This window comes from Harmonia axyridis, chromosome 7 (genome assembly GCF_914767665.1).
Source record: "Harmonia axyridis chromosome 7, icHarAxyr1.1, whole genome shotgun sequence".
Classification (NCBI taxonomy): Eukaryota; Metazoa; Arthropoda; class Insecta; order Coleoptera; family Coccinellidae; genus Harmonia; species Harmonia axyridis.
In genome coordinates, this window is record NC_059507.1 from 23546741 (window position 1) to 23618829 (window position 72089).

At 34.9% G+C, this 72089-nt stretch overlaps 1 protein-coding gene across 2 annotated transcripts; it reads right to left on the reverse strand.

Moving 5' to 3' along the window:
- Positions 1-10552: 10552 nt before the first annotated feature.
- Positions 10553-53101, reverse strand: LOC123684823 (B-cell lymphoma/leukemia 11A). 2 transcript variants are annotated; one of them, XM_045624297.1, is made up of 3 exons: positions 52777-53101; positions 23579-24094; positions 10553-13599 (listed from the first exon to the last, which is right to left on the reverse strand). In XM_045624297.1, exons 1-3 carry the CDS (start codon positions 52811-52813, stop codon positions 11672-11674), a joined length of 2481 nt encoding a protein of 826 aa, XP_045480253.1. In that variant the 5' UTR covers positions 52814-53101; the 3' UTR covers positions 10553-11671. The 2 variants fall into 2 exon arrangements, with proteins under 2 accessions (XP_045480253.1, XP_045480252.1); XM_045624296.1 differs by having other exon boundaries at positions 23579-24097; positions 52777-53099.
- Positions 53102-72089: the final 18988 nt, after the last annotated feature.

Sequence of the window (72089 nt, forward strand, 5' to 3'; positions counted from 1 at the left end):
CATTGAGGATCAAAAGACGATCTTGGGCAGCTGTTGTACTGCGCTGCCGACCTCCCCCATGAACATGAGCTACTGAGTCGTTTTGGATGAACCTATTCCAAGCCCGACTCACGACACTTTGCGAAACATTCAACCGCCGGGATACTTCTCGCTGGGACAAACCTTCCTGTATCCACCGTATGATTTGGTCCAGTTGCACAGGAGCCAAACGTCTTCTCGGCATGACGGATAAACTGATATTGTTCTCATTTCTTCAATTATTGTCACCTTATGCGTTTGAACGAGAGAAAAAACAGATTTAATAACAAATACCACATTGCTTTTCACTCCACCTGTAACAGCCTACAGATAATAATCGATTTTGTGAACAAGAGCCGATGAAGTGAGGAAGACTTTGATATAATCAACTCAAAACATCTTACTTTTTCCTTAGAGAACATATAATGTACAGATATTCACGAGATAACTTGAAAAAAATACAAATGAAGAGAAGTTCATAAGTGATCCCTAGCAATTGTTGATCAGTTTACTTCATATAAAACGCATCAAATGATATTTGTCGTAAACGATTCGCTTGGTGTCTGAAACGATACGTGTCGGATAAAATGAATCGTCTTCAAAACGCCACCGATACCACCATGATTTCCATCCAAAATTTACACATACTGAAGTCAAACCGTGCAAACATCGATTTCAGCATAGGAACCTGCCATTTTACTCCCCAGAATCCTACAAAAAAAACATTTCTATGCCTCCGAAAGCCAAACCACTATCGCTAGTCCCTTAATTAAGGACGCGTTCGTTCTGGCATAATCTACTCGTTCCGCCATTTTGTTGATATTATGTTGTTTCCCATTGTGAGGGGCTGAGGTCGCGTTCTGATGAATTTCGAAGTTCTTGATGGATTAATCTGGTCCTAATGAGTGTAAAAGCGATAAGTCTCCCATGTGAATGCGCACAAGTCAGCAGCACTCCGTAATTAGTTGAATGGTTCACAATGGTCTGGCCCACTTGACTGGCATATCGTGAGGTTTGTTCCTTGTACTCGTTCCTGCGCTGGATAAAGGCAGGAACACATCTCAGGGTTTTCGAGACGGGGGATCGGGTTGTGATCTGTTCTTCGTAATTTACCTGTTTATTTAGGGGGGTGGAGGTTGTATTGTAAGGTTTTTTGAGCAAGAACTATTATTATCAATTCGATTCATTTAATCGGCTTAGTAATCTGTGGCGGCTTCTCATAAAGCTCCACATAGCAACGATAAACACAGCACTCGGTGGCCTAGAGGTTAAGAGTGTAGACTAGGGCTGGGAATCATGAATGAATGATTTGAATATTCGAATAATCATTGAATAATTATTCGAATAATTGCATTTTGCATTATTCGAATAATCATGAATATTCACTGAATAGTTGAATAATCAATGACTACTTTTCTATTCATGAATAATCAGTGAATATTCGAGTATTCACTGAATAGTTGAATAATCAATGACTACTTTTCTATTCATGAATAATCAGTGAATAGTTGAGTATTCACTGATTATTCAGTGAATAGTTTTCTATTCAGTGAGTAATTGGATATTTATGAAGTTACGAATGAAAGTTTGAATGATCACTTGACTCACTATTCAGGAATGATTAAAACAAGGTTTTGTGATTCACTACGAACAAATCGTTTTATTAATATTAAAATTACTGGAAATAACATAATATTGAAATTGATAGATACAATTGAATTAAAATTATAAATAAACTCCTGTCAGTGTTCGGAATCCAAACAAACAAATTGTCATTCAAATTAGTACGTTGTCGTTGAAGAAATTTGCTAATTTTGATAAATAAGATTATTTGAGGAACGATTTTACTATTAATTGATAGACAGAAGAAACGAGATTAATGCCGTAAATTCGAACTTGAGGTTCAACTAATAAACACGGCTTTCTACAAAATCTGGGGAATGATACAGGATTCAAAGTTACTGGTATTAACCTCGTTCCTTCGGTCTATCAATTAATACTGAAATCGTTCCTCAAATACTCTTATTTATGAAAATAAGCCAATTCCTTCAACGAGACCATACTAATTTGAATGACAATTTATTTGTTTGGATTCCGAACACTGACAGGAGAACCAAAAATGGCGGTGTGTGACGTCACACTAATAGAGCGTATATGGCGAGAGGCAAAACACCAAAACGATTATACCACGTCGCAAAGCGTATATTCACTCATCAAAACGCTCGGATTTTATTGGTTCATTAAAACATGAGTTCAATCACTGAATATTGACTGAATATTCATTGAATAATTACTGAATAATCATTGAATAATCACTGAATAATCATTGAATAATCACTGAATAATCATTGAATAATCACTGAATAATCAACGAATAGTTGAATATTCATGACTACTCATGAATAATCAAGCATGAATAGTTGTTTGAATGAATTATTCGAATAATCGAATAAATTTATGGATGAATATTCGAATACAAAAAGGCGAAAAAGTCCCAGCCCTAGTGTAGACTCACTCACCGAGATGCGACAAGGTGCCGGGTTCGAGTCCCGGCGGCTCCCGATAATAATAAATTCCCCAAGCGTCTGTGACAAGGCACACACAAATATACCAAAGTCACACTGATGAGTCCGGTGTGTGCGCCAGGGACGAAACGCATAAGTAGGCATATGTGAAATCCTACAAATCCATAAAGGTTGGGCCACTGTCAATGGTACCCTAGACTTTAATGGAGAACGGAATGTACGATTTTGTTGAAAATTTGGTTCCTTGGGTAGGAACCACTGCTCTCTCCTCAAACTATAGATAAAAGGAACGGAAAGTAAACATTTGTTCTCGATCCCGGATACAAGAGAGATAGAAGTTTAGTGTCGCCAATCACAATCGACCTAGCTTCGGCTAGCTCGAATCCATAGCCTTGATCCTGATTTGATTGTTGAATATTTCATCAGGTATCCTTTTTTCATAACTTCACAATAGCTGGATTCGATTGCACATTCATCACTTCGGTACTTGGAATCCTAGAAAGCTGGAATGTCGGGTATGGATTACCAATATGGCGTGTTTCATTTACGTGTAATAAAATACGCCCGTAAACATACAAGGTTGTTCAAAATCACAGACTTCACCGGAGCATAGCACAATTATGAAAAGTTATAAAATTATGAAAAGTTTGTTTTTTCAAATAGAATGATCAGCATATCATAAGATGTATTGAAACAAAATGAAATATTTTCATCATTTTCCATCCTGGATCTAAGACACATGAGGCACATCGATTTTCAATGGGCTTATGTTATAGTCAGAGCAGCTTTTGAAACTTGTCTTGCGATTTTAGGCAAGTTTGGAAAAATGTTTTCCTGCCTCTTCCACCATTCTAAAATAGCTTCAGAACTCTGAGTACGTGGTTCAATCTTTTTGTTAACGCGAAGCCATTCCATTTGCTCGATTCACAGGAGATTTTATGAATAAACTTAGGGGATCGATATCAAACTCACTTGTATAAATCCTTTGAAGATGATTATTTTATCTGAGCTCATATGAGCTTTTTTAAAATTAAGAAATACAGTGCGCGTCAAAATTATGGAACAAATTCATTTTCACAGGGGAAAAATATTTGACAACAAAATACTGAAACAGGTCTGTTTCTGTTTCACTTTTACTAAATTTTTATGCATTTTTGAAGGATTTTTGTTGCACCCTGTGCCATCCCCATCAACCCTCTAAATTTTGTGAATAGGGAGTGGGTAATGTGGTACTTTTTTGGCAAGGTCTTTGTATCTTCTTTACAGGCATGCAGAAATTCTAAAGAAAAAAATTTTTTTTTCAAATTATTTAGTTCAAAGAGGTTTTCAGTATGAGCAATTTGGTATGTAAATGAGCCACGTCAAAGTGCGCACATACTGAGAACCTCTTTGAAATAAATAACTTTCCCTATTCAAAAAATTTAGGAGATTGATGGGGATGGCACAGGGTACAACAAAAATCCTTCAAAAATGCTTAAAAATTTGGTAAAAATAAAAAAAAAATTGACCAGTTTCAGGATTTTGTTGCCAAATATTTTTCTTCTGAGAAAATGAATTTGTTCCATAATTTTGACGCGAACTGTATATGCCGTGCGACTCGTGCGTATCAAGCAAGTAATATCAAGTAGTTCGATATGAAGTCAAGCAATAAGCAAAATATATTCACACTTAAAACCAACTCATACAAGAACATATATTCAATAAATGTATGTTCTTGTATGAGTTGGTTTTTAGTGTGAATCTATCTATTATTCAAAGTAGGTATATAAAAACCCAATATGAATATTATCCAAACTATATAAAAACCTACAACCAGAAGAGATATATTTTGACCGCTAGGCAGGAAAAATAAGTTTTCCAAAGCAAAAACAGTCCGAAAAGTTTTTTGTATAGCGACAGATCAGAATACGGGATTAGCGCATTTTGTGGTTTGAATTTGCTCCGTGAAAGTAGGTATTCTTGAACGATTTCAGAAAAGGGAATTCAAGTCACGAAATATCCAAAAATATATACATGAAAGGAAATTGAAGATTTTTTAGAACATAGAATTTGCAAACACTCCCAAAACTTCCACCAATCGCAAACTGCCTGTATATCCCCAGATCGATCATTACGATTTTCCCATTTCCCTGTCCCGATAACCACGAAGAAAAAACATTTTCCCAACAAAGGCTAAACAGTCCAACAGCCACTAGAGAGCGCGCTGCAGCAGGAATAGAGACCGCTAAATTAATCTCAGCGCAGGGGAGGACCGAAAATTCGAGCAATTAATCTTAATATCGGATGTAAGTATGAGTGAGGCTGAGAAAGCGTGGAATTCGTGTTGTTGAGCTGGGCATGACATGCCATCTTATTTACTGTGTACCCGACGGACCGGAAGTAGAGACATGATGGATTTCTTGGGCTGGACCAAGGGAGGATTGTAACGAATGTGCTTCCGGATGAAAAAGGTTTCAGAATGTTATATTACGAGATGAAAACCGTCCTGCTTACCTTTAAAGGTGGAATGTTACTAAACCAAAATATTCAATTTCACAATAGAACGAAAATAACATTGTATTTTCCCTATAAGTAATATTCAATTATTTGAGACTACGTATCATTTTTGGACCTACACTGTGTCCGTAAAGTATGCAACAAATTCATTTTAGCTGAACAGACCATTTTAAGGAATAATCCTGAAACACGTCGATTTTTTATTTTAATTTACCGTATTTTAAAATCATAATCTAATATACAGGGTGAATTACTTTCGAGTAATGACGTCACCGACATTTTTTTTTTAATGGAACACCCTCATTTTGTTTCAATTTTCCGATTACTCTAGCTGAGCTGATTCCAAAAATGTATCACATATTGATTCCAATTGGTACAGGATGGACAAAAATACAATAGTTTTGTGTGTGTTCATAAAGTAACACGTAACATTCTCCATTAGTTAAATTGACAATATTATCAAAAATACTTATTGTCCAGCGGCAATAAACAAGTAATGACATTTCACAAAAAAACTAGACGACTATGTTTTTTTTTAAATTGATAAGAAATAATTTCTCTCATATTCTGTCTGCCAAACCATAGGTATCTACCAAACATGTTTGGAAACAGCTCATTTTTATTAATCTAAAAATGTAACAAACTACAGGTTGTTACATTCAAACCAATTGCCTCTAGACAATTAGTATTTTCGATAATATTGTTAATTTAACTAATAAAGAATGTTACGCGTTATTTTATGAGCACACACAAAACTATTGTATTTTTGTCCACCCTGTAACAGTACAAATTGGAATCAATATGTGATACATTTTTGGAATCAGCTCAGCTGGAGTAATCGGAAGATTGAGACAAGATGGGGTGTTCCATTTAAAAAAAATGACGGTGAAGTCATTACTCGAAAGTAATTCACCCTCTACATTAGATTATTATTATAAAATACGGTTAATTAAAATCAAAAATCGACGTGTTTCAGGAAATAGTCTGTTTAGCTAAAAATGAATTTGTTCCATACTTTACGGACACAGTGTATATGATAGTTATTTGTGCACATTCCAGGATACAATGAAGAAAACTTCTATTCTCAGATTAATATTTATTATTTGTTTTGTTTGAGTAACGGTTTACCTTTAAAGGTGAGGTTACAAATGTGAGTAGATTATAAAGGATTTTCCAATAGGAGGTTTCATTTTGACTTAAAAAAAAAGAGTATATTTTAAGCATTTTTTAAGTGTAAACAATGGATGTTTATTTCGTGGTAAAGAGCAAAGTACGCCAGGGCTACTATTGCAGGACCTTATCTTTTTCATGAAATTTTCCATGACCAATTCGCACATTTCGATAACGAATTCCTTCTTTGACGTCCTGAATCGAATGTGTAGCATTGGAATTGACTAATAGTTGTCGTGATAATGATGATGGTGTGATGGAATATATGTTGGATAGTTATTTGGGCGGTTTAAATCATCTGTACGGTTAGTTGTAAGGTAACAACTAACCAAATCGATGATGGAAACATTCCAAATAAAACTATCCAACATTTAAATAAATCCTACCTCTAACTTAGCCCTGAAGAAAAATGTATGAAGGTCGTTGATAATAAACGTTGGCCACATCAATATCTTTCTATTCTGGCTGTCAAAACATCATCAATCATAACTTGGTAGCGCAATCCATTCACCCTAACAGTTGCAGCAGCATTATTTTTGCATAAATATAAGGTCCAATTACACCACCAGCCCAAGAATCGCACCAAACTGTGATACGTTAACGATGGATAGACTTTTCAACAATCATTCTTGGATTTTTCAAGCCCCAATTGCGACAATTCTGCTTATTAAGGTAACCTCCGAGATGAAAATGGAACTCATCACTGAATATGATTTTTCAATGAAAAGCCGGATGCCTTATTCCCCAAGATCGACGAGGAATCAACAAACTTTGGTTTTCATCAATAGTATGGGCTGTAGCAGTTATTCTCAGTTATTCTTCAGCGATACACACGGTTTCGACTCTTCACTTCAAGAAGAGGTTCCAACAGCTCAAATTTTCCTTCCAGTTTCACTATTCAGGATCTACCATTCGAGAGTGCTTTAGTTTTGCAAACTGTGACCGTGTGACCATTGACAAATTGAATTTGTATAGGATACATCAATAAGTAAATATAAATAAAGAAGAAAAAACTGTTGGTCTAACAACAAACTAAATTAGACAATAACTGAACTAATTTCTGCTATAAAATCATCTCTCAGCTAGGAGTGATTTCATGTTTTCTGAAACTTGTGTGTTTCAAAACCTTCAGCCTAACAGGAAAATGATTGAAAAGCTTAGCTTCGCTGTATGACGAAGACTGTTGAAATTTAGTTGTACGATCCTCTGGAAAACAAAAAGTTTCTTAATTTTTGGTATGATACATTCATGATTAGGGATTCACGGCTCGGCTTCATATTCAAGCTACTTGGCTTGAGCTTGACAAGGCAAGTAGCTTGAATATAAAGTCAAGCCGTGAATCCCTATTCATGATATTCGGAACATTTCCACATTGAACATCGAGTTCACATAACTGTATGTAGGTGTAACACACACGAACCTTATCTATCAAAACACATTTTCCCTGAAAATTCGACTTTATTTGTCAGCTTAGTCAGAGTCAGAAGAGTGATACATGTAGGTACTCCAACCCCACTATAACTTTTCAATACTTCTTCCGTAGAAAAATTCCTTTTGACCATAGTTGAAAATGGAGCAGAAGTCTGAATAACACTGCCATATTGCTTTGCTTCCATTGAAATTTTTCCAATAAAAAAAGCAGTATTTTTCAAACAATTGCAGATGTAGCGTCTCTTAACCTTTAAATATTTCGATCAAGACTGAACTGAAATTTTAAAACGCATCCTTTGAAGTTTGGTACCAACGCGAAATATTTTCTTTTGGCACTGGTGATGTAATTTTGCGGGACTTGTGAAGTGACGTGTTAGTTACATGTGGTCTCCAAGGCGCAAAACGGCGCTGACTGATTTTAACCTTTTTCATGATGTCACATATCGGCACCAAATCATGAGGGGAAAAACATTCTGCTTATAAACAATAATTTTATTACAAAAATTTAGATTTTCTTTGAAAAATTAATACTTCGTCTAGGGATTTCTAGATCCTCCTTGCAAATTACCGAAAATTCAGAAATGAATCAGGCTCTTTTTTCCTAATGACCTGTTTTATTGTTTGAAGAGTTCAGTTCAGAAAAAGTTTGTTTTTCTTGTGGATGCTTCATAATTTAGCATTGAAAACACCTAATAACTTTCATTTTATACACAAAATTTCAATGGAATTAGACGAATACATCATAAGATATCGAAAGAATATTTTCTATCTAATCATTTAATTTTAATTGATATAAATCGGTCTCGTTTTATCTCTCTTTCCTTTTCATCGATCTCAGTAGGTATACTGAAATCAAAGAAATGAATAAAATAAAAATGAATGAATTAAGTGATTAGACTTATAATATTATTAAATTTTCCGACATAATTTGCACTACACGATTCGACAAAACTGAAGAATAGATAGATCGTGATCGACATTTCCCAAATCCCCATCAAACAAATTTCTTATGACGTCTACTTGTCCATTCGAAGTCTTCCAACATCAGGAAACCAGGAGCAAGAGGAGGTACGTCAGGTAAAGCAATGAATCAATTATTCAATCCCACCCTTAATCGTCAGTCGGCAATAAATTATGCAACCCAAACAACCTGGGATATCCCTTACCCGTTTCAGCGCCATCTAGTGGGGAGTAGAACGCAAAGACGTAGTTCACCTTGTTTTGCCTAGAGGGCGCCACAAACTTGTAGAATTAGGTGAGATCCCCGATGGTTATTGTTGGAACCCTTCGCTGAGGGGTTGTGATTGCCAGTTGCAGAATTCTCAAAGTTGAACAAGAGGGTTTGTATATTGGAAGGAAAAATAACGAATAGTGGTGTTTGAAGCTTACGCTGATGGGTTCCAGTAGTTCCCAAACTTTCTCGCGTTTTTATTCTCAAGGTAAAAAGGGAGAAATGAAATTGCTGGCGTGAAAAAATACACGCTATAATTTACGAAGGTTTTTCAATTATTGGATTTGTCGTTTCTATTTTCATATAACTTTATTTATCTGAAATTAATATTTTGTTGTTTATGTTTTGGTTTCTCCTTGAATTGATTAAAAATAAAATAACTTGATTTCCGCAAATTTTATCCAACACAACAATTTATGGTTTGTTATGTTATTTTTTTGTATTCGATTCTTTGAAATAAATTCGTTTCTTCTTCATCTCAATTTATTCTAGTTCGACCTTTGCCTTTTAATGCTTTTTCTGGTATCTACTTTTTTCCGAGAAATAATCGATTTTATGGAGACTTTCAAGAAAATGAGGTCTAGCTATAGGTTCCTACTTTTTTTCTGTCAATTCGATTCTTATTATATATAAACCTTTACATATTATGGATCTATATTCTATAATAACATCATTTCTTAAATCGCGATCCGAAATTTTATTATTTACTTCCGGTCGACACGAGGTTAGGATTTAATTTAAAAAGTAAGATGCGGAGAAACTTTCTCAAAAATTATTAAGTCATTATATTTAGTTTCAATATTTTGAGAGAATCCTTTCGACTTAAATAAAATATTTTTATCCTCCTTGCTTTTGCTTCGTTTTTTATCTTGCGTGGGAATCTTTCATTCTAGCCGAAAATTGGGGTTTATTCTCTCTAATCGCAGTTACTGCAGAATATGTATACCTATAAGCCTGCTTAGGCTGCGTATCTCATTTTCTTTCATTGTTATTTTTTCATTTTTTTTGTACAACTTGTGATGAATAAAATTGAATTGAATTGATTCTTTTTTGCGCATATTATGACTACTATGAGACGTATGAAATAGCATGAAACTATTATTACTATCTTATTTATCCATTTTGTTAGTTAATTTTTAGATCAATTATTGTTTGTACAAAATATCTATACGACTACTTTGTCAAAATAATTCTGTTTTTGCTGAATAGAACAAAAAAAATTATTTCATCTCGCTTATAGACATTGTTTTGAATGCATTTTAGAATATTCATATTTTGAATTGAATGATTCTATGTGAAATTATTTAACGGAGATTAAAAAAAAAATGGCAAGTTGGAATTTAAAAAATAAAAGAAATATTTTCAGTAATAATAGATTTAATACACACTGAAATAAGAATTCTGGATAGGAACGGAGCGTCCAAATGAACTACCGAGTAGCTCGAATGAACACTAGTGCTACAGCCATATCGTTAAAAATAAAACTATTCAAAATAACATCATATCAACATTCATAATTACAATGTTACATTAATAAAAATTTGCGGAACTACAGAAACAGACCCTGGTCCACTTTTTAGTCTAATATTGCCATAAAAATCGATTTAATGTCACTTTTGTACAAGTTTAGGAGGCGAATTTGTTTGGGAAAGTTCTCAATTTTTTTACTCACAAGACAATGTAATTTTTATATAATTTATTTCAACGATAAAACAAAGTAACAATGATAAAAACTATGAGAAATCATATGATCGCCTACAATGAATAAAAAAAGGTTATGAGAACACATTTAGTTTTGTGAACGCCCAAAATGCGCAACAATTTCAGTATACATGCACATTTACCATTTTTCGGAAGTTTTCAACATATTCGATGATACACAGGGTGTTCTTCCTTTCTAACACCGAGATAAGTAACTTCGAGAAACTTGAAACTATCAAATAAATAATAATACTATACATTCATTACAACCAAGAAACATCATAAGTGAAATACCAAACGGAAAATCAAATCTTACATATCAGAAATCGATAATTCGGTCGAAAACGTAAAATTCGTTATTTCACTCATGGTGCTTAGTAGTTTAAGTAAAACAGTTTTTGTACATTAAAGTGAAGAACTGTTGGTTCAATAAATACTGGTATATATACAGTCAGGCTACTGGCCATAATGATATGATCGGGGAATGTACAAGGTGGGCCTAAAAATGGAGGTAAGTATCGGTATTGATTCACCTTAAGCCCTTTCAGTCTCGAAATCATAACCTAACGACTAATTACAAATATACATTAATCCAATCTATATTCTAGTTAAGTATGTATAAACTCAATAAACCATTTTCAATAGTAATACAAAATAATAAACATTGCTTTGGTATCAGTTACGCAGAACAAGAGAAAAGGGTATTCGAAAAATATCATCTATTTCCAAGTCCAGCTCAAGCCCTCAAGTCACTGGAATGAAAAACCACCTGAGATTTTCACTTGCTCGTAGCATCTTCTTCAGAACTTGACGGACCTCACAAAAAACGAATACATTGACGGTATTCGCCGTTTAGGAAAATGCTACATGCTCTTCTTGTCTTTCTCACATTCTGACAACAATTCAAAAGAGTCGCTTCTCTCTGCTACAAATGGAGAAAAGGGACCCATTCTCCAATAATAAATAAAAAATAGGAAGATTTTAAGTACATTCGAATCAACAGACTGTTTACAACAATAATTTTCTATAATTCTGGGACTAGTTAGTACGTTAGACTCGGTGGGTGGGGAGGCAGCCTTAGACCGCCCCAGGGAAAGAGTCATGTCACCTCCTTCGAGTTCAGACTTGTGGAGGAATCTTCGTCGCCGCACATAGACATGCTGCCCAACAGATGGCTCTTTCCCTGGTTCATCACACATTTCCTCATGTGCTTCTCCAGGGTGGAAGGAACTGAAAAGGGCATTTCGCAGAACCGGCATCTGTAAACGTCTTTACCGATCCTGCCATGCGTCTTCATGTGTCGCGTAAGTTTAGAACTCTGCGCGCACGCGTAGGAACACAACTCGCACTTGTAGGGTTTCTCACCGGTGTGTGACCTTCGGTGCACTGTCAGGTTCGAGCAGTTTTTGAACACTTTACCGCAGAATTCGCAGGTGTCGTTCCTCCTGTTCTCCTTCTTGATCAACTGGTTTGGGATAAGGGTGCTAGGTCCAGGCAAGCCTTTGGATTCACCCCTAGGTAGGTTGGGTAGCCACCAATCTCCCCTTTCAAACTCCATCTTCATCCTTCTGGAGTCGAAGGAGTCGTTGAAAGGTGGGAATAAGGGTAGATGTTGTGGTGGTGGTACAGGCAGCATCCCTTTGGCGAAATCCGCTGACAATTTCATGTGATTGTTTAGTACTGTGCTGTTGTTATTATCTCTGTCTTTATTCACTAGGATTTTGGTGTTGGATTCTTCTACAGCTTGTCTGTAAGCTTCGCTGTACTGGGCTATATTGCTCAACCCAAATTTATCCATCAATTCCCCCACCAAGTTGGCGGATTGGAGGGAGTTTTTTTGGTGACCCTGACTCGGGAGGCTAAGATCTTCAGCTTCCTCCTCTTGGTCCATTTCCTCGTCTTCATCCTCCTCTTCCTCCATATCTTCATCTTCTTCCTCAGAATCATCACCAGTCTCTACAGAACCGGCGTTGCTTTCTTTGTCGTCAGGAGTTCGATGTATTTTCATGTGAGATTTGAGCTTGGATCTCTTGAAGCAGGTGTATTCGCACATTTTGCATTTGAAAACGCCGTCGTTGTGTATCTTTTTGTGCTCATCCAGACTGTCTTGGAACGAGAACTTCTCTGGGCAATATTCGCAAGTGTAACATTGCTCAACTTCGTTCTTAACCTTCGGCGATTCTGCAGGAACATTTTGGTTGGTCGTTGGGGGTGTGGATAGTCTAGGAGTAGGAACCAGGGGTTGGACGTTGTCTTCTTCAGCTTGCGGCGAAGCACTTGGAGGTCTACTTCCACCAGAACTGGTGCTGTTGTTGTTGTTACCGTTTGTGCTGCTGCTGCTGACGCTCAAATTGTTGCTTGGCGCTGCTGAGGGCGGTATTTGCGAAGGCGAGGGACTTGTAAAAGGCGGTGAGAGCTTGCGGGGTAGCGGTGAGCTCGCCTGAGCCGCCCCGGGGCTGGTTGCACCAGCTAGTTGCCTCAACCGCTGCGAGTAAAAATCCTGCTGTGGTTCCATTTTGATAGGTTGACTCGCTAGGTTTCTGTCTCTGTTGGGAAGACATGGAACTGCAGAACTTGGGTCGGAACTGTTGGGAAAACTGGGGTGGGGTGGAGGTACCCCGCCAGCTGCTACAGCCGCCGCCGCTGCCGCCAAACTCAGGCTGTGGTGCCTGAACTGCTCGTTTACCAACTGATCGATCCTGAACTGGTGGTCTGGTCTTGGAAAGAGCGGAGCTGGAGGAACTGGATTGTGATTTAAAGTTGGTATCCTGTTCAGCAAACTGAAAGGATTGTGAAGGTCTGGTGGGGGGAACACGTGATGCCTCAAGTTGGGTAACGTGGGGGCACCGCTGCCAGTGGAGTACCCCGAGGAACTGCTGCTTGCGCTGCTGGTACTGTGGTTGTTTTTGCTGGAGGAGTAGTTGTCCACGTAAATCTTGATACCGTGGGAATTTTGAACGTGCTGAACCAGCCTCCATGCTGAGTGCAGACGCGCCTTACATGTGCAACATACATAATTGCTGGGTTCTGTAACAAAAAAAGACACCATGATTATTTCATTCGACTATGCTATATTATATATTACTTGAACTATAAAATGAAGAACAGTGATCTGAGGTGAAAAGAACATAACGAATCGCCCGGGTCAAATTGAAGAGCATAGAACAATGAACGTGAAAATCGATCAGAGAAAGATGCAGGGTATTTCGGAATGGTCCAATTGACATCAATTATGATATAACTTCCGCCGTCTTGAGTTCGACCTCGAAAGATGTTCAGTTGGCCGTGTTTCCGGTCCATTGTGGGATCAGGATCGGACGCACCATTGGCGTAGGAGGCGGTGGAGATGGCTGGGTCTTTGTTTTCGATCGTTGGCTAATTGATTTTTTCGGTGCTTCTCGAATCGATGAGGAAGTTTGGTATTTCTTTGCTGTCTTAGATTCGAGTGGGATGAATTGAATTGATTTGTAATTTGGATAATTACCACATTGTTGTTGAAGGATTGAGAATGTTTCTTGCGAGATATAAATATTGATATGAGAGTACAGGAGAAACTTTCCATTGAAAAAATGAGATCGATAATCATGGAAATTGATGTATATCTAAGGCAATTTTCTTCTAGTAAGATACTTCGATTGGTAGTAAAATATGAGGATAATATGAAATAATGAAGTCATTAGTGGGGATTCTTCTGAAATCTTCAGAGTTCAATTGTGGAGTAATTTCTATTTCTACGAGTTGCGGATTTGCAGATATCCCTTGAAGTTAGAGATATTTTCGAACCATACTGAATAAACAGAGAGAGTCAAATTGAAACATGGATTGATGAAAGAATTATACAGAAGCGAAGAGCAAGTGAACCGATGTCTGCAGTAACTTAATTGATCCTTATTTTAGCATTCTTCTAATCGACCAAACCATTATACCTAACGAATTCCCTGCAAGTCCCACCCTTCGGTTCAATATGGCACCTAAAATTTCCCCTCATCTGACAGACGAAGAAAAACAGCGATCTAAAACCATCCCTGCCATCTTCGAGCGAACACGTCTGTAGGCGAATTCCGCAACTTAGCAACATAAAGCAGGCATAAAATTAGCATAATGTCCCTGTTCAGGACCCTGGCTACGCCAGTGGCCGGCCATCATCCCAAAGAAGAAGAAGAACCAGCCGGCGTAGAGATCACAGATTCCGATCACGTAGACAACACCCTCGTCTGCTGCCAGAATCTGCACCATAAATGTCCAGGCGATTTTTCATCGCGATTTCGGTGTGCATTATTATTTGGCCGCTACGGGGGCGGCCGTAATGGCCGGCCAATATGTGGCCTCAGCATGCAGATCGCCGCCGGTCCAGAAGCCAGACTAGCTTCCGAAGTTTTTCCGACAGGATATCGCTTTTTATGGGGCGAGTTATAAATCACGTGTTGGGGTCGTGCGGCAGGCGATAAATGCCGTCTTGACCCCCCAGACGGGGCTTCCTGCGGTTAAGGCAAGGAGGGAATGCGTAGTTTTTGCAGATTTCGGTGCGAATTTGAATTATGGGGGTTTTTCGTGGGGTCTCAGGAAATTTCGACGATCTGGCAACGTCGGGATTACCAGGAATTTCTGTGAAAATTGTCGATCTAACAACGTTGGAATTACTGATTGAAAATGGGAAGAGTAGTTTCTATGGTTTGCATCTCCATAACGTAAACGAAAATATTTCAAATGTAAAGGAGTTATGGGTTGAATTACATCATTTAGAACTCAATAATAGCAAAAATAGTACCAAGACATTGCAATCCATGAAAGAAAAGTTCTGACTATTCCAGAAACCAATATTGTGTCAGACAGAAGACGTCAGAAGAGGTAATGGGACTTTGACAGTCGATCATAGAACTGAACAATTGGTTCACGCATTCTGCATTCGAAAAAATTTTAAAATTGTATTTTGATTTGAAATTCTAGTATATTCAAAAGATGTATGTCCGATGTAAAATTGAGATTTCAACAGAAAATAATATTATGTTTTGTTCAAAATTACGTTTGTAATAAGGAACTTAATAATTTTGTGGGTTGCATTCACAGAAACAGTTTCAATTCAGTTTTCAAAAATGGTAAAGTCGCTTCGTTACGGCTGCACAAATTGACAACAACGCTCTATAGTCTAGGATAGCTTGTACAACAATCAAATACATAATATGATATGACAGATATAAAGTCTTTTTTCTATTCCTTGGTCGTCGATTACTTCCTTAACCTGATAAAATTATAGCTATCTTTGTGACTTAATCAACGTACAGATTTGATGTGCCTTTTTTATCTACGTAACTTGCAGTTGCCAAATAAAGCAGTTTCCAGATTAATTTTTTTTCTCTTCAGAGTTAAATTTTTTTTTTTAATGAAATGTTGAAGTGGAATATAATGTTTTAATGATATTCCCTAAAAAAACATTAAATTTTCGTTTAAAGGAGAATTTTCAATTCGGAATGAAATTCGTAACTAGTATTATAATACATTAAATTCCCAAAATCAATTATGTCATCGAGAAGAATTTCTAATTCTAATAGGAAAAAGTATAAACTAGTTCTAACAAAAATTAGATGGAAAGCCGACTCCAAGAAATTCAAAGACTAAAAGGAATCAAATAAAACTCAATAAAATAACAAATGAGTATTGCTACGATGATATTGAATAAGATAATTATTCTCAACCGCCAAATTTGAACTATAATAATGGTTACGAACTTTTGGTTTGATAAAGTTCTGAAAAGTGATTTTTATGACATACTTGTCAAATTAACATTGCAAAACTGAATGGTTATCAACAGTAATATCAAAAAATTTCTGTTCACACCTAGCAGTCCCTTTGATATCTGCCAAACAAAATAAATTCTTTCCCTCGCATAATAACCCCAAATAATAAACAGTCAAGCTCTTCACTCCCATCCAATAGAAACGCAACAACTCTTTGTCTGCCAATTTCATAAACCCTTCAACCCCCAACGTTCAATATTCGTTGACATCTGGACCAGCCGAGTAGGAAACAGCTTTCTTTGAGATGACACCTTCTTAATTTGGCAACCCTGACTACGCGACATTTGACAGTGACAGCCGACTAGATTTGCCTATTCAGCGCGCGAGCAGACTTACATATCCGGTTTGAAGGATAGTCCGTGCTGACCTTTGGGGATCGAGGCCGAAAATTTCTCCCCGGTCCGGGAGGAGAACAATAACTCCCGGGGAAATTCAAGAAACGCTCCGCTTCTTTCTCCTTCCACCTCTCCCATTTGCATACGTTAAAGATGTGGTCGCAAGGCACTCACAAAGGAGTCCACGAACTGGCTATTATTTATCACGGCAGGGTTTGTGGGGGTGGGTGCTGAAACGTCTTGTAAAATCGTAGGAACCACCGTCGCAAGGAGCGGCAAACGGTCAGGCCAGGCGGTGTACGGGAGATGACTTACAAATTGATCGAGTAATGGAATGTTTGAAAATTCGTAACTTTGGAACTACAAAGGCTATGAGTTTGCGGTAAGAAGTGTCATATTAAGTATCATAGAGTCTATATATGTTTTAAATTTCACCTTTTTCCATTTACGAATTTTCGAGAAAACATTTTTTTTTCATTTGATCTTTGTATATCTAGATTTAAGAGTTCGAAGATTGAATATTCTGATGTAGGGTAATGAAAACAGTGTAGCAAGTGATTTTTGTACCAAATATCACAGGAATAACTGTTTTAGTTATCGTAAAAAAAACTTAAAAGATGTTGAGTTGATTTCATTATTCGATGTTGGTTTTCTATTTCCTGTACACTGAACCAAGTCTACATAAATTCAATTGAAATGTTCTTTGTTTTCATGAATTCATTTATCATTATTCAGCCCATGAACAAAAACATTAATACAATAATACGTCGCTCATCGTATTGATGATTTTTTATTGTATCAAGGAACAACTTCCATTAAACCAATGAAATGTTCCATTATTACAATGTTCGGTTCATTGTTCGATCGGTTGTTTTTTGTATTAACAATGTATTATTGTATAATTGAAATGATCCGAAGCAGTAAATATTCGACTTAAAACTTCAAATGAAAAAAAGTTTTTCTATCTAATGAATATTTCTTTGAAACAACGAAGACAACATCAATTTCAGAATTAGAATTCGCAATATCAATGAATAGGGGTATTAAAAATTCATTTTATAGATGAAGAAGTACATTGTATCAATGAAATCAAGTTCAGGACTGCCATTCTTTGATAAAATAAAAATTCTTTTAGTGTAAAATTTACAGAAACAATATAATTAAAATAATTATTTCGAATTATATTCGTTATGAAATAAAAATTCATTTTATAGATGAGAAAGTACATTGTATTAATGAAATCAAGTAGAGGACTGCCATTTTTTGATATAATGAAAATTTTTTCAGTGTAAAATATACATAAATAATTAAAATTATTATTTCGAATTATATACTTTTGGTATCGTTAGAAAATAAATATTTTTCTACCTCCGACACTTTCTTAGCTTAAGAATCACATCTCTGGCATTCGAAGACCCAAAATTAAGGAATTAGATTAAAAAATTATTCAATCCCGATAAATTGACTCTATACCAATGTGAAATTATGCTAACATGATGTCGAACAACAATTTTCACTACATTTGCAATATTTCGAATATTTTCCTAATTGAGTTTGAGATCAACTTCTCAAGATTCTGAATTATTCGAAAAATATTTTCTAATGCATTTGTATTCAGATTGAAAGATTGAGCAATTACGTAACATAGGACAATAGTTATTTTAATCGTTACACTAATCTACATAAGCCTTCAAATTCAGAATAAGTTATTATTTGTTATCAACAAATATAGTACCTACAAATCCCGCAAATGAATCAGAGGTAAACATTGAACAAATGCGTCATTCGAAAATCAACTAGCATTAAATTAAAATAAAAGAAACAAAAAGTTCAAAACAAGAAGTCTACACGGGAAATACGATATTTTCCATAAATTCTGAAAATTCCAGAAACCAGACAATTGTCTAGTTCAAAATATAGAATAACGTTTGTTTGACAGACATCTTATTTACTGTAGATCGTAGAATGGGAAAGAATTACAAGCAAAGATCATCGTGCATTCGAAATGAAGTGAAAAGTTATATTTTTATTTCGGCATTCAACAGTAGCAGGTGTTAGATTACCGTTTACTTAAATTTGAGATTTCAACTGAAAATAAACAGCATGTAAATTGATTTTTAATGGAATGGTAATGAAGTGAGCTTGGAATTTAATTAGTGAAGATAAAATACAACATACATTTTTCCAAGGAAACAAAAGCTGAAATTCCTTCTCTTGACTAATTTAATTTTTTTCCAAATTCAATCTTCCACCTCCCGTATCCGTTTTCGTACGAAAGACTCCTTATTCAAACCGCACTGTAGAAAAAAGGGTGCTAGATAAAGTAGCCCCATTGAATGCCTGATATGGCTTTGGACACCGCACAAAGAAAGCAGGCTTAAAAATTTGAATATCGCGGTCATTCTGGCCTTATCTGGGTATTAAGGAAATAATCTATTGAGGCTTTTGACAGATGGTCTTTTAGAAATAAGATTTATTCCCTCGCGCCTTGAAATTTGGGATCTTAACATCTTAATGTGGCCCATTGAAATATTTATGAATGACAGAAGGGTCAGATTCCTCTCGAGGTTTCAGATTCTCACAGCTCTAGTCGCAAATACGATTTTTGAAGAGGGATCGATGAAAATTATGTAGAAGATGAAGGACACATGGCCCATTTGTTTTACCAAAGGAAATTCTCATCAACTCAAGTAGAAAATATTACACATTTATTATTTTCGAGTTTAGTAATAATATTCTGTTGAATATCATCATATTGTACGAATTTTGAATTTGTGAATTAGCGAACGAATTTCATTTCTTTTTCTCCATTCGATTTCCAGTCAGTAGAAATTTGAAAAAAAGGTATTGCACTTTCTACTTTGCTCAACAAGAATTTTATTGATAGGTAATGAAAACTTTCTCTTCTTCTTGAAATCACTTATCTTCAAATAATGTTGACAAAGTACTCGAGGAAGATAGCTCTACTCAACTTTTGTGTTTGAATGACAGATTTTAGGTAAATTGTATAGAGGATTAATTTTTTAATCGTTGAATTAATTTTTTCCAAATAATATAAGTTTTAACATACATAAACCGATTCTCTGCCAAAAAGTCCAACTAAAACAACAAATATTTCCCCCGGAAAGTATAATCCGAAAACTTCATAGTGTCAACAAGAGTTGCAAACTTCTCAACTTTGAAACACCCCCTCACACATAAAAAAACCACAATCGTACATAAGTCGAAAGATACACATTGAAACCTCCCTGCTAAGCTATTCTCGAATTAATTCACAAGCTTGTAACTAGAACTTGAAGGGCGGTGGCTTGTAAAAGCGTCAATATTAAATTTATTGCGGTGAAAAACGTGAATTAACAACGTGACCATGATTTACTGCCTATCGTCAACAGCGGGGCCAACCCTAGATTGAAGTCCTTGCGTTAACTTTAATATCGGGGACAAACCTCAAACTACAAAATTGGAAGCAAGTGGTGCGGACATCTGCGAAATAAATATTCTGATGATCGATGCGTTTCTATGTAGTTTTTAATTTTTAACGTCGAATCGTTCGAGAAAGGAAGTATTTTTCAAATTATATATTTTCTAAAATGGACATTTCGAATACCTTTGAATTCTGCAAATCAAAATATTACTGAATGAGCCATCACAAACTTTATTTTGAGTGTCCCCTGCCGACCGGGATATCAATAATTCCAGAAAGGACAATATTTTCTATTTTGATAATAGTATATTCTAAAACAAGTTGCAGAATAGGCTTCTATTCCAACACGAATGCGAAATTCGAAAACGAGCGACGAAGGATCGAGTTTTCGAACGCAAGAGTGTTGGAATTGCCTTCTGCAACGAGTATTAGACGATATTTTCTCTATTTCAGTCAAGTTTTGTGAAATATTGAAGAAATTCAATGAAAAATCCAGATCATATATCCTAGTGACTTTTGTATTGTACATTGGCAGTTGGTGTGACTGTTACGAAAATTGACAGATTACTGAATATGAATCGCACGTTTCGAATTTTGAGATAATTTACAATTACGCATTAAATTCGTGAATTATGTCTGACGAAATAGATTCAACACCACCAGAATGCTGCAAATCATTTCATTATATACAAATTATATTATATTAACAATTATTGACGTTTGTTGAAATTTGATAGGATTGGAAGTCAGTATAGACAACCACAAAACGAAAAATATAACTGAAAACGATGCTATAATGAGTTCATTACAGCACTGTTTTTAGAACTGTAATGAACTCATGAGGATACTGAAAAATAGTTATTTGTTTTACTAGGCAGCAAAGTAGTAGATTGACTGCTAGGGCTGTTAGTTCATAGCGGGGCTTGGAATTCAGCAAAGGCAGTCAATTTACTTTGCTGCCTAGTTGAAAATATACTCTTTTCTCCGATTGATTATAATGATATATGTGATTATTACTATATTTGCCAATTATTACAATTATAACAATTCCCACAATCATTTTATTTTTCCTGAAGTCATAAATTTAAACCAAATTTGATAGAAATCGTAATAATTGGAATGGTTGGTTGCTATGGATATGTATATGTTTGACAACTTATGAAATATCTGACAGTTTTTTGGAAAAACTATGAATATATTCATATTATGGACAGAGATAACGACATTAGAAGTACTTACTCCTCCAGAAATAAGGGAGATGGCAAAAAATAATGTTTGCAAAAATTATTCCCATTGAAAATAATTATTTTGCTGCCTAGGCAGGATAAGTAATACTTTGTTGATTGATATAAGTCTGCAAAAATAATATTTGCTGTCAATCGGAGATAAAAATATGGAACTGAATCTCATCCCCATGAGATTTAGCATAAACCTAGATGGTACAATTAAAAAATAACTGATGAAATTCAATTCGATCGATTCTGCATTATTCGTAAGAAAAATTCAGCGTTTTCTACCTCTGGTAAAAAAAAAACGGATACCTCCTATCTTCCACACCGGCTCGCTTCGTTCTCGTGCCAACGATTTCAAACAACCCTAACCCGTGCCCTTAAGAAGCTCATCTCCCTCTAATTATTCAAATAACCCTTTCCTATATCTTGTCCACACGCCTGTATAAAAAAAGCCCGTAAAAAAGATGCGTCCGACCAGATTCAAAGAGATGAACAGATGATAGGAACCGGTAGAGCGCGTGCTCAAACCGTGTAAGTATTTAGCTTACCTGATGGGCCTCTCTAAGTACACCCTACCAGACCTATTAATCAGAACAAAGATGACTACCGAACACGCGCTAGCCTATAGGCGTTTTTTAACAGCAAGAAAAATCATACGGCTGGAGAAGTATGCCTTGATGCTAATATGATTGCGAGGTAGAAGAAAAACCGGCTTTGCAGCTTCCGTTTGACGAGTATCTCGTTACGCATTCATCACGTGATTTATTGAAATAGAGAATTTACAATCATTATGTTTGCCTTATGTAGGTTTTCTACATTTTTTCAAACATCGCAGCCATATTAGAAATGGTAGAAATGTCATTTGTGGTTGACATAGTTTGACAATTCATGGAGGTGACATAGACATTTCAAGTACGTTTGGTTTGGTTCACGTTATAAAGTGAGAATAATTGTGATTTGGTTCTAACTCAATATGATCTTCGTTAAGGTATTGCTTGATAAACTGCATTTTACACCAAACCAGAATAAAGAAACAACGAAACCAATATACCAAAAGTTATGGACCCTTAATGTGTAATAGACAATGCAAACCGTTTTCAATCGTTCCTTAAATGATATATAAAATCTTAAGAACAGACAACATTTGATCAACTCAAACAGATTCTGCTCATTAGGCTAAAGTATTTCTTTGACGAAATGCTGCAATTTCCTCAACGTTGAACAGAAGTCACTGCCAACCACCGAACAATACATTATTTTAAATCTACAGTGACCTTCAAAGAGCAGATACATATTGTAACGCCATATGACCGAAACTCATTTTAAAATCGTACAAGAGACATTAGGACCTCTATTGTTGCAGAATGCTCCCTAGAGGGTCACATGTCACAGTTGCATCACTCGATGGTCATCAGTTCCTCTTATGAATAAAGAAATCCGAAATAATTGTTCAGCACGCTTCACCGGGTTCATCGCAGATCACGTGGGGGGATGCATTGGAAGGGTTGAACTGGACAATGCTTTTTAATCGGAGTCTACGTGCCCTACGTGCTCTTCTTTATTCCTGGATGTAAAGATGCTGTCGAGATGAATTTGAATTGAAGCGTTCGATTTGGTTTTTAACCGAAGCAAATTATATTCAACTGAATACATTTCAGGTGCATGAGGTGGTTCAAGTTGCTTCAGAGTTCGTATAAATTCCCAAAATCGTTGAAAACATTTTCCTTTTGGGAGGAAAGAACAAGTTATAAGACGAAAGTAAGTTGCAATTGAATTTGTCGCTTATTTAGACTATAAAACAAAGTAAATATCATCTTAGAATGAAGAACAGACGAGAAAAAGAGTGAATCAATGATACTTATATAAGTACAATGAACTTCAAAAGAAGAAACTAAGATGAGATGCAACGCAATAAATTCTAATGACCTTATAAGTAAGGAAATAGACAACTCTGGTATGATCTGAAGGTTACTGCTTCAAGTTACTGTACGATGTGTTTGGACATAATTTGCCTCGAAGGAAGAATAGAAGCTAATAAAGAAGGAAGATATAACTTAAATAATCCTTAGGTAGAAGGAAAAAATTGTGAATGTTTGCTAAGAATGATATTAACAATCAAATCAACCTCCAAAAGCAGAAAATAATATTAGGTGAAGGAGAAGACAAAGCCAATTTAACCTTAAGACTAAGACATCTTGATTTTGGTATATAGTTACTTACCGCTGTGAGTGGTGTTGGATTCAGCATCCGCCACCTCCGTCCTAGACTTCTTGTTCTGACTGTGATCTTCAGGTGACGAAGAGAACTCCGACCTTTCCCTCTTTATACTAGGTTTGATGTCATCGCCTTCTTCAGGGCTTGAGGTAGTTAGAGGAGTAGCCGATCCTCTCCTTATGGGAGTGGAAGAGGCAGCGCCATCTACACAGAGGTCAGCTGGTGCTAACAACCTTGGGGAAGCTGGTGGAGGTGTGTGAACCCTGCTCCCCGTAGATTTTTTACTAGAGATGGGGGCGCTTATACTAGGCCGTCTTGTGTTTATTGTGGTCAGTGGTATGGCTTCGTCATCGTTGTCTCTTTCTCTGTCTGTGTTGGTGAAACATTGTCCGAAATTCTCTTTGTTGCACGAGGCTATCTTGTGTTGGATGAAGCAGACTATGTCTGAGAGGGCGAAGGGCTTTTGGCAGGCACCGCATGTCAGGATGTCTTGGTGGCTCTGTGGGTCGTTGCCATCTGCGTCTACTGCAACAAGAGGAAAAGTTAGGTTAAGTTTGACAACAGCCACGAAGTTGGGCAAACTTGTGATGGAAAGAAGCTAGAGGTTTGGAGTTTCCTGGTACTTTTGGGATCTTTATATACCGAATGATGTCAATAATGAGGCAAATCCAAAAGATGGTTCTGGAATTTTCACCATTTGAAATATTGTTTTACCGATAACTAAAAGAATACTGAGTTGTAGAATTATGACACAAGGGTTTATGCAGCCTTGCACAAGAATTTCATTCAAGTTCTATTCCCAAGTAATGAATAAATATTTAAAGAATGAATGAAACGTCACTGTGATAATCAACTTCAATAGTGAAATAAAAACACATACTCAAAACTATCAAATTCTTCAACTCAATTGGTGAAATTTATTACCGAACTCCCAGAAGCTTCTGAGTCTTACGTTAAAAGCTCCATGTATGCAAACATACAAGGTGTCTTCTAAAAAAAAATTGAATAGGATCATGAAGTTTCGAAAATCTAAAACACAGCCAACTGGACAAACTCATAACGCTACAAACTTCCACGAACTCCTTTTAATTTGTGAAAGGAACATTCTCCCCTTTTCACCAAATTCATTTTTTCGTCCCCACAAAACCATAACGAAACCGTCGTCAATTCATAAAAATAAAATTGAATAGAAAATTGTTTTTCATCCATAAACATCCTCATCATTTGTCCAGTTGGGGGGAGTGAGGCTATCGATTACCCAAACAGCTGCGAATCTGTACCACCCCCTGAAGCGACCGGGTGTCGTAATGACACTCGACAAGCAACCGGCGCAAACCCTTTACCCCCCTCATAACTAACCCCCTGTAGGGATTAGCAATCATCGGCTCCGTCGATCCATAATTTTAATTGTCGTTCTTTACAGGGCGTCCGAGGTTCTTTGTGAACGTCTCTTACTCAGTTTGAGTTGTTTTGGAGTTTGGGAGACAAAGCTTCCGGTGGTTTGAGGATAGGGGATGGTAGGGTTTAGATCAATTGGGCAAGTTGAAGTAGATGATTATTACCGTTAGAACGACTCATATGAGATAAAGCATGTAATAAATATCGGTCGATTAGAGACCCAGTGACGTGGTCCTAATATCGAAAAAGAAAACATAACCCCGAAATTATAGAAGTTAGAACTCCGCCGTGAAAAATATCGATTTAGAATTATTGCGGCAATGTATATTCTAAATTTCATCATTGTATGTGGTCAACTTTTCAAGAAATTACATTTTGTTGAATTCTTTTATTGATTTTTAGCCTTTAAAATTTAAGGAGCGCGTTAAAGATCTACGAAAATTAATGTAATATAACAATCGATGTTTAACTGAATTTCATGTGAATAACAAATAACAGTTTCCCAGAAAAGATCTGAAAGGCGAATAGAAATATTTTTTCGTTTTTTGAGTTCTACACTAAATGTAAACTGTGGATATTCAGAAATTGTTTTCGAGTTCACAGTGGACATACAGAGTATTCATAAGCGTCTTATGAACGCTTCCACAACGATTTGATCACATTCAGGAATAAACAGTTACTATAACATTTGACGCGATAAAAGAATGAAAACATGAAAAGGCAATCCTCTGACTCTAAATCTCTGAATCTACAATGATTTTGCTCGAGTTTTCACATGTAGTTTTCGAATTAATTTGTTTTCAATAACTTTGAGAATACTGAGTATTCAGTGAATACAAATATCCAAGAGAGAAAGAAACTTATATTTTTTGTTTGTAATTCAATAACTCTGAAATCATAACTTGATTTTTGTGTTAAAATCCTCGTTCACTTGAAAAGAATATAACACTATTCACGAACTAAATACAACATACAAGTATAAATAGAATTACCGGAAACATTCCTCTCAAGTGCCAAACAAAATATACCTGTCTGTCACAACCCAAATCATCCCTTAGGTAAACCCAAGAAGTAACAAGTACCCAATTGAACTTCTTTTCTTTGTCCACAAAACGCTTTCACTCACGTCTCCACCAACCCCTACTGTCTGGTCATTTCACCCTTACTGACCGCACCCTAACTGACCAATGAAGAAACGGAGGGAGCAAAATCGATTTTTACAAAGCGCTTCCAGTCTTTTCATTGGCCGGAGGGTAGACCAGTGGTCAAGGGTTTTCCACCCCTTACATACATCGGAAACGTATTTACTTCTCACGGTTCACAGGTATGTACGGGGTCTATCTGGGAATTGGTGGTCAAGGGGTGATGTTTAAGGGTTGGTTCCGTTTGGAATTATCGTTATTCAATGTTCTTTTGGTGCGATTTCGTTTAGGTTTAGGGATTCACGTCAAGTTAAGTATTTATTTATCAAGTACTTGAATCATATCAAGCTACATGATTTTCAGCAGTTTTATTGTGTAGTGTCACATCAATAAATAAATGATGAAATGAGAAGGAATCTTTCAAAATACACTTTTATTTATTGAACTTATTGTGAAAAAGAATCGGAAATAGCAACTATATTGAAATAGAAACATGAATTAAATCACAAGATCAACACAAGATAAATAATAAAGTTTCTTAATATTCAGAAACCTCCAGGCTTTGTTTGATTTCATAATTTTCCATCCAGGATTTAAGACACATGTGGCATCTTTTTCGCCTAACCTATTGCGGATTTTTGTAACTGAAAAAAAGCTCTGGAAAATTGTCTTTCAACATGATCTGAAGATGCTACCGTCATCCTTGGTCATTTTGGCCAAGTTTGGAAAGATATATCTGATACCACCAAAATCTACCAACAGATTTTAAGTCACACTGGCGAATGCTTCAGTCTCTCGGCGCTCGAGAAGTTTTCTTATTTAATCTAAACGCGCACGGGATTGCAGAAATATAAGCCGTGCGACGCTTGATATCAAGTCAAGTCAAACTCAAGTATGTAATTTTCACGAGCTTGATTTTCAAGTCAAGTAATTGGTTAAAATGCCAAACTACTTGGTTTGAGAAATCCCTATTAAGGTTTGTTGGTATTCTATGGTATATAGACCTAACCTCACATAACCTCTAAAAAACTGTTTTGACCACTGAAACGTAAATGGGGGTGGTTCGAAATTGCCGAACGGTTATAAGATTAAGTAATAAATTTGATACGTATTTCTGGGATTCTGATATATAGCCCTGTTAGTCCAGTGAATAAGATGTAAAGATTACAATATATATACGAATCGGGTGAGAGGAGAGAAAATAGCCAATCTCCGTATGAGTTATTTTTCCTGAACCCCTGAGGCTGTGGTGAATTGAAACCAGGACCTCATTTATATCAACGGAACAATATTGGAAGCGATAGGGGAAATGGATCCACGATTTCCTAGTATTTATATGTGCATCTATTATCTGGAGGAGGAGGAAGTTGTAAAGTGCAAAGATTGTTTCATGCATTTATATGTGGGAAAAAGATTTTGTTCCGAGGATTTCTACGGTGTGTGATTTTTATGAGGGGTCAAGTGTGGTTTTGAATAAATTATTTTATAAATGAGATATGGAGGCTATAATTTGTATTAATTTTTTTGTGGCTAGTATAATAGATATTTGTTTATGTTCCAAGGAATGTTTTAGATGATCTCACGGATAAATTAGATGTTTTGGTTACGTGTGTTGAATTCACACCAAAAGTGTACACAAATTCACTGAACAAGTATTGGTGAATTCAATAATCACTCTTCTACCGATGATCATAAACAGTAGAACAATGAAAAGGCGTTCATTAAATTGATGAACAAGAAACAAAAAATGTTCATTATCACAATGTTCGGTTCATTATTCGATCGTTTGTATTTTGTATCAATAATGTATTACTGTTCATTGAAATTGTTCGAAGAGGTTAATGTATGACTAATTTATACATCTAAAATGAGAAAAGTTCTTCTATCTAATGAACATTTCATCGAAACAACGAATACATATATTGATGAACAATGATTCATAATATCAATGAATAGGGCCATACGTTAAAAAATGAAATTTCATTAATATTGATGAAAACTTATATTGTTTCAATGAAATCACGACGATTGTCATCCTTTTATACAATGAACAAACTTATTTGAGTGTACAGGATCAATTCTTTCTCTTGATGAAAGATTTAAACTATCTTGGAGACTTTTACAACCAGATATTAAAAACAATTCATTCGAATTATTGTCAAATTTTTTTTTGTCACCTGGTTGATTCGGAGTTTGGTTTAGGTTGTTCATATTGTTTCATTTCTTCAGCTTTTGTTATTTTTATCATAGATAAGAATTTCACATGTCAACTCAAGAAATTTCAACTTCAAGAAATTCGTAAAAATTCACTTGATATCACGAGTAACTAACGTCAACAGCAACAAAAATGCAATAACGATATTTCCTGACCACTCTCTGCACTATCACCCATCGTTACATTAGTTTTCATTGGCTTCCCAACTTAAAGGGGTCCACCGATCCCAATTTCAATGAGTTTTCTACATTTCTTCCTGTCCCAACAGTAAGTCAACAACGGCTCACCACTCACAATGAGGGCGTGACTGATCTATGGGGGAAAATCATAACGGAACATGTGATAAACAGGGTGCCAATATAACCCGCAAATGTCCCTGCTGGAAATCCACATACTGTCCAAAATAAAGGGGGAATAGCAGCCGATTCGGTGACTGATGCCCTGTCGCTAACTCAATTCGGAAATTATGTCGGGTTAGTCAATCCAGAAACAGTGGCATCATTGAATTATATATTTGGGAGGTGACAAGACGTAAGTCCCAGAGGTTAACAATGTGATTATTGACCATCTCGGGGCTACAAAAAGATAAATCTTATTAAGGCTGACGCAGAAGGCGGCGGATGGATATTTCTTCAGGCTGTTTTTGCCCTGTGTCCCCTGGATTGCCCAAAACACGAAGCGGAGGAGGCGATAGTTTGCAGGAAGTTTTCTAGCTTACGTCTGAAGCTCCCACAAATGGCACTTATGACTCGAGGAGAAAAATCTATCGTTTTTACTGTATGAACAACTTTTCGGAAAGGGTTTACACAATTCATATTTGTAACCGAATTTTCTGGTGAAAACAGAATGAAATACTAAAAAGTTTAGAGGTAAACAGCTGACATAAAAAGAAATTGTTCATTGTATTAAAGAGTGCCAATCATCAACTTGATTTGATTGATATACAATGTACGTTTTCATCAATATAATGAAATTTCTCTCACGAAATTATACCCCTATTAATTGATAATAAGAATCACTGTCCATCGATATCTTCATTCATTCTGAAATTGATGTTGAGTGTTCGTTGTTCAAATGAAATATTCGTTGGATAGAAAAACTTTCCCAATAATAAACAGCAAAGAAATAATTCCACCATCGTTCAATACCACCGGTCAACATCTTATTAAAATTTCATCGTTTTGCTTCCACCTCATTGGTTACCAGACGTGCCCGGGGACTTCTTAGGAGTTAAATCGAGTAACCCTTGCCCGCCATTTCATTAAATGAATGACCAGGTGTACACGCACATCAACAATGGACCAAACAACGGACAACACTGCGTTGCCATTGTCTGATACATCTCAAAGGGCCTTTTTTTGTTCTACTGGATGCTTGTCAACTCGAGGGTGGTGGAACTGCTGATTAACAAAAATGAAAAAAAAAATTGGTCGTTGGTTTCGGGCATGTGCCAGAAAAGAAGGACTGGATAATTTTGAGCATCATACACTGAACCAGAAGTGGACATAAATTCAATGAAAACGTCTTCAATCGATGAACAGAAACCTCGACAGAAACATTAATGCAAGGAAAAGTCGTTTAAAACATTGATGAAATTTTTTATGAACAACTTCCATTGGACCAGTTAAATAAATGTTCATTATTACAATGTTCGGTTCATTATTTTATCGATTGTACTTTGTAAATCAATAATGAAATACTGTTCTATTATGAATACAGTCAATCAATGCCAAAAAATAATTAATATTGAACTTAATGATAGTTAGAACCCGATCAAGTGTACAAAATAAAAGAATGTTCATTATAATTTATAATACTTCACCAAGAATATTTCACTTAATTACTGAAAAGTCATAAGTGGCGTTTATATCCATAATAATGCTATTTATGTATGTTACATCAGCTTCAGTAAATATAAATGCTAATACTCGAGTTAATACCATGAATAATTGTACTATACGTTTTTATTTGATGTATCTTAATGATTTTGTTCATAAATATATCTTAATATTTTTATTTTCAGTTATTAATTTTTGTGAAATTGAATGTATTCTTATAGAAACATTGGTTAGTAATTTAGATGATGTGATTTATTGATGCCTTTGATCTAGTAACCAATAAACCGATGGCTAAGAAACCGTAAGTTATTCAGAAAAGCGTATCATAAGTGCCACTTTTGTGAGCTGTGAGCTTTGAAGAATTTTCTTAATATGTACCAATTAAATTTCCATAGATAAACCTACTCTATTGAATAACCAAAAACAATCATTATTTGATAACAATTCGATATATAATTAAAAAGATTAATAGTGAAAACAATGGATCATACTTCACATCGACCCACAAAAAAAAAACAGAATCCTTTCTGTGCTCTCATTATCGAAAGCTACCAAAAGTGAAATTCTCACCCCAGCACATCCAATATATCCATAGCAGAAACAAAATCTCGAATTTTATCTGTTCAACCCCATCCCAACCACCCTTAGCGGAGAAGACTAGAGCCCGAAAAGAACAAACATAAAACAAAACGTTTGATAGTTAATGTCATGACCTGGTCTTCATTTGTCACCGAAAGGACCAATAAAATACTGCCGAGTGTAGCCACTCCAAGCCAACTTGTATCCTTTCTGGACATTATGGGACAATATAGCCTAGCTTTTCGGGAACTTAATCAGGACATTCGAACCGGCATTTCCAATCAAGAGGGCTGCCTTTTATAGCCCTGCAGCCCTCTAGATCTTAACGGAATTAATGAACGTAAAAATTTAGTGCCGTCAAAATTTCCTAGATGTCTATCTGTTGGGCGCCAAGATAGCGCGATAGGATTAATATATGGAGTTTCCGCGAAAAATATGTTTGTTGAGTGACATCGACGATTATATAAATAGATACGATATGGATTTGATGAGAGAATGCTTCCTTATTCCGTCGAAAACAAATACACGCGTAAATGATATAAAATCTATCGCAGCTCGTATATTTGATGACTTTCTTCAAGTTTACCCCTTGCTTTAAGCCTTTAAAGTTTATGATTGAAGTTCAGAAATAAAGAAGATCTAAATAGAAAAGAATAAATTGTGTACCATCTAGACCATTACAACTCAAAGAAAACTCAATTTCCAATTAAGATTTCAATGAATCAAAGCAAAAACTATTTTTAAACTACTCAAATACGAAATATTTTACAAAATTCGAAGAGCCAACAGTGAACTAGCTCAGAACATAATGCAGAAATATTATTTTGCTCAGCGCTCTAAACTGTAAATTCATGATATTCAAAAACAGGTAATTTGAAACAATTAGACACCTAAATAAATTAACTTCATCCAAATGTCTATGTAAGAAGTCGTAAATGAAAATAAGATAAATATACTGAACTCTAAATTAAACTATATGATTCATATAAATAATTCCATAACAACCGAAAAAAAACATCCAAAGAGAATTAAATAGTAGAAATCTACTTCTATGTTAAAAAGAATTTGTATAAGCTGATTTAAAACAAGTAACAATTACCAAATAGTAACGGATAAACAGTTCTATATTTATAAACAAGTGTGTAAAGTAATCTACAAATATTTGTAAAATACAATTCACAAACACAAACGGCTAAAAGCACAAAACGAGTAGAACAATACGAAGAATAGAAAAGAATATAATCGAACAAAAATGCAATAGAAACCTCACCCTTAAGATACTTGAAAAACAACTCCATCTTCAACAACAAATCCAAATTCATGCTGACCACCACACAAAACACAAACTTATAAACTGATCGCAGAATTGTGCTCTCTAAAAATCAGCTTCATCCCTTAGGGAAGCTGTGGATCAACTGAATGCAGACCCCACGTCTCTCAACCACCAGGTAATAAAATCAAGGACGGCTCTTATTAATTCAGATAGTGGGGGTAAAGGACGAAATAGTCGAAAAATTTATCGAAGGGTCCTTGCCAAACTATTTCCACCAGAATTTCGTGTATATTCGATGCTAATTTGGGGAATTGGCAATGATAGGCTAGGAGAGGGGGTTGTTCCTGTTTCCGTAACTACCTGATATCTGTATTTTTTATGGTGGGATGCGACACTAGCGAAAAAAACCGTTAGATGTTTGGATCGGCTAGGGTCATTAGTGAGGAATGACGCAGGGTTCGATTCAGATACAACGGGATTCTTTGATTTGTGGAACTGATTGTTGGAAGTTTTTTAGGGGGTTGGAATCTGCAGCTGAGATTGCAATGAGAAAATTTCCTGAAAGTAACTGATTCTGGAGTCTGGGTCACAAGTTTATCCGTGCTCATCCAGTGATAATTCAATACATTTCACGATTATGATGAAGAATATGTATACTCTTCATTACAATGTTTGGATGTCAATCTGATGTCTGATTGAAATCATCAATTCTGATGGTACAAGAGACATTTAATTTTCAATAGAAGTTGTTTATTAATTACTTGGAAGTTATTTTCCATTCTGATAAGGCTGAAATTCCATTAAATTCATATTTTCGATGCCCAATAGTTAACATTAAATTTCAAAAGTATGTGGTGCATAATTTCTGAAATAATAATATTTGGTATGAATATAATATTTCAATATCGAATAATATTCCTTTGAGGACTGATAATCAAAAATTTTCTCAGAGTAATAAATAATACCATGAAAACAAAATGAAATAACTCAATAGTATCGACAAACCCATTAACATTAACATTGAGATGGATGAAAATGAAAAGTATTTTACATGTAAAAACCCAGAAATTCTACAACAATCTACAGCATCTTTATGAATAGCATCATTGAAACACTTTTTGAACTCTCTTTTTAAAAATGTTTTGCTGGTCTATTTCTCTGACCTGAGTGCCAAAAATTGACGAGATATTACATTTCACGGCGATTTATTGATGATATTATAACTAATGTTAAAGTTCTTGCAAAATAAAATAGTATATTGAAAACTCAAATTAATATAATAGTCGTACCCTGAACAAAATTTTATTTATTGTATTGAATAATGGCAATCATCAACTTGATTTCAGTGTGGTACAATGTATTTTTTCATAAATATAATATAATTTCATTGTTTAGCGTATACTCCTATTCGTATTTTCTATGAAAAATTTAATGAATAGAAGAAATTCTACCATTTGATGTATAAAGTCATTAACCGATTCGGATAATCTGAATGAATAAAATAATACATTATGGATACAAAGTACATCGAATAATGAAGCGAGTAATAATGAACATTTCAGTAATAAATGGGGAATTGTTCCTAAATACATTCACAAAACTTCTATTTCGGTTCATCGGTTGAAAAATGATGACTTAATTCATTAATAAACTTTTTCATTGAATTTATATTCAGTTTAGACAAACTAAAGTATACAAGTGGCTATAACGACAATTACTACCTCGAAATGCTATTATTCTTCGGGAATAACAGCTATAATTACTCACTCGTGCTATAATATACGATTAGAGTACTATTTTTTCTACCGAATCATAATTTTTCTTGTGTCAAACTGATTATATGAGATAAAATCATCAAATATCGAAGAGCAAACTAATTCAGAACACCAAATCGCCTTTCTCAGAGTCAGAAATTCCTAAATCATCGTAAACAGGTCACCCCCGATTCTGTCAATCAGTTTTTAACCCCAATCCATTCAAAATTTAAACGGCAAACATTAACCTGAATGTCCCCCTTTTCAGATACGAAGGATAATATCGCACAAACCGTATCTAGAAGGCAGGTTGTGGTCTGACCATTGTCCGACAGTCGGACAAGTGTTGAACTCCCATTCTATTCTTCTTTTCACCGGGCCGGTGGAGCATCTAGAGCGTGGGAGAGTTTGAACACTTTCCACACATCTTCACATGCTCTTTGGGCCACCGTTAGGGGTCATCTTATCGCTGAATCTCTAATCTAATTGTTGTAAGACGGTGAAGAAAACAACGAGCATCTTTGTTGATTAACGTGTGTGGGGTTTTTGTTGTGTCGAGAAATGAATTGAAGGTGAGAGAGATGTTGATGTCTAGCTCAAAATATCTCTCTGTTTTTTTTTTTTTTGACTGATATGATAGTTGACGATTGTTTATTTATAGAGGTGTATTTCAGTCTTTAAATTTTTAGCGTTTGAATATCTCGTCAATGAGTAAAATCCGTTCGATGGTTTCGGAGTACTAGCCATATGTAATGTTGTTTTCTCAATTAATTGAAAAATACCCATCCGATCGAACTGAAAATTCATGCAAAATTTTGTCATTATTGGGAGATGAAAAAATTTGCAGAATTTCTATATTTCAGAATCTATAGTGAGCTTCACTGAAATTTTGTATGTATTCTGTATGTTCCTGAAGTGGAAGTAGAAACAAAAATGACGGATTTCACCGTTCATTAAAAAAAAGTCCTATAAATATTGGCCCACAAACGCTTTGTTTTAGATATACAGGGTGTTAGTGTTAGATTTTTTCAAGTTTTTTTCTCATAGCAACTTTTCTTCACAAAATATTCCACTGAAATTTGGCATAGTTACTCCAATTTGAGATTTTCGTCATGGGATATGCTTATTTTGAACGTAAATCCACAGGGTGATAATTTTTCTGGAACAGGGCCTGCTTCTTTCTTCCGCAATTTTTTTTTAGTGGACCACTGGTAGTTATGTGTGAAAAAAAATTTGGTCTTGTGGTACATTTTTTAGTTTCTTGCAGTTCTGTGTATTTGCCACTAATTTCAAGAAAAAATTGCAAACAATCTTCAAGTAATCCAAATTATTATAAAGATCCAGTAAGTAGGTTCTGATGAATAAATTAATTATAAGTTTTGGTGCTTATTTACCCAATCAGTAGTGAAGATTAATGAGATAAGATGAACTGGTATAATCACCACAAAATAGTAGGATTACAAGAAACACCCTGTATCTCGAAAATATAGTGTTTTGGGGCCTATATTTATAGGACATTTTTGTTAAAATTATGCAAGGAATCTCTCATTTTTCTACGTAGGTAACTCAAATTCTGGAATATGAAGATCATCAATGAAGTAAGTTAAATAAATATTCAGCTATGTAGCTTTGACACGAAAAAAAAGAATCTAGTTTTTCATCATATCTGATAACCCTCTCTATAACATATTTTTGGGAGAACGGACTGATTTGTTTAGAATATTTTCTATTATTTGCAGGAACGGTTGAAAATATGCCAAAATTCATGAAAATTGTTCCAAAGAAGGGATAAATGATATTAATTATTACGTAATTCTTGCTTTCTTGAACTGCAATTTTGCAGATTCATTCGAGAGGAAATTAGAAGAATAACAAATTTGAAGAGCGCTAAACTTCTTGACCCTTTCAACTAGAGAAAAGTCATCTTGGATATAATACTAAATTAATTATATTTGACTGAAAAGATCCTGATAATTCTAGAGTTCCGAATTGAAATGCATTAATGATAATGACAATTAATAAGTGTTGTCAATATTTCGAGGCTACAGGGCGTCCCAAAAAAAATTGGCATATCTAGAAAAACATTGAAATAGACGAACTTTAGTCCCTACAAAGCTTCTATATGAACATGTGAGAAATTCAGGAAAAAAACCGGCCACCGAACAGAACCATCAAAGCGTCAGATCAGTACGGTTTCTTAGGGTCACTCCGTTCGTCATTTTTCATATGGACGTCATGACAAGAACGACAATGACGACAAACATCTTGCTTTGTGTTCGAAAGGGTTAGACGGATTCCCACACTACTCCCACATCTGCTCCGTGTGGCTATTCTACGGCAAAACATATCACATTCACTGCGCTGTGGACGCACTGATGAATCATCTGGCAGAAAATGATCAGATATGACGTTATTAAGAATGCTTTTTGTGTTGCACGGTCATATCTCCCATCGGTTGTTGGTAATTCATGGTTTCTGTAATAATTGTTATATAAGGACATCAAACTCCCATGGTTTGTTGATGGTGTTTGGTTAAGGAATTAAGTGTTGAAATTGCTGATGGGTTTGTTTTAAGACGGTCTAGGAGATATTTTCGCGTTAATTGCCAATTATGTATTTTAGGTGTTGAAAGTCGATCTTTCTCTTTTTATCGATGCTTTTTGCTACTCGTTAGTAGTTATAATTTGATTTATTGGATTCTGCTACTGTTGATTTTTTATCTTTTCTTTCCAATGTCTTCGATGCTGTATTTTTAATGTATTATTTCCAATAAAACCTTCAGAATCGTTCAACGAATAGTAGATCGTTTTATCAGGAGTGACTATGATCTTTTTGTATTTTGAATGAATGTTTGACCATTCTAGTAGACACACAAAAAGATAATAAGACCTTTCCTCATTTATGTTAATGTGTGATTTAATTGGTTACGTATCACAAAAATTCCTTCAAAAAATCAAATGAGCAAAGTTTCTATGTTTATCTTCGAGATTTCTATAGTATTATAACAAGAGCACTGGCAGTGGTAACTGTCAGTGCCATTTAATTATTTTTTCGCTAGTACCAGCCTTCAAAATTTCTAAAAATATATAGGTATAGTTGATCCAAATTTTAAAAGTTGAGTGAAGCTACATTTTTTGTTTCGCGTATTGATAAAACAATTTCTTATTGGGAAAAAATATGTGCAAGCAAAGCAATGGCTTTATAAGTGTACATACTCTCATCCGACGATAAAAACGGTTAAAAGGTGCTTCAAGAAAATAATAATAATAATAAGCGCAAATAAAAACATATCAGTGATACGATATTTCACTCAATTCGCGAGTTTCTCCACAAAGAACGCACTTTTTATGTCCCATAGTGAATCAACGTTTCATATTAAATCAAAATTTATTGAAATAAAAACTAAAATATATCAGAAATTCAGAAAAACAAACTTCAAGCGCGCCAAACGACATGAAACACCCAATGACACTAGGCGAGCAAAGATTGGCAAACCTTGGATTTCAACAGGTAAATACAGAAAATAATAAATATTCCGCTCATTATAAATTCGACAATTAGGGAAAATGCGAGGGAAAATTTCAGATTCCAAATGTTCAAATTTGCATATTCAACCCGAAATCACTCAAATAAATATATTCCATTCGATATAATATACATAATATAATATTCATAATGATATAGTAAAATTTGAAAATATATCACAATCCTACAACGTCATCTAACCATGTTGGGGACATGTGAAAACTGCGTATACTTCATCTATTCATATTTATTACTCTATGGTGCAGGAACATATTGAGTGGAGTGTGTGTGAAGAAAGTGGTAAAAATGAAACTATGTTGACGAGACTAATTTTTGAAAAAAATGTATGCTTTTACTGTTCAGACACAAGACTTACTGAATGAAATGTTAAAATTGTCAACAATAACTCAAAAGTGATCAGAAGAAGTGGTAAAATCACACAGCCACCCAACCGCGTCAAAATCATTGGCCTATATATTCTCTCCAGCGGTCAAGTTCATCCGAAAATAGTACCCACGGTCATTTCTCAAAAAACCATCCGTGAAACCATCAAGTCCGACGGAATAGGTTGCGGTTTTTCTAAGCCACCTTCGGTTTCACGCTCAACCGGCAAATCGAACTGACCAAGCAGTAAATATCAAGTCACGGCGCTTCTCTGGTCAGAAGAAGACCTCTTGACATTTCCAGTGAGATTGCGAGTATTTTATCAGGCGAGCCATAATTCCGGCAGTGAGGAGAAAGGGCACGACCTACACAGGTCATAGAATATTATGTTCGACGATCACGGACGATATCTTCTTCTTCATATCGAAAGGCCTCCGGTTGTTCCGGATAGAAATTTGTAGTTTGGTGGACTTTGTCTTTATGTTCGGGTTTTATTTACGAGTTTGAGGCTTGAGGGAGTGACAAGCTACCTATTATCGTCCATGGCAGGTCATGATGCTGACCTGCGATGTGTACCTAGTGATTTCCGTTTGAATATGCAATGGTCACAAAATTTCCCTCTGTAACTTTCTTATCGAATAATTATTTAAAAAACACGAAAGGCTCACAATAACTCGATATTATTCTGCTTAGATGCGAATAGTTGATGTGGCAAAATAAGATTTATTCTCCGGCAATTCTGAGAATACCAGAAACCATAGAATTCATCATTAACAATAATATCTGACAGTAAAGACGTCAAAATTGATTATTTCCATAGAGGAATAAACATCAATAAAGGAAGTATACGCAATTTTTCGTGTCCCCAACATAGTTAGATTACGTTGTCGGATTGTGATATATTTACCAATCAGGAATTTTACTAAATCATTATGAATGTATTTAATATTGAATGGAATGTATTCATTTGAATGATTCCCGATTAAATATGAAAACTCTAATATTTGGAATCTGATATATTTCCTAATTGTCGAATTTATAATAAGCAGAATATTTATTATTTTCTGTATCTACTTGCAAAAATCCAAGGTTTGGCAACTTCTATTCTCCTAGTGTCATCGGTTGTTTCACGTCGTTTGGCGCGCTTGAGTTTGTTTGGGATTACATTTGTTTTCCAAAATCTGTTCCACACTCGCAAGAATGTGAAATTATAATATCACTTAAACTTTTAGAAGTAGCAAACAATACGAGTTGGATATTTCAACTGAAAATAAAAAAAAAAAGTTCAAAACTGCAAACTCAATTATAGGAGTTCATTATAATGAAAGATGTGATAACTACATGTTTTTCATATTTTCGAAGTATGTCACGTCAAAGAAACAAGAACCGAATTTCTGGCCCGAAAAAGTTTTTCGAGTGCACTGGTATGCTGTAAAATACCTATGTTTAGAAAAAAAAATCTCATAAATAATTTAACCCAACACGAAATGCATTTATTACCATTCATTGATTTCCTACAATAATAATTAATTTATAGACAAATTGATCGCTAATTGAGATTATTAGCGCTCGATGCCACATCGAAGATAAAGAAATTTGATCAGTTTTCTGTCCTAATCTCGTAAATATATCTAATACGGAAAATATTCTCAGGTAAGATCCACATAAACTCCAAATCTTCTGGTGGAGTTTTCCTCAGATTTTTTCCGCGGTAATTGACCGTAGCTATGAAATTATAGTCGGATACCTCGATTGATCGACCATTGTCATTCATGCAACGTTTTCGAGGCATGATTGCAACGGATATGTTCTTGCCTCGATTTGGAGCAAATCTCCTGTAACCTCGGTTCGAAGGGTCAGGTCAAATCTGTAAGAAATCGTTCTTCCGAGCTGCTTCGCTCGGTTGGACACTTTAATACAAGCGTAACTCCTTCCAAGTAAATCTGTGTCCAGCTATTATACGACTCGAATTTTTTTTTTAAATTCACTCATTTACGCACCATCAAAAATATAATTCTTGAGGTCCTTCTACACCTCATATAACAAGAAAAGATCATCTCGATTCATACCAAAAGTTTAAATCAAAATATAAAGTCATAGCTTTGTTGAGTTTTTACTTCCTCCACAGAAGATTCCGAATCAGATCTCTTCTGAAGACTTCACATAAAATAAATGATCTATCTCTACTGATCAATGCAAATTCAAATAAAAATAATTATCATTGAATCAAGATGAGTTTTCCTGAGAAGCCGATGTATTGACCTTATTCGTTCACCTTGAGATTCAACAAGCTTGTTGGAATTTTCTCAAATTCCACAATGAAAACTGATCATATTGCTAGTGATTGCTCCTTGAATTTTTTCAGCAGTGGTCATTTTAATTGATTGTCGATTGACTTGGGTAATTATGGTTAATTCGATAAAAAAAGAACCTTGCCATGTGTCCAGTTTACATTGATGTGAACTTACGTAATTTCGTGTAATAGCTCTGTTGTGGTTTTGTGAATTGAATATTAGGTTCATCTATGTGGTCGTGGATGAGTTTTAAGAAATAAACAACTTTAATTGAGCCATATCTCACACTACAGTATTTTATGTTTTATAGTACTATTATGGTAATAGTTCAAATTTTGTGTTGTATCAAAAAATCAATTTGAGAATTATTCATAAAAACTTGAAAGGTATATTGCTTCAATAAGCAAATAATTCGGCGAAATTCTATTGCCCCAAAAAATTATCTTTTTATACAAACACCAAACAATTCACATAACAAATAATAATTCAAAATATGAACGAATTCAGAGTAAAAAACCCATGTAATGTACCGATAAACCTTGCATCGATATTGCGATAAGATAAAAAGTGCAAATATTGATAAATAGCACTTTTTTGGCCTAATTCTGTAGAATTAATCTGAAGCTTTGGGTATTGAAAAGATTACAGCAATCGGTTTTTATTATATTCCCATGTTTCATATACCTACCTACAGTTTTTCTTATTTTCCACGTATTTGAGATAATTCTCGCAATATTTATGGTCCTACTTCAAATTAAAAAATCCAAAATCAATGGTTTTGAATTTCGGAAGCAGTTGAATTTCGTTGAGCATATCCGACATTTCCATATTTTCTTGGGGCACAAATATGGCGTCGAAATTACAATGAATCAAGTCAGTGGGAAATTACACACCATTGGACTTCTGTACAATAACCATTCAGCTGTGAATTACTTGGACCAATCGAGTTGTTCACTAGCCAAAAATGAGGGGTTAATGTATGGGAATTAACAGTACAGTCGAATCGTAACAATGAAACATCTCGTTAAAAATGGTTGACAAGGACACACCTAAAAGAATTTTCAATCAAGTAGTTGACTAGGTATGCCCAACGAAAAGAGAGGTGTTTTGGATAAACAATTCCAGAAAAGCATCTAGCAGGATCTCATTTTTTTTTCAATTAAGATTCCTAAAAAACGTCGTTACTTTAGGTGCTCAATAATTTTTATGTAACTGATCAATGACGTCTCGTTCATTTCCGTAAGCTCGAAAAGAATATTCAGAAGTATCTTACTAATAAAGAAGCTTTGCGCTCCATTTTTGAATAAATCATGTTTCGATGCTCTATACGTTGATTAAGCGGAATGTGACGAAACATTTCTGAGTTGAATTTTTTACAATCAAACACCAACAAAAAAGTTCCAACTAACGCAACATTTACAAACCAGTAAGCACCAAAAAATAAGAACCGAAGCTTAGAAATAAGCAGAAGGAGTTAGAAATAGCTATATTAAAAACCTGGTCACAGTCGTTAACCATTCAACGAAAAATTGAATAAAGCTCTAATTTCTACAAACATACCGTGAGCGAACTTGAAAAATGAAGCATTCAAAACCTTTCTGGAAAAACGTACCAACAAAATATTCTAGACGAATCTAGACTGCGAAAAAGCTGAACCTTCTCCCACATTATTCTGATGTTGAAACATCAATTTTAGCACCTGAGCAATGTCAATTCCCTATCATACAAATGAACTATCTAAATAGGTCAGTGTCTGCATTTGCCGAGCAGCCTTATCTGACCAACATGACCACGGTTGATGGTCAATACACACATAATTATCTGTCAGTTCAAAACATACGGGCTTTTGTTCCGATAAAGGCATAAAGCCTCAATTTGCTTATAAATTTGTTTGGTCGAAGAATGGCACAAACAAGGTTAAATCCCCAATGGCACTAGCATCAGAAGCTTTATTTCCCTATTCAGATTTATTAACAAGGTTCTCTTTAGGCAGATCAGAATCTAAACTTCCATCAGCGATAGCGATCTTCCAGCTTCCACAGGTTTCTTATAACGATTGTTAACAACGTCGGGTACAGTGAAGCAGTGACGTTTACAATGGCTACTTATTTTCGATAAATTGTCATGTGTAAACACCTCTTGGAAACGGTTTAAAATATCGAATTTCGTTATTGACAGCCATGGGAAACTCGATACGATGCTATTATTTCGTTATTTTCGAAGTATATGAAAAATGGTACAATTATTTCGATACCAGTTTTGACAGTTTTGAACTTCAATAAATTTTTTTCTTTATTTTCATGGTAGACCATTTTGGTTTTTTAAAAGTTTTTTTTTACATTCTAGAACGTTTTCATCGCTCAATTATTTCTGGATAGTTTATGATTTTCAATGGCGTACTCAACAGGAAATATTATTTGCTCCTAATGAAATTTTCATTTATTATATATTATGTTAAAGCTAATTTGTCGAGTTTTTCTATTTGAGCGTTCTGAATTTAAACATAAGAACTTCAATCCACATCAGGGATCAAATTAGAAGAAAATAGAATTAAAAAAAAATTATAAAATCTATCTTTATAAAACGAAAGATTATTATAATTAAAGGCAGATAAAATACTACATTGTGTATCTAGTAGTAAAAGCGACAATGTTAATTGTGGGATTTTTTTTAAATAAATAACGATTTTCGATTACAATTTATTCGTTGCCTAAGAAATTTTTCTCAACAATCGATTCGTTTATCGTTTTGAAAAAAGTTGAAAATCATCAGATTCGGTTAACTTCGGTTTAATATCTACATATTATCCAAACATTTTTGAAATTGATAGTGATCCTTGTGTTTGTTGCCGAATAAATTCACGGAAAAATATGAATTCTCACACAAACGTTTCTTGAATTGTTCACAAAAAATACGACGACCGCCCTCCGAAAATGTAAAGGTTCCATACTTCTCCCAATTGTATACGAAAATAAAAGCATCTAGTTTATGATCAAATTGGTCTATACTAAAAGCTACACTTACAAAAGGTAATGCGCATATTTCAGAATATTTTAATATATTTTAAATAATTTATATTATATTCTATTGATATATTTTAAATATATTGCTTGCACTTATGTATTTCGAAAATATTCGTAAAAAAAACCTGCAGAGAATCAATATAAAAGGGACAAAACTCTAAATATTTTTACATATCATTTTTGTCCGTCCTCCTTTACGCAAATATGTATACTTACAGATCATGAGATTGTCACATGTTGGTCTCTCAATTAGTTAAGTTTAACATCTAAGAATTTTAAAGTTACCTAGATATTGATGAAGGTTTTACTTTTAAGGTGGCCTTAATATTTTTCATCTTTATTTGGAGAGAAGGAAAGTCTCAATTCTATAAACGCCTCTGCTACGTTCACATCATTGTCCAGTTGTAATCACTTCGCGAACATAATTCCAACAGTACAAGAAGATTACAAATTAATTCTCTACCAATTATCTGCTCAATTACCGACTTTGAAATTAGCGGTTTTTCCAATGTCCTGGCTCCAGCTAAACTTGAGGTATTTATCTGGTTTCATCTGCATTTCCTGTGACATACCCATCGAACTGAGCTATCTAGATTCGACTGATAAAATTTATATGCAAGATCTTGCGCGAGACAGAGGAACTTAATGATGTCCACTGTTATTGATGCTTGGTCTTAGTTTGCATAGATTTGAATAGCTTTGTGGGCGGTCTGCAAGTTTAGAAATTCGAGTTCTTTTCAATACAGGATTCGCAATGTATAATTAGATGCATTGGCGTAATAAAGATGTCGCTGCTATCAAGTTGTAATGAAGAAACGGTGTATACATTTGAATACGTGTAATTCCTTGCTGAGCCTCTCAACCAAAGCTCTGTCCTTCAAAGAATGTGCTCTTTGTGTAGTAGTTATGTTTATTAATTTCAATGAAGAATGTGTTAATATGTGCAGAAATAGGATCTCTTGTATTTTGACATTCAATATTTCCATGCTTCAGAATTCAATAAAATAGATTTTAAAAATGCAAACCAAATTAAAGGAGTCCATTAGAATTGAATCTTAGCGATTCAATGCTGTTTATATTTCTCAAATTTATCATTCCATTTGAAATTTGATACATTATTTAGTAGGTACTGAATATGTTATTTCAATCTACATTATTTCGGACGTATAAACCTTCAAAAAGTTCGTTTTTATATGAAGTATCAAGAGTGCAAAGTTTTTTGTGAAGTTTTTTTAGTTTTAACCAGTATATGAAGATTTGAAAACAGTAAGCATATTCAACTCATCGGAGAATTTTGTTTTTTAAATGACTGTTCCAATTATTATTTAGATGATTATAGCGTTTTTTCTCATGATCCCATTATTTTTCCTCATTAATTTTCACCTAATTACTGAAAACTGACGTTCATTTGAAAGTGTAACATCATTTTCATTGAATACTTATTTCAGTACCGCACGAGGCATATTACCATGAACAATTTTACTAATTTTATACGTTCAGATATTTAATGTGTATAAGCAATTTTGTTTTGTTTCTATGTTCACTATACCAAATTTGTTAGGACTGTTTGTGTTCTGTGTAGAATTTGTTAATGTGTCTCAATGCCACTTCAGGCACATACTGTTAATTTTTTCACCTTGCAGCGAAAGGTTAGATGGTCCCTATTTACCAAAAAATGACTTTCTTGAACTTCTACCCAGGAGTACTCTCGAGTACTCCCTTAGATCAACCGCTCTTGAATAAAAAGATCGGATTTTTGTCATTTTTTTTGTGCCTATAAGTCGGTAAAATCACTTACCGACGCAATTGACTTAGCAACCAGTACAAGAGACCCTATCAACAGATATACCGAAAGTAATCCAGAAAGCTGAAGCGTGCAGAAAACCCATTAACCAAATTTTGCAATAAAAAACCTGAGAGAGGTTAGGAGGTGTAGTGGCGAGTTTCAATCAAGCGATGGGCAAGAGAACGTCCGCGAATTAGACCCATGGGCACTTGGAAAGACTTCAACACCCATCACCGAAAGGCCTGAGGACACAATCGATCATTTTAATATACTCGTCGTTAGAGCTCGTTGCATAATCAATTCAGGTGGTAAGAAAGTTGATCCGTATACAAAATAGTTTAGTTTATGACCGGTGACATTCACGTTTACAACGGCTATACGTTACGATGCTGCCAGCAGATAAATTCGAGACGGCGATAGATAAATTGAAATATTAAGAAGTTGGGAATTGGTAGAGTCGAGGAGATTCTGCGATTCTCGATTGTTTGATGTTATGAATTCGTGGGAGGAGTGATGGCATCTAGTCACGCTACAATCTTGGTTTGGTTTGAGTCAGAAGTTGATGTCGATTTAAAAATGTCCACGGGTAATTCTGCTTGAGAAAAATTGATATAGCATTGACGGAAAGTCGAAAAGAACCTGTAGGACCCTTAATCAGATTAGTGGGTATTCATGTAATTTTTTTACGAAATTTCAGATGAACCTTCAAACTAATATTTTATTATCACATAGTACATTTCGTATTGATCGTATCTTCATTGAGTGGGTGAAAAAACATTAATATCTTTTTTAAAAAGATTTTTTTGATCAATTAAAAACTTAAATGAATATTTCGAAGGTTCCATTTATCGCCTAACGATAAATTTCTTTATATACATATATTAAAAAAAAATTGTATTCAGACATATATTCAAATGAAATCGATTTTTTTATTGAAATTCACTATTTTTTTTCAAATAAATACTGCGCCTTCTTTTCATAAACTTGAAGCTCTAAGCCCTTTTTATATCATTTTGATTGTTGGACTTTTTTCGTTCGGTTGTTCAGATAAACTTGACTATTTTTTCTCGTTAAAACGTCACATATCAGAATTTTTGGACAATTCTTTCTTATCCTGATTCTGTTCATCTCAAAACGTGAAATTTCAATTGGATTCGATTCGTTTCTATGGAAGAAATCGGAGAATTTAATTTAATCTCCTTTTCAATGAGATATTGGGTAAATATCAAGGACCCCAGATCCTAGTACACACCTTTAACCCAAGACATTCGATAACTCAACATTAGAAACGATCACAATCGTATTAACACTGAAATTTCGAAATAGCCTGCATAGTAAAGCATTTTCGGGTGACTCAGTAGTTATAATTGGACCAGTTTACAGGAAAACAGCCATTCAAAACGATTCTGAGGAATCAGAATGCATTTATAAAAAATTCAGGGAACAAATCAATATAAAGGAGCATCGTTATCGACTACCTACTATAGTACCTTCTTTTACCAGTTGGAATATTATTAAACTGATAACCCAAGCATCGCAACATAATATTTTTATTTAGATTATGAAACAATGAACCATTTATTGCTCTGGTCACGTTCACATAACTCTCAGATTAATTTTCTCAGATAAAATCCGCAGGTTTCTCTTTTAAACCTTACACAGAAGATTAAGAACGAACCGTCGTGGTCAAGGTGTCACGTGGTTCTGTGGTTTCAAATGAAAAGAGCGTTAAAACACTGAAAGGTATCGGCATATTGTCAGTCATGACCATGGAATTTAGTTATTGCTGTTATTACGATGTTCTTTACAACTGTACATGGCGCTTTTTCTCTCTGGTTGATAGGTAAGATGTGTCAACGTTTCTCGGTGATTACGGATTTGACCACAAAGATTGTTTCACACGGTTTGGAGGAGTAGAATAGAACTGAGTATGGTCAGTCAATTATACCCCAAATATTATTGATATTCGTCGGTATGTAATGGATGTTAGTATAAAGGGTTTCCCAATAAGAGGTTTCATTTTGAAGAGGTGATCAGAATTGGCCACCGAGATCTTGTGATTTGATACCTTCAGACTTTTTCCTTTAGGATCACGTGAAATATAAAAAAAAAAATTTCTTGTATTTTATTGTATTCAATCACGAAGCCTTGCCGATGCTTTTGAGATCGCATTTATAGCACAAAATCAGCAAATGCTAGACACCCTACTTCCTAGAAAAAAGTCGTTGACAGAAATCTGACGTTTTCCTAATGGACTCCCCGATATTTACACAATTAGGCTGAAATTTGATCTGATTCGAGGGCTATGTTTCAAGCACAGACTCCGCAGTTTCCGAAAACCATTAAAAAACCAATTTCATCACTCTTGAACAACGATATCCGAATATACTCGATTTGCCGTAACATGTTCATCGAAAAATCTTCAAAAATGTGTGTGTGGGCTGTAACAGATGAACACAATTATTCTTACGGGTAAAAGAGATCCTCTCGAGACGTAAAATCTTTCCAATTATGTTGTTATGAGTTGCACTCAATGGTAATTGTCTGCTTTAGTACCTCGGGATGGAGATAAAGGTAATGAGGTGGTTGGTCCTCGTTTAACTTCTTGACTTGATGTGAATATCAGTTACCTTCACACCTGGTTGGAGCAAATTATACCGTTGCTCGAAAAATAAGCTTTATCTAGGTTTTGAGTCGGCTAGTTCGATAATATAGATGATTCTTGCAATTCTACAGCATCTTAGGTCATTGGTTCGCTGTTTCTCATTAAATAAATTTAAAAAAATTACAGCCCACCCTGAGAAGAGTTACCCATCCATATAAAGACCTCACCCAACGCTGCTTAGCTTTTATATTTTTTTTATAATTGGAATAATCTTTGAGTAATTTGCGATACAAGTTCCCATATACGAATCCAGACGAACTTATCGCTTGTATTTCTTCAGATTCGAAAATTGTTTGTCAGGCAAACAGAAACCTTGTCCGCATCTGCTAAAAGCTCTACACTTCGTTTAATTCAAGCCTCATCATAATCATACGGTAAATAATTTCGAAACGGGTGTTGAACGATGTTGACCGACGCTGTTCAAATTTGTCGATTTGATGGTCAATCTAGTGGTAGACAAACATTGGTCGGCGTGGGTCAAATGTTTGGTCAATAGAATTCCACCTGGTCCAAAATGAAATGGTTGAGGGATTTTGTGAGGGTTGTAAAACAATTACAATTTGGATTTTGGATATTGCCCAATTTATGGTTTTCAGGTAATATTGAGGGAATTCAGAACAATGAAGTATTATTCTCGTTAAATGCATATAATTCAATTGTTAGAATACAGAACTTGAAAATACAATTTATATAATTGGAAGATTGATTTCTGAACAAACTGAATAACGTGTTGTGACATCTAAAGGGCCTAAAATTATTATTCAAGGATCATTTTCATTGATAATAAAATATTTTCGGAATAAGAGTCAATGTTTCCCTAGAAAACGTCGACATAAAAAAAAATGATTTACCTCAGAATACAGAACACGAATAAATGATTTTTCGAGTGATTTTTATGATCATAACTTTACATCCAAAATGATGGGAGCGAGGATGGGAGGAAATATATGATAAATAACAAACATCCTTACTAATGTTATATGGGTATTTTTTAATTTTATAGTGGAATTTCTGATTATAATCGTTTAGAGCCTTGCGAAATTAGCAAAGATTACTGTGAGTAGAAAAATACTGGAAATAGCTCAATACAAAAAAAATGCATGCATTGAAATTCATAATATAATTTTGAAACTCTTTCAACTCAAATCCATCCATAATAATATTTACATTATAAGTACAATTGTTGTTATTCTGTATGTTACTACAAATAATGATTTCAATATCAAAATTAAGCATTCTAAACAAATTGAATAAGAGACGAAGCTTCGCATGAGTATCTATACTAATGTTATACCAACTAAACTGTAACAAAATTATTTTCTGAAGATAAATATCAGGTACTTTGTTGAAATAACGGAATGAACGCTATCAGTCTACTGTATAAAATTTTCTTGGAAACTATGTAACTATCCGACAATGGTTTTCAAAGCGTAAGAAGGCAATTCAAGAATTTAAAATAAATTAAGTTATACAGTCAAAATAAATAAAAATTAATAAAGTCAAACCTGCTTATTACTTAATTTTCTTGCCTCATTTGCATACCGAATAAAGTTGTTTCTGTATCTCTTAAACACCCGTACCTTTCTTTGCCCTACACAATAAACCAATTAAGGCCATGACCGGACGTTCCGACTGTAAAACACCCATTTCCTACAAACAAGGTCCTATCTGCATAAAAACTGACCATACCAATGACCGTAATAAGCGTGTGAAAGGGAAAGGGTTACTTCCACACCCTTAACGCAGTCTAACTTCTTGATTTCAAGCCACATCCTCGACCTTCAACCTCACAAAAAATCTTGCAGGACCAGGTAGACGCGTGAGACCACATAAGATCGTAGGGGGCTATTAAAAGAAGATTCACTACTATTTAATTTGTCGAAGAAGCCAGCGCGTGTGGAATATGGACCCTTGGATTTAATTTATTGTCGACACACGACTTCATTTGGGTGTAAGGAGGTGCATTGTTGCAGACAGGTATTAGAGGTCATCCTTTAATCGGATACAAGCATAAAGAATTGACTTGTTTATCGCTTAATGGGTCCTAAGCTTTAGACGGTGCCTCGATGATTATCAGGAGTTTTTCATACATGAGTTTCCACTATGAGCGACATCATTGATTTGTACATGTTTCAATAAATATTTCAGATAAACTCTAATTCTTTCTTCGAATTGAATAGAGTTTGTGAAGACTCAAGTCCACATGAAAAAAGAATTATAACTTGGATTATTTTTAGTGAGGATTCGTGTTGAAATAATTATAAGATTGTCGTCACAAGTGATGAAAACTCTTTACATCTTTATCAGTTGTTTTTACGAATTCTTTCAGAACCATTAAAGTTAGACAATTTCAAGAAAAATTCGTTTTCTTAAATGTTATGGTTTTTAAATGAATGGATCGAGTTCTTAAACTTGAGGAAAATCATCGGAGTTTTGTGCCAGATCTCATGCAAATAGCTCATAATTTTTCAGCAAACTCCGAACGGTTAATGGCTAAATATTTTCATTAAATTTTTGAAATTTAGACACATAGTGTAAAATCTTTGTTCACCTAATAATGATGACTAAAATAACCGTAGGAAATAAGTAGCAAGATCATCAATATAGAGGAAAACTTTGTATCGGTTTCGTTTCCGTTGTCCATAAGGAAATTTCAAATTATGTTGAATAACCGCAAAACGGTCATGATAGTACAACGAGGAAGTCCATTTTCACCGTTTTCCTTCAATTTATCACCCTCACAAGACGCAGTTGAAGAGATAAGTCGAAAACCGAAAAAAAAATATCAATAACTATTTTCACCGTTATTTCTACGCCTACTTCCACAAAAATTGGATACGGTTCGTCCGAAGAAATTTAACACTACCAGAGGGTGGCTTTATGCTTGAATAGGGGAGGAACAGGAAATCGCCAAGTGGGGGTGTTAGAAGATATAATCGAAATTGCACAGAGGTAATTCAAGAAATAAAAAGCTCGTATAGACGTTTACAATAGGTCGAGACAATAAAGATGGATATAAAATATAGATTGTCTAGTAACAATAAGCAATTCACACTTTGTCAAAACCGGTGGATGTTGCTGTTACTTAACAGTCGATAAAAAGGAAACAACCCGCCAAAGAAAACAATCTTTTCAAGACTTATCGTTATCGCGCTTAGCATTCAAGGAAGTCCAATTGGTTTCTCAGATATGATATGTTTCTCTGAAGAACAAATATTAATTGGGTATTATGCACTTCCCATGTCGATAGATAAATGTCGAAAATCAAAACGTCGTCAATTAAAATAATCAAAGGGGTCACCTATCTGACAGATATAAATGTAAGATCGTGAAATATTTTGGGGAAATTACATCCGATTTTTGGACAAGGGGTTTTTTTCCACTAATATAACATTTTCCGGTAATGAAATGGAGTTTTTCTGGACAAATTTTCGCTCCAGATCATGAATTATTCATTAATAAGTCAGAGACAGTTTTTTCATTACACAATCATAATACATTTTTACCTTTCATATAAAAGCCGGAATTCTGGAAGAAATTAAGTCGAAAAATGTTTTTTTTGTAATGCCAGATTTTCAGGATATAGAAAAATGTTTTCGGGAAAATGTTCCACTTCAGAACATGGTAAACTTTTTGAGAGAAAAACATTTACAAAAAAATGTATCCATAAAACAGCGAATTTCAGGAAATAAAGAACGTTTCTCTATAAATAAAGTATTAATTCAAAAATATTTTTGTTCAAAAAAACAATGAATTTTTCAGGCCATGTTTTTTTTCGGGGATTCTAGACAGTTTTTTTGTCGAACGAATTTGTCACTTAAATTTTCTGTGGAATCAGACACTCTTTGAGAACACAATTTTCCTCAATGAAGCGGGAATGCCGTACACTGAAATTGGTCCCGGAAAACTCGAGGTTATCGAGAATAATTACACTCCGGTAGAAATTACGGGGAAAACAATTTTTTTTTATCACCACTATTTCAATTGTAGTCAAGGAATATTTTCACCCCAAAACAAAATTATGGAAAACTCGTCACTCAAAAAAAGATATTCATCTCAGAAAGACACCGAATTTTTGATAAAACACAATTTTCATTCATGAATCGGAAAAATCACTACACTCAATTTGAATCTTAAAAACTCTATTTCTTGGAGATGACAATTTGAATGAAATTTTCCAGAAGTTAACGGAAAGAATGACATCCTAGTTGAAAGTGCGGTAATAAAAATTTTTCTACCACTAACATTTCATTTTGTGCAGTTTCAGATCAGGGAATATTTTCACCTCCAAAAGGAAAAACGTTCGGAAAGAAATGAAGTAGTAGTAAATCAACGAATTTTCTTGCTATTTTTATAGACATTTTCGGAAGTCGACACGGTTTTTCCATACAAAGAGATATAGCGAATTTTTCAGGGAAAGGGTTCTTCCCTTCGGTTTTCATGACAGAGTTTCTACTCAAATTCTCTCACTTTAAGAAAACATCTTGAATCGGAAAAACGCTGCCAATCAATTGGAACCCGGAAAAAACTCAATTTTTCGAAAATGACAATTCGACCGGAATTTTTCCGACGTTAACGGAAAAAATGAGATTTTAGTGGAAATTGCTGTAAAAAATATTTTCTTTCACTAATATTTCAATTTCCGTACTTCCTGATGCAGGAATATTTTCACCTCGAAAAAGAAAAACGTTCGAAAGAAAATATCAATTCAATGAAACATCGAATTTTCCTGCTATTTATAGAGCAATTTTCGGACTAACTGCAATTTTTCCATACAAAGTGTCCCTCAAAAAAATTAATTACCTTAGAGAGCTAAAAACCGAATTTATTAGACAATAGTTTTTCCCTCCGGCATTCTTGACAGTTTCTTCTATAAACGAAATTGTCACTCAAAATCTTATGTATATCGGGCACTTTGAAAAAACACCATTTTCATTCAAGAATCGGAAAAACACTACACTCAATTTGAACCCGGAAAACTCTATTTCTACCAGAATTTTCCGGAGGCTGGCGACAAGAAATACATTCTACAGGAATATAAGTCGAGTTACGGAAATATCGGCAACATTCTCAGATGGAAAATCCGGAAAAGCGATTTTCCGAAAAAAAAAACGCAACCGATCCGCGTCTCCGAAATAACCGAAACGTACTGAAAGAAGAGACAGCGGGAGAAAAATCGTGCGCAAGCGACTTCACAAAAATCATTATTAAAACTTTTATTATTAGTGGCAGACAATGCACCCTCCCCTACCCGAACTAATTAAAAGCATCAATCAAAAAAGGCGCGCGCAATTCAAAAATCGCGGAAGATCTGTGTGCATCTCTCACCTTGTGCAATCCGCACCGCTGGCATCTTGATCCTCATCTTGCCTGGATGCTGTTTTTCCGATGATTGCTAGAACAAGTCCATGGCAATTTTCACTTAAACACTTTTCAGATAGTTCGCACTGTTGTTGTTCTTCGATCGCACTTAACGAAAAATCCTTCTAACTCGGTCCGTTGGTCCTTCGAGCCGGATAAGTCTCGGCTGTCATATCATGTGAGTTTTCCGATGCACTGTCGCGTGTGTGTGTGGGCTAACGGAGATGTGGACCAGTAGATGCTGAGTGGCCAATGGTCCAAACGCGTGTGTCTGAAACGGACAAACTTACTAGGGAAGTCCGTGTCACGGTTCGGAGAGGTTCGGCTGAGCTCGTCGAGCTACGAGGGGGCCACTCACTAGCCTCTGGTCGTGAGCTTCACCCTGTTGGGAAGGGATGAAACTGCCTGCGCATATATGGTTATCTATGCCCGGAGTGGGGAAGTCCGATGTCCTCTGCGGATGTTAAACTCCGGTGTGTTCCGGTGTTACGGATCTTCTTGGCGTTCTGCAAGCGGAGGTAACGGTGTATTCGAGTTGTGTGGGGGTGGTTGGCTTTTGTTTTCTTTCGACGTGGGTTTCTTTAGACTGTTGGAGGCGGTTTTTCCATGTGGAAATTCTTCGATTGTGCGTCGGTTAGGGTCGGAAAATTTACACTTCATCAATAATCAAACATAAAACAAAATTAATTTTCATGAATTTTGATATTGACAACAATGTGGCTTCTTCAGATCAATCTCACATTTCGACCGATACAAAATAAAGCTTGTAGACAAACTTATAAGAGAATAGGTAACAAAATTTTTAAATGAAAACTAAAGAGGATTCGATAGACTCTATAGGTACATTGGACATTTGCCGCCTAGAGTTTCCAAATTATCTGAGATATTCAACAAAGGGGATGATTTTACACCTGTTCGTTCATTCAAAATAATATTTTGTAGGTATACTTATCTAATTCGAGAGATTCTGAGAGTGTTACCATGTGGAAAATTTCGAAATTGTTATCACAAAGAGGGCCCATTCTTTTGAATGATTTGCATATGTTGAGAAAACACTATCAGAAGTATAATACCTTTAGTTGTCTCTTCTTGATTGTCCAATGAAGAAAATAGGGCAATCGTTGCACAGCAACTTGCTAACCTGATTCCCTCAGGGTTCTATTTTGGTTCCATCTTAGTTTTTATGTCATTAGCTGCTGAATTGCCTTTTTAATTAGTTATAGAAGCTCATCATCAAACAATTAAATTCTATAAGAAAATATTAAAGGACATTCCACGAGTTATGACTATCGAAAACATTGAAACAATCCATTAAAATGAATTGGATAATATAAAAAAGGAAGGTATAGGGGGTATGATGTTCGCCAAAAATTTTGAAAATTCCAGATTCTACGAAACTTATTACCAAAACGGCTGTCCCTTGATTTTATCATTCAGTAAACGTGAGTATAGATAATTCTTCAAAGGTAAAGGGCCTATGACAATCTCTGTCAAGTTGCAGAATTCACGTTGACACCAGTTCAACAGTTATATGTTGACTGTCGATCAAACAACTGAGTGGCAACAGAGGTTGTTCTTTATTGGAAACAAGGTGAAAATTACAATCGTGATACGAATTTTCGGAATTTCGATGTTCAATAGGTTGAGATTTCTACTGAATATTCAATTATGTAAATTAAAAAAAAATGCGAATGTAATTATCTACTGGAATTTAGTTTGTGATGACAATTTCTGGCAGGACAATGTTTGCTGAGTCCACTAGCTCGTTAATATTTGAAGTACGCGTTCGTTCAAAAATAAAAATTTGGTCACAATATTTTTTGATCATTATAATACCTACCTACCCACAAGATTTTTTTAGAAATATAATTCCGGATGGGCCCAGCCTTGATCGCTGGCTTATCTAACTCATTCCTGGCGTTAGATTGCCGCGCAATATTTACAGAGTCGCCTTTTTGACCAGTAATCTTGATAACGTCCAGGGCCGTATCTCTACTGTTAATTTAGCTTATCGGTGTTTTCCCAACTTATCTTGTTTGTCCAGTTTATTATATCAGTCAGGCCATGTTTGCACTAATTACGGCCCGACAGCGATAATGTTTGATTTGTACCTATCCTGTTTGACTTGAAACTCGCCACGTACCTTGCCCAAGACTTTTGTTTGCTCCACGGCCGAATTTTATCTCTATTACGGCTCGAAACGCGATCACGGTGTGGAAAACTATGCAGATTTCCTATTGCATCACTTTGTTTCGTTCTAGGAACGGTTCAATTCGTGTATATACTTGAATAGTGAAGTCCTGCCGTATATTCAACTTTCATCTCATCGTCATGATTGCTTCCGGACGTATGAAGAGCGTTTATCATCACAAATTTGATTCCAATTGACTCGAATTTGATTCCAATTATCACATTTTGTATTTCTGAATAAACTGACATATTGTCCATATTTAGTTGAGATCTCAAATTCATATGGAATTCTTGCGCAAGCAATTTTTTACTTGTTGAAATTCAAATGAAAGATTTAGGGCAATTGAAATCAGGAGAAATTTGAACTAAGCCAACGTTTCGTCTATATATATATATGGACTTGATCGAGGCTACAGAGAAAACAAACAAAATAGGTAAAAGTTGAAGTAAGAAACATATATAAATAAAAGGTAACAAAATCAAAGTTTGAAATATTTGCTTACCAAGTTCACGTAGTCGAATAAAGATGCTTTGTTTGGGTACAGACGATATTGGAAATAAACAGTTCCATTTTGTTGAATGAATAGCGTCCAAGAAAGATGGGAGTACACATTAAAAAGTCTATTACAAAGGCGTACAACATAGCTTTCTTCATTTTTTCCGAAATTCGAGGCTTTTTTGTGAAAAAACTGGTTACATAGTTATGATTAAAAGTATTGTCCATGGCTGGCCACTACTTTCTCCCATTTTTCGGGCAGCGTACGAATCCCGCCTTGAAAAAATTGGTAATCTTTCGAAGCGTTCCCCGAATCGATCCAATTTTTGTACTTTGTGCCAACCAAGTTATAGTCACAGGAAGCTACGTCTGGAGAATACGGCGGGTGGGGTAGGACTTCCCATTTCAACGTTTCCAAGTATATATTGACCCCTCTCACAATATGGGGTCGAGCATTGTCATGCTGTGAAATCACTTCATCATGTCTCTTGTTCTATTGCGGCCGTTTGTCTTTCAATGCTCGGCTCAAACGCATTAATTGCGTTCGATAACGATCGCCTGAGATTGTTTCAGTCGCTTTTAACAACTCATAATATACTAAGCTGAGCTGGTCCCACCAAATACTGAGCATGATCTTGGAACCGTGAATATTCGGCATGGCTGGGATATCTCAATGATTTTCTGGGCTTGGGATTATCATAATAATCCCATTTTTCATCTCCAGTCACATTGCTTTCGTCTTTGCCTCGCGAGGAGCTTTTACAAATAAACAAACGCCGTTCAACATCTACCGGCTTCAAATCGTACGTCACCCAATTTTTTTATTTCTGAATCATTCTCATGACTTTCAGGCGTTTTGAAATGGCTTGTTGTATCACTTCCAATGATTCTGCCAATTCTTGTTGCATTTTACACGAGACTTGATCAAGTAATGCGTCCAATTCTGCATATTCGAAAACCTTCTCTCTTTCACATGGCCTATGACGCTCTGGTTTTCGACGTCAAAATCACAGTTCTTGAAGCGTTGAAACCACTCTCGGCACGTTGTTTTTTTAAAAGGCCTCACCGTAGATATTTGAGAGCATTCGATGAGCCTCAACCGCAGATTTCTTCATATTGAAGAATATAATCCATTATCTATGTGTTGTTGAAGTGAAACGTCTGATCTTTCGTAAAATCAGCAACTTGAAATAAATTGTCAAAGTCCTATATCCCACGAAAATATTACCTATTCTGACTTCTATTGTCAGATATCACAGGTCATCTGACAATTTAGTCCCGGAAAATTTTCAACTGTTCCTGCTTTATTGTGCGTTGAAGAATCCGAAATAGCACTCAATTTTTACTTTTTAAGATATGCTAACTTTATAATTTTTTTTTCGACTTAAGCATATTTCACCTTATACCTATTGCTGTGGAACGAAGTGTTCAACAAATTCATCTGATTTAATCTATATAGATCTTATTGAATAAACTTTAGGAGAAGAATAAACAAAGAAATAGTAACAAATTGTTTCCAGCGATAATTTCATTGATGAGATTGAAAAAAAGTAAAACTCTTGAATGAAGTGATTATAAAAGAAATATCAAATATTCATATATGCATGCAAATTTAAAATCTTAAATAACCGAATCCATAGCGAAATGAAACCAACCAAAACGAAATCTGAAAAATACAACTCTCGCTTTCGAGACTACTCATACCTATTAAAAATTAGAAAAAAATGTGCGAATTTCCATCATAAATCAATGTTCGCGGAACAGACCGAGGAATAAGAGGACGATAACGAGTTAACCACGTCGAAAAAGGGGGTTGGGAATTGAATCGAGTTAGAGAGAATCCTAAGTAAATTAATATTCATAAAGAAATTGCGTCGAAGCGAATAAAGAACTGTTTGAAATAATTAATCAACTTTTCTTGACTCGACTCACAAGTGTGAGCGTCGGGACGGCGAAGTTGCCCTTTGCCGCCGCGAGAAGACGCCACCGGCCGGCATCGCGACGTCGACGACTCCCACGCTTCACGGTGGGAGGAAATACGCAAAATTAAAGTGTTTTTGTTTGTATCGAGATTATCATGACAGTTGTTTTTTCATTTATTTTGTTCCGAAACGTTTTCTCTTCATGGAGTGACATGAAAAAATGATTTACAACAAGTTTTTTCTTTCTGAAAATATTTATGGAATTATAATCGAGAAATGGAAAGTCTGATATTTGAAATGCCTCTTATAAATCGATTTGTATTGTCCTGAATATAAAACTTATTTGTGTTCAATATAACCTCTCGAAATCAAAAATTCCTATCCACTCATGAAAACTTCCAAATACTAAATTATTAGAATTATTTGATCCCAATAATATTTTTTTTGTTTCAGATGAACTTGAAAGAACCTACCAAAAATCAAATTCCAAAAAAAAAGTGGAATATTAATAACGTTGTGAAAGAATGGAGTGAAACTTAAAAATATCCAAAACTGTACAAATTGAGTAAACGGTTAACAAATTGAATAACTAAATTAACATAAAGGCGGAATTACGTTTCGAAATTTTTGTCTTTTTTTATATAATTTTTCCTCATCAGGGCTTTTGGTTCAAAAATACTAACTTAACTGGGTTTTCATATAGGTGGCCCCACGTCTAAAAGCCATATCGTCAAAATCTTCATTCCTTCAACAAGTTAAACTCCAGATCAGAATATTAAAAAAAAATGTTTCTTGATGGAAATTGGTAATTTGAAAAAAAAATTTTTAAAAAAAAATTTTTTTTTTGACAGAAAAAAATTTTTTTTAATATTCTGTTTTGGAGTTTAACTTTTTTAAATTTTTTTCAAATTACCAATTTTCATCAAGAAACATTAAGGTATTCCAGGATATTCCAAAACTACAGTTTAACAAACAAACTTCTCATTTATCCTGTAAAGTGACTCTTAAGCCAGCATTTAACAAAAGAGTGAATACTCACTCATGTTGAAATTTATGAATTTATCTACAAAATATTATAAATTGAGCTAAAAATCAGAAAAATACGATACTTCAAATTTCACCAAATATCAACTTGTTGCGTTTTTTGCATCTGAGTGTAGTTAAAACTACTGAAAGTGTAAGAACAACATCGTTAGATTCCATATTATATTTCACACAACCCCAGTGTCTTCATATTTCTGTTTTAGGTCAAGGAATTCCTACGTCTTCTAAACAGATAACGAATCCCTCCCTCCTCTGAAAACGCAGTTAGAAAAACAAGCCTATAACTCTTCTCGAACGCGTGATTTTTGAGTTGGACTTGTTCATAACTCAAAAAACTTATCATTAAACAAGCCATTAAGATTACGAATAAGAAGAGAGAATTATGACATTATAACCCATACCACGTACAAGGCAATATCATCTGCGAGAAAACTGGTTGGAAAATTTTACATGCAATAAATTTTTTCGGCGGTTTACGTATCGTACTCATATGTTAATAAAACTTAATTTGCGATAATCATCAGCATAACGTTCAGAAACGGCTGTATATCATGATTAGGGTCACAGAGAGACTTAGAGCAGCGTCACAATTATTAGAAAATCATGTTTATGGCAATCGTACGTACAAAGGCTTACATGAGGTATGGCAATAATAAAATCTACTGCTTTTATGAGTGCCATCAATGGTACCATTGGAGGAAGAAGCCCAATGTACAGGAAGACTTGTCAGCACCAGTGAATAAATTACTGCCGTAGAATTGAACAAAAGCTTGCAGTGGGATTGAACTATCTGAACATTGAAATGGTCAAGAAAATCTCTTATGAGGATTACAATTGGAATGAAAGGATGTGAGAAGAGGCGCTATTCTTAGACATGATATCTTCTTTCAATATGTTGAATCCAAATAATGGGAGAATATTAAATTTGTCCATTTTAGATTGAATCGATATTTTATTGGATTTTACGAATTTTTTAAAATAAATGATGCGTCTTCTTGTCATAAAAACGACGACTCACGAAAAATTGTATCCTTCTTGTATCTTTTATCTTGGCATTTCACCAACCATTCCTGCCAATAATCAAAAATATTCTAAACAAATCAGTCCCTTCACTGAAAGATAAATAAAGAAAGCATTCACTGATCTTCATTCACCGATGATGAATTCAAAAATTACAGATGGCAAAACATGGGGGACGCCGACAAAGAGGGTAGATAAAAGTACCTAATCATCTTGAAAGCGATAATAAACTCATAAACCGTAAGAGGGTCCAATTTTTGCTGTCTTGTCGATTTTAAAAAAATAAAAATATTATTGGTTCATATATTATGAAAAAATATTCTTTCTTCGTCTTTGAGAGAATTCTGATATTTTATATTTTGGAAATCTTTTGGGGAGGGCCGTTTAATTACCCCTAGTAACCCCCCATTTCTATGTCCTTTTGTTATGACCGAAGAAGATTTGGATATTATAATGGATAAACTGAAAGCAGCATGAAAGAAGAAGAATGTCATTCAATCTATATTTAGTAAATACATAAAGTGCAACATAACTATAAGAATACAAGAAAATATACTTTAAAAAAAATACAAAATTACATGATTTTCAAAACAAAAACCAAGAAGGTCCCAAAAAATCTGGAACGGATTATTTTATATTTGTAATTTTGGGGTATCTACTCAATGAGACTAATTTTTCCATTTTTTTTTGGTGAAATTCTGATTCGATAAGGGATCTATTCATCAAAATTGTATGAGATTTGCAGATATACATACCGACAGACCAAAAACCAAAGGTACCAAGGACAGGACCTTATCTAGGATATGGCAAAGGCGGCGCAAGGTCCGCAGGGGTGTCCAAAAATATCAAAAGAAAAAATTTGGAGCCCAAGGCGAAATAATTTGAAAGATGACAAATCGGTCTTCATGTATGAGCCACGCATCCAGCGACGCCGAGGAATCTGGACGTATATTTAAAATATTGCTAGCCTTGTCTAGAATTTGCGTACTAAGCCTGAAAGGCATATTGGGAGCGGAAATTTTCAATTAAAAAATAAACAAACTTTTTCATCCTAAAAATGATCACATCTTTCTCTACTTTGGGTAGTCTAGGAACCAAAGAAAGGAAGAGTTGGCCAACTCGTCAATTCATCAGATATCAATGTTGGCGGTTTCAAATTTAAGAAACACCTCGGACCATGTTAATCCACCTGTTTAAATTCTGTACTTGGGTGAGCCCATTTGTCAAATCCTCATTTCCATTCATAGGAACATATCAGCATTATTCAACTTTCATGTTTCGATTCTCCATTTATTCATCAAACGATGTAACTGTAATTTACGCATCCAGTGAGAAAATGCCAACACTGAAATTCTTAAGTGTCAAGTACAGATTTGATATTCAAATTCGATCACGCCTTTATAATTTTTACGAATGATCCCATCGTTTACGTACCTTCAATTCTTATAGTTTTGTGGGTAGATACGCACAGGATATTGAATTTGTAAAAGAATATAGACAAATAATGTGTCCGAATGGTGTCATTAATTATATGGTTCCTAATCCAAGCCTGCCTCCTTTCGGGTATCGAACACCGGATCGCTCGCATCTTCACGCCTGGCATCAATAGCTTAGAGATGCTTATCAGCTTGGGAAAACAGCGAGAAAAAAGCCTTCAAGTGTTGAAAGCGTATCAATTAGTGATCTTTGGCCAAAGAAGAATGTTGGAAAACAAACAATACTTAAGGTAATTACAATACAAGCCATATAATGGTAAAATAATGTTTCACAATTAACGGCTTTTTCGGACAACGAATTTTTTGAAGGTGATGAATAGCTTACCATTATCGTAACTTTGGTATTATAATAGATGCCGTTTCGTGAAAGCTCTGCAGGCTCCTAATATCACGTGGGTGTCCACGGATTTCGTTCTGACGATGGTGTAATTATCGCAAAGTTCAGAGGACGGTGTTTTGTTGATTTCACGCACAGCGGAAGAAATTGTTAGCTTTTCCAATGGAGGAGATATAAACAGGTGTCCAGAATTGGGTCATTAATTTCACTATCCTATTGTACCGTCAAAAATACCGAGGCGAGTTCAAATTATTTTTTTCCAAATATTATTTTTGACGAAGCTAGCCCTCCAAAAGTACAAATAACTCCTGGGTCTAACCATTAAAAACATATTTTTCTTAAAAATTCGACTTTATTCAACAACGTATAGTCCCTTCAAGAATGATTCACGGACTCCAATGTTTTTCATACTTTACATCAATCTTTTGGGTCGAAATGATCATCTTTGCTTTCGAAATATTCTTCAACTTCAACCTTGGTATTCACTTCTGCTTTAGAGCTGAATATTTCTCTGTGACTCCCGTAACACCGTTGTTGTCGATGCAGCACACTATGAATAACACTTATCAAAGCTATTGCTTTGCTTGCACAGTATCTATTTCCTTACCATTTCAGAAATTTCATGATTTTCGTAAACATTTTTAGTAATGAAGGCATTCGAACTGTAATGATCAAGTCACCCGTTTTTCTGCTCGTCCGATAATCAAAATCAAGAATCATCATAATCATTTTTTGATGATTTTGATGATATACAGGTCATTCCATTTGAAAAAACGTACTCTTCATCATTTCGCTATGGGTCGTTGACGTCTGTGATTTTGAACAACCCTGTATGATTGAAGTTTTTTTTAGGATTCCAGGTACTGAAGTGATGAATGTTTCATTGAAAATATGTTTTGCACAAAAACAGAAGTATAAATGAATCAATTACAATACAACAAGGAAGTTTATACATAACTAATCAAGAGGCTAAAGCAAATCAACAAAAGTAATAATATTCAAGATGTTCTACTTCAAATGTTAGTACTTTTTGATATAAGCGGCAACACTACAGTGCTGAAACTATTTTAGAACTATAGAAAAGTGGTTCTTACCCAAGAAACCAATTTTCAATAAAATCGTACTTTCCGTTCTTCATAAAAGTCTAGGGTACGGTCGACCGTGGCTTTCCCTGTATACTTTGTTTTTTTATAAAAAGGTCATTCACGAAAAATCCATATTTTTCGAGTTATATGCAAAAAAACCGCCAGAAATGGAATTTTCAACCTTGTTTTTCAATGTTCCATCACGAAATTTTGGTAGCAAACCTCAGATTCAAATTCATCACCCCAAAAAACATGTTAGAGTGAAAAAATCAAAACTACCTCAAAACATTTTGTGACCACAAAGTGACTAGGCTATCTATAAAGATTGAGAGAATGTGAGATATTATTGTAGCGGGTTCGTTCAGATATAGGGATACGTGAAATAAGATAAACTTTTAAGGAAGGTTTTCCAAAATTCTTCAGGCAGCAATAGAAAGTGGCCTGTTGATATAGTAATTATTCCACCTTATATCGATGGTAGAACTGACGAAGAAGACATTGATAAAGATGTTCTGATGTCGAACGATTACCCCAAAAATGTAGCAGGTAAAGGGTGTTTGTTTTAGAGCTATAGAACTTAAAATTGCAATTAAACAACGATGGATTATTCGATTGACATGAATTTTATTTATCCGCAAGATAATCTTGTGGCATTACATTTTAAATATGATTTCTGGCATATGACCGCCACGGTTGGCTCGGATGTAGTCCAATCTGGACGTCCAATTTTCGATGACTTCTTCCAACATTTGTGGCCGTATATCGGCAATAACACGGCTACTGTTGTCTTCCAAATGGTCAAGGGTTTGTGGCTTATCCGCATAGACCAATGACTTTACATAGCCCCACAGAAAGTAGTTTAGCGGTGTTAAATCACAAGATCTTGGAGGCCAATTCACCGGTACAAAACGTGAAATTAGGCGATCACCAAACGTGTCTTTGAATAAATCGATTGTGGCACGAGTTGTGTGATATGTTGCGCCGTCTTGTTGGAACCACAGCTTCTGGACATCATGGTTGTTCAATTCAGGAATGAAAAATTAGTGATCATGGCTCTATACCGATCACCATTGACTGTAACGTTCTGGCCATCATCGTTTTTGAAGAAGTACGGACCAATGATTCCACCAGCCCATAAAGCGCACCAAACAGTCAGTTTTTCTGGATGTAATAACGGTGTTTCGACATACACTTGAGGATTAGCTTCGCTCCAAATGCGGCAGTTTTGTTTGTTGACGTAGCCTTTCAACCAGAAGTGCGCTTCATCGCTAAACAAAATAAAATGGACGTAGTGCGCGATACGTATTCCGCACAGAACCATTATTTTCGAAATAAAATTGCACTATTTGAAAGCGTTGTTTAGGCGTGAGTCTATTCATGATAAATTGCCAAACCAAACTGAGAATAAATCATTTGACAGCTGTCAAATCGGTCGCCATCTTGAACAGTAATGCCCACTTAAAGTTATATACCTCGAAAAAAAACATGCAATAGAAATATTGTAGACGATTTTTTCGACTAGGAGGAATGCCTGCCTTCATCAGAATTGAGGACCATTTGGCAAAATAAAACGAATATAAATGAAAAATAAATAATATAAATGCTGACATTTTTGATCGAGCCTAAGAAGTCCCACAAGGGGGACACTTTGGTGGACACTACCCAGTAAAAATGGAGAAACATTTGAGATACAAAAGTGCCATCAAAAAGTATGCTGCCATTATATAATGTGCAAAACAAATTTGTGCCTAGAACGTAACTATCATAAAATTTCATACAAAATAATTGAATTAATTTATTTTCACAATGAATTACATAATCCTACAACTTTGCGATTTTTCCCGAAATTCGGGGCTTTATTGTAAAAAACTGAAGAAACTGGTCATCTTTTGAAGCGATCAACGAATCGATCCAATTTTTACTTCTTTATGAGACCGGAAGTACTGGTCTACCAGGCCGTGAGGATTTGATCGAAACAAGTGATAGTCCGAAAGAGAGAGAATAAAAAAATCAAGCTTGATAATCAAGAGTTTGTATTATACTCGTTTTTACGGTTGTACTAATATATTTCCCCTCAGAGGTACTTCAATTATAGACAAATCTGTACTCAATATGCCATAGATATTCCGATAATATTCGGTTTGCTGATTCAATAAAAAAAAAATTCAATAATTTCAAGAGGATAAAGAAAATGTGTTCAAGTATCGATAGAACTTTTCATAGCAAAGCTAAATCGGCTAGAAAGAAACATCGAAGTAAACAGTATGGAGGGAATTGGACCAAGCAGATTATAGAGCAGTTGATGAATGATGATTTGACTGTAGGTGTGCACATCTTCACACAGAATCATTTTGAATTAGCGAAAAATATACTGAGAGTTTCTGCAGATAACTACAAGGTTAATATGAAAAAATATAAATAATTTGAATCAAATTCTTAGTAAAGGGTTTTATTATGATGTGTTTTTTGTGATATAATATTATTACGATTTTTGAGAAAAAATTTCAAAAATTTTGTGCTTGGGCACAGATGGATTAGGATAGTTGTTCATCCTTGAATATGGTCGTCTGATTTCAGTGCTCCTAACCCAGTGATTTGAACTTCATCGTCCAGTCAATTGTTCAAAATCACAGTTACCAATCATTCCATTACAAAATAACACCTGAAAACATCAATCACCGCTCATAGTTGGAAAGCATCAAAATGACATAAAATCATCAGCCAAACACCATTTCACGCCGGCAAGACAATCGATCCAATCTCCTTGTCACCTATTTTGACGTATTTGCTCTTCCCTATCTACGTCTGGTTTCAACACCAAGTTAACAATGTCTACTCGTAGAAGATATCATCAATAAACAGTTATCCAATCGAAAAATTGTGGTGTACTGTTGACCAACTTATGCATCAATATCCTTCGTTGGGTTTGGCGTAATGACACCACAAACAAGCGCGAAAATGAAGCTTATAGCACACGCGTTCTTGATCGACTCATATTCGTCACCTTTGAGGAGATTACGTTATGCTAATTCCGTCCCAGGTGAGATATTATCTTATCGTTAGCATGAGGTGATTTACGCAAAGAATCGTGGTCATTATTTACGATGCTCCATACGGTCAATTTGTTCTTTGATGAAAGTGCGGTTAGGTCTCGGAAAGAGCTTGTGGGAAAGCTTAGTCTTTGCTTATTTTGAAAAAAAATCGAGAAATGCCCTGTTGACTTTCCGTCAGGAGCGTTTGAGCGCTCGGTCATTAATGCGCCTATGAAAAACACGAACTGCATGTAGGATTATGCAAGGTGTGTCTTGATTGTCAACATTAAATATAACAAAAAAGAATACTTTCATTTAATATTTGTTCTTTGTAGCTTCAACATGATTCATGATGAAATTAATCTAAAAATGGAATTTTTTATAACTACATATTCTTCAATAATATATTTTTTTGCTTCTAACGGTTCTTGAGTTTTAGCCTCGTCCTCGTCGATTTATAATATTAGCAATGCAATTAGAGATGAGGTATCGCGTTTTCATGGGGATTATTAAAACACTGATGGTCAACAGACGAGAACTTTATTGTGGTACAGCACTTGGAAACATCCTTGAACACTACTAAACCAATTTGTCATCACCTCATAACTCAAAATTCGGAAACGAGCGACGAAGGAGTGAGTGTTGGAATTGCCTTCTGCAACGAGTATTAGACGATATTTTCTCTATTTCAGTCAAATTTTCTGAAATATTGTCGAAATTCAATGAAAAATTCAGATTATACATCCTAGTGACATTTGTATTTCATCTTGGCAGTTGGTGTGACTGTTACGAAAATTGACAGATTACGGAATATGAATTTGAATCGTATGTTTCGAATTCTGAAATAATTTATAATTACGCATTAGATTCGTGAATTATTTATGCCGAAATCGATTTAACACCAACAGAATTAAGAGAAATTGCGAATTATGTCGCAAATCATTCCACTTGATCCAAATTATATCATATTGACAATTGATGTGTGTTGAATTTTGTCAGGATTGGAAGTCTGTGTAGATAACCACAATACGAAAAATATAACTGAAAACAATGCTGTAATAGTTTCATTGCAGCATTGTTTTTAAAACTGTAATGAACTAATTACGATACTGAAATAGATAAACAACATAATAGGAATACTCATTCATTTTTGGTAATAAAAGTATTCATCATCATTTCTCACAAAACGCACTAAGTATTTTGAAGATATTCAAGATTTAATGATAAAACATCCGTGAAAAATTCGACCAATCACATCTTCATTATGGGTCCATCCATGTGCAAGGGAAAGTTGTGAAGACAGCTAAGGCAATATTGCCACTTTTTTTTTGTATGATAAATCTCGTAGAAAATTTACCTATGATGAACCGTGATGAACATGCTTAAAATTAGAACACAAAATGTTAGCTTTCTATCACTTAATATAGATCAATAAAACCTCGTTCCATATGAGTTTTGTGTGTTTTAAATTAATCATTCGTGATTGGAAATTTTATTGATTTATGGATTTCACAACAATCCCAACGAACAACTAATTACAATTCCTGAAATGTCAAATTTAGTTAGTTAGTTTTTGCAGAAATATTCAAAAAAATGTGAGTGTTCGTCGTCACCATTTTTTTCCTAAAAATCCCATTAACTCATGAACCGTTGAGTTTTTACCCAAGGTATGGCATATTGCTAAAATTGTCATGAAAAAGCTATCTAATGAGGCAATAATGTACTGGGTGTGCCATTTGAAATGAAGAAGTAGTAGTCTGTTTCCGGTATAACCAGAAGTTTTAAAGAAATATTTAGCAGAGAAAGATCATAGTGTCAGACTCCAACATACAATTTTTCAGCACCAAATTAAGATTAGTTTTCCATAAACGTCTAATAGGCCATCGCGTTGAATAACCCAGTATAATTTATTTTGTTTGATAACACGAAAAATGAAAACCCAACAAACTTCATCCTGTTTATTAGAAAGCTGGCATCAGTAATGCACAATTCACGTATCTTCATTTAATTGGATCTCTTATTGACGATCATCGCAATCAATTACCGTAGTCTTCTCCAATTCTACAAGCCTGAAAACAAGGAAAAATGAAGACAATCGCTTCTATTTACCATAGACAGGCGGGCACTTATCATAAATCACACATCTAATATTCAGCGTAATATATGTACAGGCATTGTACGACACTTGACTAGTTAAGGTGTGATGTTCTCATAGTATTGCAAAATACAGTCAAGAAGAGGATTTGCCCTCAGAGTGTGACCCCTGACCTGATTTCTATTTGCGAGCCAGTCCCGTTTTGCCTACGGCTGTAGCACCAGTTTGGGGCCCAGCTTGCTGCAGATCTGTGTGCCAGATACATACTTTTCTTAGGTTAGAATGACGGTGATTTCGGTATTGTTCTATCCAGAGTGCCACGATTGGAGTTTTCGCGCGTGTGGTGTAAAAGCGGAAAGGGGTGTTTTTGCTTGGATTCCATCATTCTTTTAGATTTTGGGATAACTTGCTTACTAAAGATTTTTTTAATAATCGGGATACAAATTGAAATGGTTATAATGGAAACGCTGTGTATTATTTTTTGACATTTATTATGTCGACAGTATTCAGTAGATTATGCCATTAATTCATGGAAGGATATACGCTTCAACAACTTTAGAAATTGTTAAATTATTTTATCAAAATTAGTGCTCATTGGTGAATATACTGAGAGAATTTTAAGAAGAATTGATGGACAACTTGGACAGTTAATCGACTCACTATTCATCGTCATCTTTTCGTGATTCAATGGAATAACCTACTGTACACAAACGACATAAGAATTGTCTAAAAAAATACACTGTGTTGCCATTGACCATTATAATCATTTTAAATTGTTTCATTCTTATTGGAAAACCATTTAAAACTCTGATATGAAAAAAATCGACTATAAGTCAGGAGATAATGTATAGATACATGTTTATATTCGAAATTCCTTAATATTAATGTTCTCATTAAGCAGCATAAAAAATATCAGCATTCCTGGTTCTTGGAATTCAGAAATTATTTTTGCTTATTAGTGGGTGTGCAGGAGAATGAATTAAACAATTTAATAAAATAATTTTTTCATCATTCGGAGCCTAATACAAAGAAGGCTAAACGAGGGAAAATTCAGGAATGCAATTTTTTGCTTATAATTTTCATATAACTTTCATATTAAATATTAAGGAAGCACTGACCTAAAGTCAACAAGTTTTCAATGGCCTTTGATTCATGCGCCCATTGGAGACCATAGAACTGTCAGTGAATAAATATAAATATACCATAGGAATGAATATAAATAAATCTCCAAGGGTGCAAAAGGTGCTGCAATGAACGGGGCATCAAAAGCTTCTAGCTTCAAGTTAGTGCTTCCTTCATTTTTTTTTTAATGAAAATCTGCTTGAATTTCTTATGGTTCCGACGCCTTCAACACGAAATTTTGCAAGATGCTTGGAATTAGATTATATACCGGCTGAATTTCTCGAGTTAAATCAGACGAAAACCTCAAAAAAGAAGCATATATGCTTCCTTTCAAAACGTTACTCATAAAACGTTTATGTGTCATGGATAACGTACGTATAGGTTACATACTTTCCTCATAGAGCTTATAAATTCCCATGAATTGTCTATATTATTTCATGATCTTTCATGTGGTATTTATGACTGGGATCGCTCAAAAAGAATTAACCAAAACCCAAAAGTACCTACATGTATGTACAGTGCATCCCATTTTGGGTGAGACTGCCAGGTTTCTCGCTTGTTATTTAAGATAGAGCCTTGCGGTTTTCACGTTCCTGTCCTACTTTTTCGTGAAACTCAAGTTGGTCTAATCAGATTTTGGATAACTGTTTCCGTTCAAGAGATACAGGGCGATTTTGGAAATTGATACTTTTCGGACCCCTCCATTATCTCCGAAGTTATTAGGAATAATGCTGAGGTAAAAACTACGTCTGAATCAGAATTCTGCGTAGAATCCAGTGGCATACTCAATATTTTTTTTCGGGGTATGGTTTTGAAGATTCAACACAAACTTATGTTTTTTTTAATGGAACACCATGTGTATCATTACTTCGTTGAATTCGTTATTTTTTTCCCTTCAAAATGATATATGACACTATGTAGGTAGGATGTTCAGAAATGTTAAAAAAACACTAAAACATCAAATAATGATGATTTTTTGTTAATGGGCAATGGATTTCCCATAGAAAAGAAGAATCAATAATGATAACAATAATTTATAGCGATGACAGCTAGATCAGATTGGCTTTTTCCCTCCAATGCCTACTTGATAAAACAAGGCTCCCAAATGCATAGTAGCCATAATAACAACAAGGATGTTTATGTCATCAATGACCTACTACTTTTGAAAATCGAAAGTAATAATCCTCTTCTTGAAACATAGAAAATTCATGGCCCATTTACAAAAACTCATCATTATTTGATGTTTTAGTGTTTTTTTAACATTTCTAAACATCCTACCTACATAGTATCATATATCATTTTGAAGGGAAAAAAATAACGAATTCAACGAAGTAATGATATATAGGGTGTTCCATTAAAAAAAATATAGGTTTGTGTTGAATCTTCAAAACCATACCCCGAAAAAAAATATTGAGTACGCCACTGGATTCTACGCAGAATTCTGATTCAGACGTAGTTTTCAGCTCAGCATTATTTCTAATAATTTCGGAGATAAAGAAGGGGTCCGAAAAGTATCAATTTCCAAAATCACCCTGTATCTTTTGAACGGAAAAAGTTATGCAGATTCTGATTAGACCAACTTGAGTTTCACGAAAAAGTAGGACAGGAACGTGAAAACCGCAAGGCTCTATCTTAAATTACAAGCGAGAAACCTGGCTGTCTCACCCAAAATGGGATGCACTGTACAATAGTTCAGTAGAAAACGTCAGAATTTCATGTGAATGGAACGGATATGTTGAGGTACTGTAACGAATCGTGAAAAATTTTTCTCACAAACTATTTGTATTGTTTTGCAGACGAATACGAATATGACTTTCATTTGAAATTTTTAAGTTAACCCCCCGGAGTATATGGAAGAGGTTTCAGCATATGTGGACTCCCCCCACCCCCCCCAAAACCATGAACTTTTAATTAGAAATATTTTTCCGTGAATTTCTTTCTCCTTTCTGGAAATTTTTGACTGAATCGAATTTAAAATTCCACCCGGTATAGGCACGCGAAATTTCAACTCGCTCAGATCTGTAACTGAAATATTAGAATTTTTTATTAATATTATTATTATTATAAACTCACAAAAAAAATACAAAATTTGATTATGATGAAATATTTTTTGTAGATATTTTGCTTGAATTTTTTATGGTTCAGAGGACGCTATACGAAATTTTGCACGAAGTTTGAAGTAGTAATTCGATATTTATACACGCAATGGCCCCCCTATTCTGTAACTCGAATAGAAACGAAACAATCTGACCGTAATCTGAGAAATCGAAATGTTTCACTTCTATCGTGTCCAAATTTCGTATCCTGTATGCAATTCTTCTTCTATAGCCGAATGTAATTCGTAATTGATATAAATAGTTATTTACTTGAGTTTCAGAATACCAATTCTAAACGATTCGGGTGCATTATTATTCGATCCATACGATTTCTATTCGATTTGAGATTACAGAATAGGACTAAATATGTGGATATGAAATAACGGAAAACGTTATTTTTTCCAAAATTCTTCTTAGATTTTTTATGGTTCAGGTTGAATTTATTCGATTCAGATGAACATCCATCATCTCAACTCCGTCTGAGATATCGGAATGTTTCACTTCTATCGTGTCCAACTTTGATATTCTGTAGCCAATTCTTTTTCTATCGCCAAAAGCAATTCTTAATTGATATCCATAGTAATTCTACTTGAGTTACAGAATACCTACAAATTCGAAACGATTCCGGTGCATTTCTATACGATACATACCTTCTCTATTCGATTTGAAGTTACAGAATAGGCTGAATGAGTATATTTTTAGCTATATTTCTCTTGAATTTCCTATGACTTAAAAGATCGATTAAAAATAAAAATATTGAGTTCTAATATCAAACAGCATAAATAATATTCGATTATACACCGAGTCACGAGACGTAGTTCGCAAATCATCACGAGAGCGTTGCTCGAGTGGTGTTTCGCGAACTACGTCGAGTGAAGAGGTTCGTATAATCGAAATATATTGTCCATGCTCGAGTTGATATTCGTTACGATTATATAACGAATAATTCCAATAACTATATCCAAAGCACTGCATTTTGATAATTCAATTACATTTCACTAAGCTTGACTTTTATTTTTCGGCGAACGTCCAAGAATGTTACTATGGAAATGATCCCAATATGGCAGGAGACGAAACACCAAAACGATTATACCATGTCTTCAAGGGTATAACAATAACAATAACAATAATATTTATTAATCTCAAAAATTATTCACAACATCAAAATCAATGCAAACGAATAAAATAGAGACAAGTCATAAAAGAGCTTATTTTCTACAAAATGAAATAAACTCATCAACTGAATAAGGTTCACAATCCAAAATAAAATTGTAAATGCGCCGTCTAAACAAGGTTATATCTTCAAGAACCTGTAATTGCTTAGGAAGCAAATTAAATAAACGCA

Excerpts from the sequence above, each read along its gene's own strand:
- LOC123684823 (XM_045624296.1), bottom strand. The coding sequence starts at position 52,813 with ATGAGGATCAAGATGCCAGCGGTGCGGATTGCACAAG. Across the intron at positions 24,098-52,776 it reads AGCGGTGCGGATTGCACAAG|TAGACGCAGATGGCAACGAC; the intron begins GTGAGAGATGCA and ends CTCTTGTTGCAG. Across the intron at positions 13,600-23,578 it reads ATCCAACACCACTCACAGCG|AACCCAGCAATTATGTATGT; the intron begins GTAAGTAACTAT and ends TTTTTGTTACAG.